The sequence below is a fragment of the Balaenoptera physalus genome (genome assembly GCF_965194825.1).
Source record: "Balaenoptera physalus genome assembly, chromosome: 19".
Taxonomy (NCBI): Eukaryota; Metazoa; Chordata; class Mammalia; order Artiodactyla; family Balaenopteridae; genus Balaenoptera; species Balaenoptera physalus.
This window is the reverse complement of record NC_138900.1, coordinates 34,196,567-34,263,441: the sequence shown is the minus strand read 5'-3', so window position 1 is coordinate 34,263,441 and position 66,875 is coordinate 34,196,567. Positions and strand designations below refer to the sequence as shown.

General features: G+C 40.4%; 1 protein-coding gene across 7 annotated transcripts; it reads right to left on the bottom strand.

Moving 5' to 3' along the window:
* Nucleotides 1-29,764: 29,764 nt before the first annotated feature.
* On the bottom strand, nt 29,765-65,062 carry HEATR3 (HEAT repeat containing 3). Of its 7 annotated transcripts, none has more exons than XM_082438338.1 (16): nt 64,738-65,061; nt 64,422-64,594; nt 62,442-62,529; nt 61,739-61,791; nt 60,416-60,523; nt 58,088-58,197; nt 55,679-55,819; nt 53,885-54,162; nt 49,214-49,304; nt 48,950-49,107; nt 47,838-47,920; nt 46,284-46,420; nt 41,563-41,651; nt 36,808-36,951; nt 33,684-33,766; nt 29,765-30,537 (listed from the first exon to the last, which is right to left on the bottom strand). In XM_082438338.1, exons 1-15 carry the CDS (start codon nt 64,870-64,872, stop codon nt 33,713-33,715), a joined length of 1,842 nt encoding a protein of 613 aa, XP_082294464.1. In that variant the 5' UTR covers nt 64,873-65,061; the 3' UTR covers nt 29,765-30,537; nt 33,684-33,712. The 7 variants fall into 7 exon arrangements, with proteins under 7 accessions (XP_082294464.1, XP_082294461.1, XP_082294466.1 ...); XM_082438335.1 differs by having other exon boundaries at nt 33,684-33,860; nt 64,738-65,060; XM_082438340.1 differs by lacking the exon at nt 36,808-36,951 and having other exon boundaries at nt 64,738-65,062.
* Nucleotides 65,063-66,875: the final 1,813 nt, after the last annotated feature.

The following is a 66,875-nucleotide window of genomic DNA, read 5'->3' as shown; positions in this document are numbered from 1 at the left end:
CTTCCCAATTCCTGTGGGGAAAAGACAGGGATTTTAAGTGTTTTAAATCATCAAGAGAAAAACGGAAAATAAGTTAGTACGTTTCATGTGTGCCCTCTAAGCTTGGTCCAAAGTCCAGAATGAGCCCCTAACGCCCGATTTTGGCCTATTTTGGGAGCTCAATTTCCTGGAAAGGTTTTTTTGGCAAAGGTGAAAAATTAACAAATTACGAAGCATTGCTCTACCTTTTTTCTTGCTCAGAGAATAACATGGGCATAAGTACGGAAAACACACCGAAAACCCTAAAGAATTTTGGTTCGTTCTATTTGTTTGTTGTTGCTTTACTATAAATCAGTATTAAAAGTTTTCTCAGAATGAAATTTGCTATGTCCTGAGAATTACATAGCCAGGAAAATGAGTAGTGATATTTTTATGCTATTCACACTGGCAAATTAAAAATAAAGCATTGTATAGAAAAAAGTTTCTTTTCATGACTTCAAATTTGTTTTAAACATTCAAGTGAGAAAAATGCAAAGCCAAAAAAAAGTAAACATTACCAAGATCCCACCGTGTAGAAATAACTACCATGAAGACTTTGATAAACACTCTTCGAAAAATCTCTCCATGCATATATATGTTTTAAGACAGTCTTTCTTATTTTTACTTATTTCCTTATTTACTTTAAATCTTATTCAGTCTTTTAAAATAGTTTTTCAGATGTCCAAGAATACATTAAATGATATTTAAACCAAAAAAAAAAAGTATTCAGAATTAGCAATAGTACATGCCGGAAATTAACATTTGTTATTTTTGAATGCTTGTTTCTTCAGGCAGACCTTCAGAACTACTAAAGTATTACCAAAATGATCATATGAGTTAATATACATAAAAGTAGTTCGTAAAATGTGGGCTGTAAGGCAAGACATTACTGTTCTTGTTCACCTGCAGGTAACGCTGACTGGTTAGCCGTGTCACATGTCCATGTTTCAAGGCATTCATTCAGTAAATCTTGGTTGAATGTTTAGCATCCTTGCAGAGCTGAGCTAATTGTTTTAGAGAAGATAAATAAGCAACCAGGGCCTTTGGCTGCCTTCCATGAATTTACTGTCTGGTTAGGGAGGCAAAAAAAGGTAAATATTTAAAGTCAAATTAAAATTCATTCAGTTAATTCAACAAACATGCCTTGAGCAATTATTATGTGCCAAAGTCTGGGGATATAGCAATGAACAATACTGACGATGTCCCTGCCAAGCATATAAGGTCAGACAGTGGCTAAGCGCTGTGAAGAGAAAGAAAGCAAGCTAAAAGGATAGTGACAGTGTGCTATTTTTAGATGGGCTAATCAGGGAAGGCTGCTCTGAGGAAGTGATATTTGATCAGGGACTTAAGTGAGGGAGTGGACCATGACCATCTAGGGAATGACACATCAGACAGAGGGAATAGCAAGTGCAAATTAGCAAGTGCAAAGGCCCTGAGGCAGGAATTTACTTTGTGTGCAGGATGATAAGGCAATGTAAATGAGTACTGAATGTGTATAGAATTATAAAGTATCTCTTCTGGAAGTTTCCTCAAAAACCATCCAGTCTAAAACAATAGGGAATTTTAAATACACAAAAATATATTCACTTTCCACAACAAATCTCAATGTTTTGTCTCAAAGTAATCTACTACTGCGACCAAAGAGAAAGACTACATTAATTTCAATAATAAATTTTGATTACTCAACCTTTTCATTTTGCTATTTAGAACATTACATTCTTTAAAACCACCTTCATTAAACTGATGAGCCAGAAAACACAGCTATCAAAAACCCAGACATTGGGGACTTCCCCAGTGGCGCAGTGGTTGGGACTCCATGCTCCCAATGCAGGGGCCCCGGGTTTGATCCCCAGCCAGGGAACTAGATCCCACATGCATGCCATAACTAAGAGTTCACATGCCACAACTAAGGAGCCCGTGTGCAACTAAGGAGCAGGCGAGCCACAACTAAGGAGGCCACCTGCTGCAACTAAGACCCTGTGCAACCAAATAAATTAATTAATTAAAAAAAAAAACCACCAGACATTATCCTGCATAATATAACGTCCTGTTCATTCTCAGCATTCTTGTTCTTAGGGGGGAAAATATTGAGTTGATGGTCTCAACCTGCAAGATTTACAGAAACACCAAGATTCTGCAGAGTAAAAATTGAGTAGATAAATGAGAAGCAAGTTGCCCAAGAATCAGGCAAATTTAGGTACAATTTTGTTGATTTATTAACTTGACTAGAAGGGGAATTGCACATACATACTACTACATGGTGTTATTAATAATTGTCATTATAATTAAATCTTAGACAGTGTGTGATTATATTACTCCACTCCAGAGTTCACAAAACCATGAATAATGGTCACATAGTTATAGTTATTAGTATCTTCTGTGTTTAGCAAGTGAAGTATTTGCCCAGGTATTATTAATAATCTTGGGCTTAGGTACCATTTACAACTTTCCCTTTTTTACACAGAATATACACCATTGTACCACGTTTGTTTCCTCCTTTGTGAGTACAAAGAGGATTCCAAGTAGGGAATTACATTTCAATGAGACTTCAGAATAACATGCAATGTGGAAGCCTGTATCTTGTTCTGTACAATGGAAATTTCTCCCATTCCTAACTTTTAGAAAAAATATTGCTCAAATTGTGTGCATTCTGGGATCTTTGGAATGAGAGTATCTGTGTGTGTATGCATGTGTGTCTGTGTCTACACACGTGTGTGTTTAAAGTCTTTATACTATAATTTCTATACCATAAAATTCACTCATTTTAAGTGTACAATTTAATAACTTTTACTAAATTTACAGAGTTGTGCAGTCATCACCACAATCCAGTTTTGGAGTCCTATGGGTTCAGGGCCTGAATAGGACAAAAGGCAGAGGAAGTAGGAATTCACCCCGTTTTTCACGCCTTGCTGATTCAGCTGAGACATCTCATCTCATCTCATCTTTTCCAGCCTGGACTGGGATTTATATCATTAGCGTCCCTGGTTCTCAGGCATTCAGACTTGGACTGAATTACACCACTGGTTTTCCTGGGTCTCCAGCTTGCAGACAGGAGATCATGAGACTTCTCAGCCTTCACAACTGCATAAGCCAATTCCTCATAATAAATCTCCATATAAATCTCTATATATGGATATATATTACATATATAACAAATCCAAATAATAGATAAAATATATATCCTCCCGGTTGTTTCCCTGGAGAATATATATCCTCCCGGTTGTTTCCCTGACTAATATAGGTCATTGGTGCTAGGAAGTGGAGGTGCTGCTCTAACAAATACCTAAAAATGTGGAAGCAGCTTTGGATCTGGGAAATGGGTAGAGACTGGGGAAGTTTGGAGGCACATCGTAGAAAAGCTTATACTGCCATGAACGGCCCTTTAAAGGTAATTTTTTTTTTTTTTTTTGGCCGCATGACTTGCAGGATCTTAGTTCCCTGACCAGGGATTGAACCCAGGCCCTTGGCAATGAGAGCGCAGTGTCCTAACCACTGGACTTCCAGGGAATTCCCCCTTTAAAGGTCATTCTGATGAGAGGTCAAAGAAAAGAGACCTGTAGAGAAAGTCTCAGTTTTCTTTGGGGATACCTAAGTAGTCATGAACAGTATGTTGGTAGAAGTATGAATGGTAAAGGCCGTTCTGGTGAGGTCTCAGATGGAAATGAGGAACATGTTGTTGGAAACTGGTGGGAAGGCGATCCTTGTTATAAAGTGGTAAAGAACTTGGCTGAATTGTGTTTGTGTTCCAGTGTTTTGTGGAAGGTAGAACTTGCAAGCAATGAAACTGGGTATTTAACTGAAGCGATTGCTAAAAAAAAGTGTCGAAGGTGTGGCTTGGCTCTTCCTGGCTGCTTATAGTAAAATTCAAGAAGAGAGAAATGACTTAAAGACAGACTGTTAAGCAAAAAGGAAGTAGAACTTAATGATTTGGAAAATTCTCAGCCTATCCATATTGCAGAAAATGAGAACACTAAGGATATGGCCAAGTGACCATTTGGGGCATCAGGAAATGAGTAAGGATATGGCTGACACCCCAGGAGGAAAACTGCCGATTTGAACTGAAGGAGAAGGAAATAGGAAGGAATGAAAGAAGGCTGTCAAACTTCGTGGATTTTACAGGATGAGACCGTAGAGCTATTTGGTGAGATCATGTGCTGTTCTTCAAGACGAGAGAAGAGTGACCCCAAAGGCGATTCAGAGATCATCAGGGCTGCCTCCTTGGTTCCAGAAAAGAAGACCATTGCCTTGCTTCTACCAGGCCAGACAGCCTCTGCCCAGAGCCGGAGGGGCAGGGCTGCCCAGAGCTGTGGGGATGGGGCTTCCTGGCAGAGTCCTGGGGGCCGACTCTTGCCTAGTAGGGCTCTGGAGGCAGCACCTCCACCCCACTGGAGGTGGGACCACTGCCCCAGTGGGTCAGAAAGGTGGGATTTCTGCCCCAGTGGGCCTGGAGGGGAGAGCATGGAACCAAAGAGGGTTATTCTGGAGCTTTAAGATCTCATGGAGTTTGGCTTGCTGGGTTCTGGACTTGCTTGGAACCCATCACCCCTGCCTTCTTCCCTGTTTCTCCCTTTTAGAATGGGAATGTCTGTCCTATGCTTGTCCCATCATTGTATTTTAGAAACGCATAATTGGTTTGGTTTCACAAGTTCACAGCTAGAAAGGAATCAACCTCAGGATGAATCATACCTCAAGTCCCACCCATACCTGATTTGGATAATATTTACATGAGACTTTGGACTTTAGACTTTAGAGTTGATGCTGGAATGAGTTTAAGACTTTTGAGCAAATGTATTTTGTGTGTGAGAAGGACATGAATGTGGGGGATCCAGGGGCAGAATATTATGGATTGAATGTTTATGTTCTCCCAAACCCTACTCCCTGATGTGATGGTATAGGAGTCTTGGGTTGGGGGGTGGGGGGGAGCTGGGTATAGGATTAGGAATAGATGAGGTCATGAGGGTGGAACCCTCACGAATGGGATTGGTGCCCTTAAAGAGTCATGAGAGAACTAGCTTCCTCTCTCTGTTCTCCACCATATGAAGATACATCGAGAAATTGGCAGTCTGCAACCTGGAAGAGGGTTCTCACCAGAATCTGACCATGCTGGAACCCAACCTTAGGCTTTCAGTCTCCAGAACTGCAGGAAATAAATTTCTGTTGCTTATAAGCCACCTTGTGGTTTTCTGTGGCATTCTGTTATAGCAGCCTGGACTAAGACACTTGTTCATGAAAGAAGTTTCCAAAGCCCCTGTGGAGAATCCAGTTTTACTATTGCTCTTGTTCTATTTTGATAGTCACCTTCTGCTTTATGCCCATCAGACAAGTGTGGTCTTCTCTGCAACAAAACCATTCCTACAAACTTCAGACAACCTCCAGACCTGCCCTATTTTACCTCCAGGACACATTGAAAGTCCATTCACTTCCGTCTCCTCCTACCGTATTCTGCTGAGCCCGGGCCACCAACACTCCATGCCTGGGCTGCCATAATACCATTCCAATTGTTGTCTCAGAGCATCCACACTTTAACTTCTCAATCCAACATGTCACAGCAACCAGAGTAAACTTTTAAAAATATGAAGTTGACTATATCCTTCGCCTTCAAGTGTATAATAAAATCAAACTCTAGATTTTTTCTGCCCAAACCCATTCCTCCCACTGTCTTCTGCATCTCAGTAAATGGTGACACCATTCTTCAAGTAGCTCAGGCCCAAATCCTTGCCATCACCCTTAACCTTTCTCTTTCCTTCCCACCGCCCATCAATTCCACCCTCAGTACTGCAGGCTCCACCTCAGACTAGATCCGCCTACTTTCCAGGAAACACACCAGTGCCACTTCGATCCAAACCATCATTGTTTCCTGCCGAGATGGTTAAAACAGCTTACAAACTGGTCTCCCTGCTTCCACCGACACCTCCCTTCAGTCTGTTCTCACCCCAGGAACCATGTGATCTTTTGCAAAGGTAAGCCAAACAACGTTTCTCCTCTGCCCCCAATTTTCCAATAGCTCTGCATCTTGCTCAGAGATCCTTACACCCACAAGGTCCTATCCCATCTGACCCCATCTCCTCTCTGACCTTGTGTCCTACCACCTGAGCGATGGCTTGCAGCAACACCAGTCTGCCGACTGTTACAGAACTCTCCAGCAAGCCCACAAGGTAGGGCCTGTGCACTTGCTGTCTTAGGCTGGAGCCCACTTCTCTTCGCTCTCTGTGCAGCTTCCTCACTTCCTTCAGGTCTCTGCTCCCATGTTGCTGCCCCCCTGCGAGGCCTGCCCTGACTGCACCCTTCACTTCTGTTCCATTTAGCCAGATTTATTGTTCTGCTTTAGCATTTATTTGCAACCTTTATCTGTCTATTCCTTTGTTGTCTGTCTTCCCCCACTATAATGTAAGCTCCATGACCGCAGGGGCTTGATTTGTGAGGTGACGGACTCTAAGACGCATGCCCCCACCCACGATCCCCACTTACTGGTGTTTAATTCCTTCCTCTTCCATGCGGGTGGGACCTGTGACTTATTTCTTTTATATATATATGTGTGTATATATATATATATATATATATTTATTTATTTATTTATTTATTTAGGCTGCGCCGGGTCTTAGTTGCAACAAGCAGGATCTTTGTTGTGGCATGTTTTTCAGTTGAGGCATGTGGGATCTTTAGTTGCAGCATGCTGACTCTTAGTTGCGGTATGCAGGCTTCTTAGTTGCGACACGCGGAGTGTTAGTTGCCGCATGTGAACTCGTTGTTGCAGCATGCGTGTGGGATCTAGTTCCCCAACCAGGGCTCGAACCCAGGCCCCCTGCATTGGGAGCACGGCTTCTTACCCACTGGACAACCAGGGAAGTCCCATGTGACTTATTTCTAACCAACAGAATGTGAAAAACTGATGGGCTGTCATTCCCATGATTATGTTACATAATATAAGACTTTGTCTAGCTAGTGGATCCACTCTCACTCTCCTGCTGGCCTTGAAGAAGCAAGCTGCCATTTGTGAACTGTTTGAGGGTGGCAACTGGGAACTTAGCACCTCTGATCAATAGCCAGTTGAAAACCTGAAGCTCTCAGTCCAGGCACCACAAGGAAATGATTCTACCAACAACTGGAGCGAGCTTGGAAGCAGATGAAGAATCCAACTGAGCCTTCAGATGAGAACACAGCCCTGCAGACATGTTGATTGCAGCCTGGCCAGAGCCTGAAGCAGAAAACTAAGTAGTGCCCAGACTCCTGACGCACTGAAACTGAGAGGTAATAAATGTCTGTTGTTCTTAGCTACTAAATTTGTGGTAATTTGTTATTCAGCAATAGAAAACCAACATAGTTTTTTTTCTTCATTGTTCTATCCTGAGTACTTAGAACAGGATCCAGCATATATTAGGTGCCCAATAAATGTCTGTTGAATTACTATATTATTATGAAAAAGCAAAACAGAGAAAACAAAGTGGACAACAGTGTTATAATATGCTACCACTTGTGTGTGTATGTGTGTACCTGCATAAATGTAGAATTTCTCTAGAGGGGTCTACAAGAAACTGACAAAAGTCTGGGGAGGAAAACAAAAGTATTAGAAATCCATGAAGGAGGGAGACTTTCATTTCATTTTATACCCTTTTGAACTGTTTGAAAAATAGTTTTATGCTATAAATGTATTCCTTAAACACATACACAACAGAGAAAATAGCCCCCGTGACTTCAGATTTGAATGTTTTCTAAAGTAAAATCACTTCTTCAGCACTTACTCCTTTAGGCAGTGCTCTGCCTGCCCCATCCAAGCAACACCCTAGTCTATTATTCTTCCACCCAATCCCCCTCCAGGATGTTTCGTGGCAAGCATCTTCAACAAAAGAATTGCTACGGGGACTTCCCTGGTGGTCCAGTGGCTAAGACTCCATGCTGCCAATGCAGGGGGCCGGGGTTCGATCCCTGGTCAGGGAACTAAGATCCCACATGCCACAACTAAGAGATCGCATGCTGCAATTAAAGATCCCGCATGCTGCAATCAAAGATCCCACATGCCGCAACCAAAGATCCTGCATGCTGCAATGAAGATCCCGCACGTGGCAATATGCCGCAACTAAGACCCGTCGCAGCCAAATAAATAAATAAATATTTTTTAAAAAGAATTGCTACAGACAGAACTAAATATATTTTGGACTTGCACATCATGCTTTGACTGCCTTACAAAGAAGCAGAAAGGCAAATTTTGTTTCCAGACATGTGTAAGCCAAGCCACCAGGGCCTTTTCTACAGTAAAATGTGAGACAAAATGTGCCAAGTTTTTCCCTTATTGTTATCATGTATCCAGTCTAAAAGGCATCTCATTCAAGAAAATTTTGAATAATTTAAGTTATAGAGTTACGCTGGAGTTTGGGGCTGGTCTGATAAGCTTTGAAAAATGTGGCCAAAATAATAGGGGGGGGGGCAATTTCCATATTGGTTTGGCAGAAGGGAAAAAAAGCCAACTGAAATTTGCAGGCTGAGGACAAATGGACTCATTGCATAGCAAGGAAAACTGAGTCAGAGAGTATAGCATAGAGCTCTGAGAGGCCACACACCCTGTGCCACAAATAGAAATTGCCAAGGTTACCACTTACCAAAACAAACAAACAAAAAACAAACACACACACCACACACACACACCCCCACCCCTTGTAGACATCATGCCAGTGGAATAGTTTCAAATTTGTAGCCCCGATCTGTTTTGAAACTAGCCTATATAACAAATTTAAGATATACTGAAAGCCATTTCTCTTAGTGGTCTAGAAAATATTTGACATAATTATTCACTCTCAGTAATTAGCAAGGTACTATGACCCCAGCAACACAAGGTTACTGACCTTGTTCAAAGTTCTAAAACTGAATCTGAAAACACACAATCATGAGTGGTCAATGATTAATCAACATCTGTGAATTAACGGCTAAAAAACAGTGAGTAATAAGATATCATCGCTATCCAGCTTCTCAAATCGTAATTCATTTCGTGTGAGGGTATATATGTGTAAAATATTTCAGTTTTTCATAGGTTGGCTTGATTGTTCCATCTGTTCAAGCCACGAAATTTGCCAATGTGGCTACAAGGTCATGACTTTGAATGCTATGAAGATCAAAAGCTGTGCTCAGCCTCTTGGCCAAAATAACATCCTTCCCAAGAAACATTTGGATACTTAACTAATTGGTATTTTTGCCATTCATTCATACATACATACATTTACTCGTTCCACCAACATTTAACACTGGGGTACAAAGAGGCATAAGTCAGGGGCATCACTCATAATCCAGTGGTCCATGGGTGTGTGGGTGTGTTTTCTAATCAATATATGTCATTGTAGCCCAACCTTTTTCATTTGGCTGGAATGCAAGCACCTGGAGGACAGGCATAGGGGATGTATAATTCAAATGGGGCACCGGGGAGCCCCTGGAGCAGACTGTCCTGGTGACACATCCTTGTGCTCCCAAGAAGAAAGAAGAATGATCAGGAAGAAGCTAGCTCAACATATCTCAAAGAACAAAAATTGCACGTCTCCCTCGTTCCTACTTCTATCAGTCTGTGGACACATGTAATAACAACTTCTGTTCTAAAACTGTTCAAATACATTTCACATGGCAATCAGGCAGTTGAGAAAATCTGACTCTAGTGGAAACTTATGTTCATCTATAATATTATATGACCTATAGCTCATTTTTCCAAATCACAGTGAATTAAATATCTTACTACCAAATATGAGAGACCCTCCCAATAATGTTCTCTTACCTTTATTTCTTTTATAGCCATTTCAACTCATGAATTATTAAAGAAGCAAGAGGAAATGGAAAGTGAATAAGAAAATTACTTGAAACGTCCCTGTGGAGTTGGACGAGCTTTCACGTAATACCACATAATGGGCTTCCAGGGATGGAGAGGGAGGATAAAGGATTCACTCTAAAAGTCACACACTCATTTGGAAAAAAAAATGTCAATTTCAAGCATACAGTAAGTTACATACATACATTTTTTGTGTCTCTCCGATTGACAAAGATTAAATAGTGTGATTATACCCAGTGCCGGTGAGGATACAGGAGAAACAAGCCTTGTTTACTGTGTGTGGAAGGGTAAAGGGGAGCAAAACTTCAGAGGATTATTTTGGTCCATCTATCAAATTAAAAATGCGTATGTCCTTTGTCCCAGTGTTTCAGTCTACTCGGGCTGCCATAACAGAATATCACAGACTGGGTGGCTGGCTGAAACAAAAGAAATTTATTTTCTCTCAGTTCTGGAGGCTGGAAGTCCAAGATCAAGGTGCTGATGGGGTTGGATTCTGGTGAGAACTGTCTTTTTAGCTCGTAGGTGACATTTTTTCCCTGTGTCTAGATGTGCACACAGAGGAAGAGAGCGATCTCTGGACTCTCTTCCTCTCCTTAAAAGAACACAAGTTCTGTTGGATCAGGGCCCCACACTGATGACTTCATTTAACCTTAATTACCTCCCTAAAGACCCTCTCTCCAAATACACATTGAGGGTTAGGATTTCAAGATGTGAATTTGGCAGGGGGCAGGAGTTAGGGGCACAGTATAGTCCATAACACCCAGCAAATCCAGTTTTGGAGATTTATCCTACATATGTGTTTGCATTGTGCACAAAGATCTTTAAATAACAACATTTAAAACTGTATTGTTGGACTTCCCTGGTGGCGCAGTGGTTAAGAATCCGCCTGCCATTGCAGGGGACATGGGTTCGAGCCCTGGTCTGGGAAGATCCCACATGCCATGGAGCAACTAAGCCCGTGCGCCACAACTACTGAGCCCGCGTGCCACAACTACTGAAGCCCACACGCCCAGAGCCCGTGATCTGCAACACGAGAAGCCACCGCAATCAGAAGCCCATGCACCGCAACGAAGAGTAGCCCCCGCTTGCCGAAAGTAGAGAAAGCCCAAGCACAGCAACGAAGACCCAATGCAGCCAAAAATAAATAAATTAAATAAATTTTTAAAAAAAACTGTACTGTCTGCTGTAGCCAAAAACTGTAAATAACCTAAGCATCCATCAGGAGAGGGCTAGTCAAACGAATTAAGGTACATTCAGTCAATAAAATACTGCTATGCAACTGTTAAAATGAATGAGCCAGCACTAAACACGATGACATGGAGAACTCACTAAACTATATCATTAAGTGGAAAAGGCACGGTGCAGAGCAGTGTATAGAATATGATGCAATTTCTGTAAAAAGAAAAAAAAATTAAGCACCAATATTTTCTGGAAGGATTTACAAGAAACTATTGGCAGTCATTACCACTAAAGAGTGGACTTGGCGCATGAGGAGGAAGAATTTGTTCCTTATACCCTTCCATACTGTTTGTGCTTTGCCCACCCTCACTGCTAGGTGAAGGCATGTTACTTTTTTTTTAAGGTAAAAAATTCATGTAGAAAAACATTCACCATTTTAACCATCTAAAAGCGTACAATTCAACGGCACTTAGTGCATTCACAACATTATGCAAACCATCACTTCTCTCTGGTTCCAAACATTTTCATCACCCCAAATGAGCAATCACTCTCCCTTCTCCACCCAGCCCCTAGCAACCACTAATCTGCTTTGCATCTCTGTGGATTTACCTTCTTTGTATATTTCTTATAAACAGAATCATAATAGTGTGGCCTTTCTGCCTGGCTTCTTTCACTTAGGATAGTGTTTTCAAGGTGCATCCATACCGTAGCATGTATCATTCCTTTTTATGGCTGAACAATATTTCATTGTATGAATATCCTACAGGTAGTTTTTCTGTTCATTCACAGTGGGCATTTGTATTATTTCCAACTTTTAGCTATTGTGAACAGTGCTGCTATGAACATTTGTTTACATGTTTTTATTTGAATACCTCTTTTCAGTTCTTTTGGGTACATACCTGGGAGTGGAATTGCTGGGTCATATGGTAATTCTATGTTTTAACTTTCTGAGGATGAATATTACTTTTCATTGTATTTAAATATTTAGTTACATGCCATAAATGAGAATGTATATGACAGGATCTTGAAAGATCTTTTAGTCTGGTCTCTCTTTGACAACGGATATTATTTATTGTAGTTAAAGAAGTAATTTGGGTTTAGCATTATATTTTGTCTTAGGGTCTATTAGATATCCTGTATAAAATGGAAAGTCTAATGCTCTTGCTGTTGAATTGAACTGAAACAGTGCATCTCAAAAGGATACAAGTACTCTTTTGTAATATTAATATCTTTAGACAAGATGCCATGCAATAAACAGTCATTATTCTAATTTTAGAAATATTTTTTGTTTATTTGTTTATTCAAAAAAATAACTATTGCCTACTTCACTCCCATTTGGAGGGCTATTATCAAAACATAAAGTGTTGTCAAAGATGTGGATAAATTGCAACCTCACGCTATTGGGGGGGATGTAAAATGGTGCAGCTGCTGGAGAAGACATCATGGTGGTTCCTCAAAAAATTAAAAACAGAACTACCACACCACACAGCAATTCCACTTCTGGGTATATACCCAAAAGAGCCTGCATGTAGCAACCAAAAGAGCCCACATGTAGCAACCAAAAGAGCCCACACGCAGCAACGAAGATTCTGTGTGCTGCAACTAAGACCCGGTGCAGCTGAACAAATAAATAAATATTTTTTAAAAAAAGAAAAAAAGAATTGAAATCAGAGACTTGAGCAGATATATATATACAGTCATGTTTATAGTAGCATTATTCACAATAGCCAAGAGGTGGAAGCAACCCAAGTGTCCATCAACAGATAAATGGATTTAAAAAAATGTGATGCGTGCTCAGACATGGATGAGCCTTCAATACATAATGTTAAGTGAAATGAGTCAGTCACAAAACAACAAATATCATATGGTTCCACTTATATGGAGGTACCTAGAGTAGTCAAAGTCATAGAGACAGAAAGTAGAATGATGGTTGTCAGGGGCTGTGGGGTGAGGGGAGTTAATGTTTAATGGTACAGAGTTTTGGTTGAGGAAAATGAAAAACTTCTGGAGATGGATGGTGGTGATGGTTGCACAACAGTGTGAGTGTCCTTAATGCCACTGAACTGTACACTTAACAAGGGTGAAAATGGTAAATTTACGTCATATTTAAGTATATTTAAAAAATATATATTTTGCCACAAAAAAAGAAGAGGAACATACACACACATATACACATAAATAAAAATAACTACTGAGCTCCTGCTAAGGACACTGAAGGTACATATAGCAGTGAACATAACGTATAAAACATAGCCCTTGATTTGATAGAACGTACTGTCTAGTAGGGGAGACAAACAATAAAAAATTTTAAAATTCAATACACACACACTCATACTCTTAGACACATACATATGTATCTTTATAAAAACATATAATTTGTCTTAAAAATATAGATGTGCATTTTGTAATGCAACTTTCTTTTCACTCAGCAATCTTAGAGATCTCTCGGTGTTAATACATGTAGATCTACTTTCCTCCTTTTTTAACTCCATACGGAATTTAGCCCACCTCTACAGATGGGCATTAGGTAGTTTGCAATCTTTTGCTATCATAAACACTGCTGTAAGGAAGATCTTCATAGGAGTCTACGCAGTTCTACATCTTAAAATGCATGTCTTTTAATAATGACTTTATTTTTATTTTTCTAAATTAATCCCCAGACCTATCCAAGTAATCATCAAGGTGATCCCCCTTCACAGATGCAGAAATGAGGCACAGTTTAGATAAGCAAGTTCTTATATTTTTTATACCTGTCATCTCTCCTGGATTAAAACATTGTTTTTCAAACTAGGTGTATTGCTCTGATTTTCCAGTATCTCATTTCATCTCACTCCTGTTAGACAAGAACTTATCAACTGGCTTTTCAAGTGCAATTTCATGTGTAGTTCAGCAAGTACTTCCATCCACACGCTCATAGGTTAGATCTCAAAAATCAGCTTTGAAGTTAGTTTGGATCTCAGAATCCACCAGCAATTTTGAGTTTTAGGATGAAAGATTTCCCTCTTGAAATTGTTTCCCATGTAATTGGCAATGACGTGACAAATATGGGGAGTGCCATCATATTTTCCCACTAGTATTTTTTAACACATTTTTTTCAAATAGCTATATTATTCTGATCCCCAGTAGATCGAAATATAATTTAATCGATCATCAAATCCATTTCTGTTAAATAGAGATGTAGGCTGGCGTAAGCAATTTTTGATATCTGCAGAAGGAAATTAGTTTGATAAATGGAAAGGAGAATTATCTTCTATCCTAAGGCAGGAAATCTAAGATAATCACGCTGCACATTGACTAGAACCACTCCATGGGTGTGGCTAACGCACAAAACTCTTGCACACCCAGAATGTAAATTTATGAACTTACGAATTTTACACACACATAGTTTTTCCCCCTAAAACACAACTGAAATACGTCTTGTGTTGCCTTGGGTTCTCCGAGAAGCAGGCACTGAGCCAAGGTTTCAAGTGCAAACAGTTTATGTGGGAGGTGATCCCAGAAGACCCCAGTGGAGAGAAGGAAAGCCAGATGGGGAAGGGAGGCAGCGATGAAGGGTTTGTTTTAATCTTAGTTACCAGTGTGAGTAACTCAGACTTAATCCTGCTGGAGCTTGCAGGAACCTCAGAGCCACCCCATCGAGGGGACAAGTGTGCTGGGTAGTTATTACACCTCCTCCTGCCAGTCGTTGATGGAATGAATGGGAAGGGGGAGGTTTCATCCATTCCTTGTCATGCTGGGGCAAAGAAAGACCTGGGGGCCAAAGAAAGTCCTCAGACAAGGAAACGTAGGGGCTGGCAGCAGGAAATTAGGCAGGTGTGCGCCAAGGGGGCAAGGATGACGGCAGATCTGTAGGATAGCATCTGACACATCTGTCTTCCTAAAACTTCTAAGCAAGATTAGTTGCCTCTTTTCCCCTGTTTCTTCCAGAATTTATTCGGCTGCCCATGTCATTACAAATCACAGAGATTCACAGGCCTCTCATTCTCTGCAGGGACGCTGCAAGCCCCGGGAAGGCAGGTACCGCGACTTCCTCGCCTTCCAGCACTAGCAGGAAAGGGCAAGGTGAGCGCTCGGTAACACACGGCTTCCAGATCCCTGTTCTTTCTGAAGCCCTCTTTAAAGCAATGCAAAAACGTAGAACACAGGAGGTTTCTCCAGTTTCTGGTTGCTATTCTTTCCAAATGTAAAGAGAAGAAATCTGGGCCGATTTATGGAATTAAAAATATAATGTTCTAAATAAAAGTATATATCAAATGGTGATAAGTACTAAAGAAGAAATATACAGCAGAGTAAGGGCGTATAGTGTGCATAGGGTGTGCTATTTTATTTATTTTTTTATAAATTTATTTATTTATTTATTTTTGGCTGTGTTGGGTTTTCGTTTCTGTGCATGGGCTTTCTCTAGTTGCAGCGAGCGGGGGCTACTCTTCATCGTGGTGCGCGGGCTTCTCATTGTCGTGGCTTCTCTTGTTGTGGAGCGCAGGCTCCAGACGCGCAGGCTCAGTAGTTGTGCCTCACGGGCTTAGTTGCTCTGCGGCATGTGGGATCTTCCCAGACCAGGTCTCGAACCCGTGTCCCCTGCATTGGCAGGCAGATTCTTAACCACTGCGCCACCAGGGACGCCCCTATTTTATTTTATTTTATTTATTTTTTTGGCTGTGCTGTGTGGCTTGCAGGATCTTAGTTCCCCAACTAGGGATTGAACCAGGGCCCCAGCAGTGAAAGCGCCGAGTCCTAACCACTGGACCGCTAGGGAATTCCCAAGGGTGTGTTATTTTAGATGAGGGGTGTGGGAAGGGACATCATAATATATGTTATATATAATATATATAATACATTATATACACATATAATTGTGTGTGTATATATATATATACTTCTTTTCCTTTAGTAATTCAAGTCCTAGGATCTTGCGCATAGATATTCACATAAGTACTAGAATATTCACTTCAGCATCGTCTGTAGCAGCAAAAGACTGGAAACAGTCTAGGTATCTATCTAGGTAAGAAACATTTGTATAGCTTTTAATACGTGTTAGGGACTGTTCTGTGTTTTACAAATATTAACTCACTTAACCCTCAACAACAAACCTATTAAGGGTCTAATGTCATTATTCCCTTTTTCAGATGAGAAAACTGAGGCATGCAAATTAAGTCATTCGTCCAACTTAACACAATGAGGAAGTGGTAGAATCGGGATTCAAACCCAGGCTATCTGGCTCCGGAGTCTAATCTCTTGACCTGGATGCAATGCTGCCTCCCTCTCTAAGGGGAGATTAATTAAATCATGCTTCCAGCCCTTTAATGGAATTCTATGGAGCTGCTAAAAAAAAGGTGGGGGCAGTTCTATAAAAGTTGATATGGAAATATCTTGAAGATATTAACTAACAACATGAAGATACTGAATAGTATGAAGAGTATACTAAGATTTTTATACAAAACAGAGGCAGAACACATGTATGAGCTTTATCATGCAAAGAGCATTTCTAGAAGGATGCATGTAAAACCGGAAGGGGTATGTTTTTTTGGGGAGAGGAACTGGGAAATAGAAAAACTTTTCAAGGACTTTTCTGGCATCGTTTAATTGCTTATCATACACATGTAATACCTCTTGAATATAATTTTTAAAAACTGAGGAAATTCCCTGGCGGTCTAGTGGTTAGGACTCGGCGCTCTCACTGCTGTGGCCCAGGTTCAATCCCTGGTCAGAGAACTAAGATCCTGCAAGCCACGCGGCACGGCCAAAAACTAAAAATAAAAAAATTTTTTAAATTAAAATAAATAAATAATTGAAAAGAAATGTAACTTCTTTCAACAGAGCAATGGGAAATGTCATCTTCTGAATTTTTCAGAACTTATTTTACTTTATACTTTAAGGTCAAAGTGAAAGACCAAAGGTGAAAACTTCCTTATCTTTCATATGGCTTAAAAATTTTTTGGTAGCTTATCAGTTTTACTTTTATCAAATTGTGAAACACATTAAATTCATGTGTAAATTTTAATGAAAATAATTGCACGATACAGAGTTATTTCCTTTGAGTGTGTAATGTTTTAAAAATGGCCATGGGACTTCCCTGGTGGTGCAGTGGTTAAGAATCCACCTGCCAATGCAGGGCACACGGGTTCGAGCCCTGGTCCGGGAGAATCCCACATGTCGCGGAGCAACTAAGCCCGTGCGCCACAACTACTGAGCCTGCGCTCTAGAGCCCGTGCTCTGAAACAAAAAGAAGCCACCGCAATGAGAAGCCCGCGCACTGCAACGAAGAGTAGCCCGTGCCCACCACAACTAGAGAAAGCCCGCACGCAGCAACGAAGACCCAACACAGCCAAAAGTTAAAAAAAAAAAAATGGCAATGATTTTAAACTTCTTTTCTGACTCTGTACACTAATCTTTGAAATAAAAAAGGAAAAGGAGGCGACTATTTCTAACACCTTTGTGAAATCATTTCAGCTCCATGTTCTGTACCTATTCCACTATCTGTAATTTAAAATCTCATGGCCCTAAAAACAAATCCATTATTCCTTTAATTCAATAGCATTCAGTCTAAAAAAAAAACTTCATTTCTTCCTATTTTACTTGAATAACTTTAATTATCTTTATGTTAAATAAACTCAGGAAATTGGTTCCTACAAATGAGAGTAGGAAAGTATTTTTCCTGGTTTCATTCATACTAAATGGAAGTAACTGAAGACTATAACTTCTTTATTCAAAAAGAATTTGTTCTTTTCATGGACAGGCATACATTGCTGAAAATGTTAAAAGTTTAGGGTAACTGTGTTCTCATAATTAGGATTCCTATATGAGATTAGGGAGGATAAAAATATATTTAAGCAAAACTGGAAATCACTTGCTTGTAATTTCTCACTCTGCCTAGAAAAAAATGACTCAAGTTAATTCTGTTCATTAAAATAAGGGGACCAAAATAGTTTCAATTAAAGATATAAATTTCTCTAATAAGGCAAAGTTTGAGAATCTTCCACTATATGAAGAAATAACATTTTTTTGGTTAGACAGTAAGACTAAGGTGAACTTTTAACTCAAAGACAGGATAAGATGAAAAGAGTGTGCACTAAGACTTTGAAACTCTCAATGTTTGTTACCAACAGAAGCAGTAAACAGGTTTTGAGGTTTGGGGAGGAAAAAAACAACTTATTTAAAAGGTAAATTAAGATTTCCTAGGTAGGGACTTCCCTGGTGGCGCAGTGGTTAAGAATCCGCCTGCCAATGCAGGGGACACGGGTTCAAGCCCTGGTCCAGGAAGATTCCCACATGCCGTGGAGCAACTAAGCCTGTGTGCCACAACTACTGAGCCTGCGTTCTGGAGCCCGCGAGCCACAACTACTGAGCCCTCGTGCCACAACTACTGAATCCCATGTGCCTAGAGCCCGTGCTCTGCAATGAGAAGCCACCACAATGAGAAGCACATGCGCCACAACAAAGAGTAGCCCCCGCTTGCCACAACTAGAGAAAGCTCGCACGCAGCAACGAAGACCCAACGCAGCCAAAAATAAATAAATTTAAAAAAAAATTTCCTAGGTAAATGCTTCCTCAACTCAAAACTACAGGTACATTCCTCCTAACTTGGGTCTTGCTTCCCATCTCAAATAGACAAATAGAACACTATTCAATTAGTTCCATAAGCTGGGAGCCAGGATCATTTATAGTAAATGAACACATGTGACTCCTCTCTTCAGCTACTGCCTTATCTCCTTTTTCCCTTCACAAACCTCTCTGAAGACTGGTCTCCGCACCAGCTTCATTTCCTCCCCTCTCACATTCCCCCAACTCCCTCCAGGCTGACGTCTGACCTGATCACTCCATGGAAAGAGCCCTTGCTCTGACACTGGTGACATCCGAGTCACTAAACTGGTGGCCGTTTTTCAGCTCTCCTCTTCCTGGACCTGAATCACATTCCACGATCTTGGCCCCTTCCTCCTGAAAGCACTCCCTAGTGCCCCTGTCTTTGCACTCTTCTGGTTTTTCTCCTACCTCTCAGGTTGCTCCTGTGTATCCAGGTAAGTCTCCACTGACCTCGCTGACTAGAGCAAGTCTCTCTTATGGCCTCATAACAGCCTGTACTCTCTGTTTGTAGCACTTTTCATGTTTGTAATTTTACGTTGACTATGTCTGTCTCCTGTGAGTCCATAAGCTCTATAAAGACATTTTCCTTACCTTGGTGTCTTCAGAAGTTGCATGCTTGGCACACAGGCAAGTGCTAACATTCTGATGAAGAATGAAGTGCTACAGAGGAAGGGTATACAGTACAAGATGCTATGAGTGGCTAGAACACTAACTCCTGACCTTGTCTGGAGGATTAGAGAAAGTTTCCCTGCGAAATTGCTATTTGAGCTGAGTTTTGAGGGATGAATAGGAGTTCACTAAATTAAGTGGGAAAAGAAGCCAGATGGTGCATACACATGTGACATGGAGGAGCATGGTGCATTCAAACTACTGAATAAAGGACAGAATGGCTGAAACTTAGCGAGGCAGATAGCAGAGCAGGAGGAACCAGGGGTCAAGCAGGGGGTTATGGTTAGGATGACCATTTAATTTAATGTCTAAACTGGAGAACTTTTTTTCCCCTAATTTAAAAACATTACTTTTCTAAGTTTTAATTTTGATATAATTTCAAACTTAATGAAAAGTACAAGAATAGTTCAGAGAAGTCCTGTGTACCCTTTACCCAATTCCCTAGTTCTTTACATTTTGTCCCATTTGCTTTCTTTCTTTCTACATTTATATATAGATGAATTTTTTTTCTGAATCATTTGAGAGTAAGTCAGAGACATCCTGCTCCTTTACTCCTAAATGTGTCAATGTGTATTTCCTAAGAATGAGGACATTCCCTTTCATAAACACAAATCAGGACATTTAACAGTGATAAAATACTACTATCTAGTCCACATTACGAATTCAACTTGGCCAGTTGTCTCAGTTATGCCCATTAGAGCTGCTTCTCTCCTGGTCCCCGACCCAATCCTGGATCTTACACTGTCTCATTAGTTTCCTTTAATCCTAATCCAGAGCACTTCTGATAGTCAAATAGAGTGGTGTTAATAATTATGCTGGACCCTCAGGCAAACCTGGACATGTAATCATGCTACTTGCAGGGGATGGCAAGGATTTTAAACTTTATCTTATGGGTGATGGGAAACATTGAAGTATTAGAGCAAAAAGCAAGGAAGCAACATAAGTTATTTTCATGTTTCAAAAAGACTACTCTCACTCTAATGTGGAGAAAAGATAACAATGGGGGCAGTATGTGTTTAATAAAACACTACATGTTGAACGAATAAAGAAATCTGTTAATAGACAATTACATCTAGCTCATCATTAGAGAAATGCAAATCACAATAAGGTACCACCTCACACTAGTCAGAATGGCCATCATTAAAAAGTCTACATGGGGCACCTTCCTGGTGGTCCAGTGGTTAAGAATTCGCCTTCCACTGCAGGGGACACGGGTTCGATCCCTGGTCGGGGAACTAAGATCCCACATGTCGCAAGGCACAGCCAAAAAAATAAAATAAAATAAAAAATTTAAAAATGTCTACAAATAACAAATGCTGGAGAGGACGTGGAGAAAAGGGAACCCTCCTATGCTGTTGGTTGGAATGTAAACTGGTGTAACCACTACGGAAAACAGTATGAAGGTTCCTTAAAAAACTAAAAATAGAGTTACCATATGATTCAGCAATCCCACTCCTGGGCATACATCCAGACAAAACTATAATTCAAAAAGATGCATGCACCCCTATGTTCATAACAGCACTATTTACAACAGTCAAGACATGGAAACAACCTAAATGTCCATCGACAGATGAATGGATAAAGAAGATGTGGTATACATATACAACAGAATACTACTCAGCATAAAAAAGAATGTAATAATGCTATTTGCAGCAACATGGATGGACCTAGAGATTATCATACTAAGTGAAGTAAGTCAGAAAGAGAAAGACAAATACCATATGATAGCACTTATATGTAGAATCTAAAATATGACACAAATGAACTTATCTATGAAACAGAAATAGACGCACAGACATAGAGAACAGACTTATGGTTGTGGGGGGGAGGGGGGAGGGGGGAAGGAAGGATTGGGAGTTTGGGATTAGCAGATGCAAACTATTATGTATAAGATGGATAAACAACAAGGTCCTATTGTATAGCACAGGGAACTATATTCAATATCCTGTGATAAACCATAATGGAAAAGAATATGAAAAAGAATATGTGTATATGTATAACTGAATCACTTTGCTGTACAGTGGAAATGAACACAACATTGTAGATCAACTATACTTCAATAAAATTTTTAAAAATTAATTCAATAGACAATTGCATCTAGAAGTGCACAGAATACTTTTTGACTTAAAGTTAGAAGAGTAACCAACTCAGTATAAAATCACAAATCTCAACCTGATGTCCATGTGTGAACTGAAAAATCCATAAACAATCTGAACTCTGATGCAGAATAAAGGTATGTATGTTTAAAAATATGTCCACCAATTCTTTGCTATTCCTTTCTTCAAGATGTGGAACTTAATTCTCCTGTTCCTGAGCGTGGGTTGGACTTATTGGCTCACTTACAACAAATAGAACATGGCTGGAGTGATGGTGTGTTACTTCTGAAAATAGGTTATATTTATTTAATTTTTAAATTGTACTGAAGTATAGTTGATTGACAATGTGTTAATTTCTGCTGTACAGCAAAGCAATTCAGTTATACATATACATATTCTTTTTCATATTCTTGAAAATAGGTTATCATCAGCTCGGTGCTTTGTGACCACCTAGAGGGGTGGGATAGGGAGGGTGGGAGGGAGGGAGATGCAAGAGGGAAGAGATTTGGGGATATATGTATATGTATAGCTGATTCACTTTGTTATAAAGCAGAAACTAACACACCACTGTAAAGCAATTATACTCCAATAAAGATGTTTAAAAAAAAAAAAAAGAAAAGAAAATAGGTTATAAAAGGCATCTCAGCTTTCTCCTCTCTCTCTTGGAATACTGACTCTGGGGAAACCCAGTTGCTGAGTCATGAGGACTGAGGCTTCCTGCCAATAGCCAAATGAATGGGCCACCTTGGAGGAAACCCTCCAGCCCAGTCAAGCCTTCAGCTGACTGCAGCCCTGGACAACATCGTTACTGCAACCTTGCGAGACCCTGAGGCAGAACCACCCAGCTAAGCTGCTCCTGAATTCCTGATCCACAGAAATTGTGAGATAATAACGTTTGTTATTTTAAGCTATTAAATTTGGGGTAATTTGTTACACAGGAGATAACTAATGCAGTGCATTTATTTGAAGGGTCTAGGATTTTCATTAGATTCTCAGCATAATTAATGACCCAGAAAAGGTTAGGAATTACTACTGTAAAATACGTACTAGATTTCTAAAAATCTTTGGTCCCCATCTTATAGTTTCTATGGGTTTATTTTTAATAAAAGTTTGGGATTAGGTCCAACAAATGAGGAGATTCAATTTTCCAAACCACTGGAAGGTTCAAAAGAATGTTTAAAAGTGCTGTCTCAAGAACAGGCCTAGAGATGCAAACCATTATATATTGAATGGATAAAAACAAGGTCCTACTGTATAGCACAGGAAACTATATTCAGTATCCTGTGATAAACCATAATGGAAAAGAATATGAAAAAGAATGTATATATATGTATAACTGAATCACTTTGCTGTACAGCAGCAATTAACACAACATTGTAAATCAACTATACTTCAATTAAAAAAAAAAAAAGAACAGGCCTAGAAAAGCAAATTCACCCCAACCTATCAAGCTAAGATCTAACAGACTCTCCAGTGGAAATGAAGTGATTTTTCACGTTCAAGAAGAAAGGTTTACCCTAAGACCTAATCACGATTCTGACATGACAATACATCCCTGAATTACTGGTGAAGAAAAAAGCCAAGCTGCAGAACATTATGTGCCTACTGTAGAAAAAATATATTCATGTATGTCTAGATGGATGTGCCAAGAAAGTTCTAGAAGGATACCTATCAACCAGGGTTTTTAGGTTGCAAGTAGCAGAAACTGAGCATGGCTATCAAAAAATAAAGTTTATTATAAAGTTCTAGGGTAGCTCACAAAACTGATGAGAGGGAAGGAGAATCAGTTTCTGTAAATGGGCAGGAAATGCAGACACAGGGCACGAGGGACCTGGTGCAGCCATAGGAACGGCCTAGTAAGAAACTGCTGCCCAAAAGAGGACACCATTGTGACCACAGGCCTCTTGCTCCTGCCACAAATATCTCACAAACACTTGACTTGGTGTTGCCTCCATAGCAGTCCAAGTCCTGGGGCAGAATCATCCAAAGGACCAAGAATTACTTTGGCAGCAGACAATCTATCAGTTTCACAGTCCACTTATAATAGAAATAAATACTTAGAAATAAATCTAAGCATACCATGAGGTACCACCTCACACTGGTCAGAATGGCCATCATTAAAAAATCTACAAATAACAAATGCTGGCGAGGGGGTGGAGAAAAGGGAACCCTCCTTTTCTCACTGTTGATGGGAATGTAAATTGGTGCAGCCACCATGGAAAACAGTATGGAGGTTCCTCCAAAAACTAAAAATAGAGTTGCCGTATGATCCAGCAATCCCACTCCTGGGTATATATATCCAGACAAAACTAGAATTCAAAAACTATAATTCAAAAAGATACATACACCCCTATGTTCATAGCAGCACAATAGCCAAGACATGAAACAACCTAAGTGCCCATTGAAAGATGAATGGATAAAGAAAATGTGGTACATATATACAATGGAATATTACTCAGCCATAAAAAGGACTGAAATAATGCCATTTGCAGCAACATGGATGGACCTAGAGATTATCATACTAAGTGAAGTATGTCAGAAAGAGAAAGAGAAATACCATATGATATCACTTATATGTGGAATTCTAAAATATGACACAAATGGACTTATCTATGAAACAGAAACAGACTCACAGACATAGAGAACAGACTTGTGGTTGCCAAGGGGGAGGAGTGGTAGGGGAGGGAAGGACTGGGAGTTTGGGATTAGAATATGCAAACTGTTATATATAGAATGAGTAAACAACAAGGTTCTACTGTACAGCACAGGGAACTGTATTCAATATCCTGTGATAAACCCTAATGGAAAAGAATATGAAAAAGAATGTATCTATGTATAACCGAATTACTTTGTTGTATAGCAGAAATTAACACAACATTGTAAATCAACTACACGTCAATAAAATAAAGTTTTAAAAAAGAAATAAATCTAAGCAGTAACAAGACAGAGACGATGACAGATTTTATTTTGAAGGGGACAGAATATATGGACTAACCATATACTATAAATCCATATTTTATAAAAATAAAATGGCAAGGAAAGGAAGGAAGTGTTCTGCTCCTAAAAGTGGATGTTTTAAACTAATATAATACAAGTTTACCGTTGCTGAAAACAAAGTGTTTTTGGATATGGAGAAGAGAGTGCTAAAATTGCTCATGTCCTATATATCAGTTAAATTAGGCATACCTTACAATTCACAGATAACGGCGTTTTTTACAAATTTGCTTGCTCTGTGTTTGTGTCACATTTTGGTAATTCTCACAATATTTCAAAATTTTTATTATTGTTATATTTGTTACAGTGATCTGTGATCAAAGATCTTTGATGTTTACTATTGTAATTGTTTTGGGGCACCACAAACTGCACCTAGATAAGATGAGGAACTTAATAAATTTTGTGTGTGTTCTGACTGCTCTACCAACGGGCTGTTCCGTTACTCTCCCTCTACTGGGCTTCCCTATTCCCTGAGACAAAAAGATACTGAAATTAGGCCAATTAATAGGCCTAACTGGTCTGTAAGTGTTCAAGCGAAAGGAAGAGTCGCATGTCTCTCACTTTGAATCAAAAGCTAGAAACGATTAAGCTCAGTGAGGAAGGCATGTGAAAGCCTAGATCAGCCAAAAGCTCGGTCTCTTGCACCAAACGGTTAGCCAAGTTGTGAATGCAAAGGAAAAGTGCTTGAAGGAAATTAAAAGTTCTACTCCAGTGAACACAGGAATGATAAGAAAGTGAAACAGCCTTTTAGCCGAAATGGTTTTAGTGGTCTGGATAGAAGATCAAACCACCCACAACATTCCCTTAAACCATAAACCTAATCCAGAGCAAGGCCCTGACTCTCTTTAATTCTATGAAGGCTGAGAGAGGTGAGAAGCTGCAGAAGAAAGTTTGAAGGTAGCATAGGTTGGTTCATGAGGTTTAAGGAAAGAAACTATCTCCATAACATAAAAGTGCAAGGTGAAGCAGCATGTGCTGATGTAGAATCTGCAGCAAGTTATCCAGAAGATCTAGCTAAGACAGTTAATGAGGTGGCTACACTAAACAGCAGATTTTCATTGTAGATGAAACAGCCTTATTATACTGGAAGGAGATGCCGTCTAGGACTTATAGCTAGAGAGGTTATGTCAATGCCTGGCTTCAAAGCTTCAAAGGAAAGGCTGACTCTCTTGTCAGGGGCTAATGCAGCTGGTGACTTTTTAAGTTGAACCCAATACTCCTTTACCATTCCAAAAATCCTAGAACCCTTAAGAATTATGCTAAATATACTCTACCTGTGCTCTATAAATGAAACAGTAAAGTCTGGATGACAGCACATCTGTTTACAACGTGGTTTACTGAATAGTTCAAACTCACTGTTGAGACCTACTGCTCAGAAAAAAAAAAGATGCCTTTCAAAATATTAATGCTCATTGACAATGTACCTGGTCACCCAAGAGCTCTGATGGAGATGTACAATGAGATTAAGGTTGTCTTCATGCCTGCTAACTCAGCATCCATTCTGCAGCCCATGGATAAAGGAGTAATTTCCACTTTCAAGTCTTATTTAAGAAATACATTTTGTAAGGCTATAGCTGCCATAGTCAGCAATTCCTCTGATGGACCTGGGCAAAATAAACTGAAAACCTTGTGGAAAGGACTCACCATTCTAGATGCCATTAAAAATATTCATGATTCATGGGAAGAGGTAAAAATATCAATATTAACAGGAGTTTGGAAGAAGTTGACTCCAACTCTAATGGATGACTTTGAGGAGTTCAGGATTTCAGTGAACGAAGTTAGTGCCGATGTGGTGGAAACAGCATGAGAACTAGAATCAGAAGTGGAGTCCAAAGATGTGACTGAATTGCTGCAATCTCATTATAAAACTTTAATGGATGAGGAGTTACTTCTTATGGATGAGCAAAAACTTAGTTGATAAGGAAGCAGTAGGGTTTGAGAGGATTGACTCTAATTTTGAAAGAAGTGGATAAAATGCTATCAAAAGCTTTGCATGCTACAAAGAACTTGTTTGCGAAAGGAGGCGTCAAGAGATGCTTCATTGGTGACTTAAAAAATTGCCACAGCGCCCCCAGCCTTCAGCAACCACCACCCGGGTCAGTCAGCAGCATCAACATCCAGGCAAGAGCCTCCACCAGCAGGCTCACTGAAGGCTCAGATGATGGGTAGCATTTTTGAACAATAAAGTATTTTAAAATTAAGGTATGTAGTGGCGCAGTGGTTAAGAATCCGCCTGCCAATGCAGGGGACATGGGTTCAATCCCTGGTCCAGGAAGAGCCCACATGCCGCGGAGCAACTAAGCCCATGTGCCACAACTACTGAGCCTGTGCTCTAGAGCCCACGAGCCACAACTACCGAAGCCCACGTGCTCTAGGGCCCGCGTGCTGCAACTACTGAAGCCCGTGCGCCTAGAGCCTGTGCTCCGCAACAAGAGAAGCCACCGCAGTGAGAAGCCCACGCACCCCAACGGAGAGTAGCCCCTGCTCGCCACAACTAGAGAAAGCCCGCGCGCAGCAACGAAGACCCAACGCAGCCAAAAAGGAAAAAGAAAAAGTATGTACATTATTATTTTTATTTTTTATTTTTTTAAAAAGTTTTAAATTATTTATTTATTTATTTTTGGCTGCGTTGGGTCTTCGTTTCTGTGTGTGGGCTTTCTCTAGCTGCGGCAAGCGGGGGCCACTCTTCCTCGCAGTGTGCGGGCCTCTCACTATCGCGGCCTCTCTTGTTGCGGAGCACAGGCTCCAGACGCGCAGGCTCAGTAGTTGTGGCTCACGGGCCTAGTTGCTCCACGGCATGTGGGATCTTCACAGACCAGGGCTCGAACCTGTGTCCCCTGCATTGGCAGGCAGATTCTCAACCACTGCGCCACCAAGGAAGCCTCCCATTATTTTTTAAACATAATGCTATTGCACACTTATGCACTGGGAAATCAAAAAATTGGTGATTCACTTTATTACAATATTTGCTTTGACGCGGTTGTCTGGACCCATATTGGCAATATCTCTGAGGTCTGCCTGTACAATCAAGTATTGGTCCATGCAATTTCAAAAAGGCAGGAAGCAAGCCTACAACAGAACTGGCTGAACAGGACCGCTGAAGAGATAAGAACTTTCCCTATATTGATTACTCAAAGGTATTTCTTTGAAAGACTAGATAGATAAAGGCAAAAGATAAAACTACAGATAAAGAAATGTAATTAAATGACTAATATTTCAAAATCAATTCTATTTTAAAATGAGTTTCCATCTTAAAGGCAAAAAGAAAAAGAGAGAAGTAAAGCAGTGATTTTTATTTCCTTGGATAAACATGCCATGGCTGGTTGGACACTTAAAAACATTTTCTAGAACAAAGGCTCTCACATGAGCTTATACTTCAACTCTTAAAACAGCGTATATTCTTAATGGACTATTCTGGATAATTTGCAAATAACTATTTTAAAGCAGACTTTTTTTTCCTACATAAAAAACTAGTTTCTATTTTACTGTGCCATGAATAATATTCATATGCTTGCTGAGCTATCAGGTAAACAGCCGTAGAGTATATTTAATCTTTTCCTATCTTTATTGTTGTTCTGAGTAGCAAAATTAAATGGTAGCAGTGCAGACTCTTAATGCCTCAGAGCCTAAAAAATTGGGGGGATGGCACATTTCCAATGTAATAACTCACATTCTACTGTTCCATAGAGTGATTCTGCATTCAACAACTGCAACAAGCTTGCTTAATAAGACAGAAAATCACTAACATTTATTTGTTCGACAAATATTTATCGAGAGCCTACTATGTACTAGGCCCTTTGCTAGATATTTTGCATAATGTTTATAGGTTGGAAAGTGTGGGAAAGATGACAAAATTGGAAATTTTATCCTCCTTGAAAATGAATATATGCCATAAACATTTGAAGCAGGGAGAACTCTAAAACTTTTCTTCATTGGAAGAATTTGTCTCTCAAAACCACAATGAGCTATCACTTCACACCTCCTACAATGGCTATTTTCAAAAAGACAAGAGATATGCGTTGGTGAGGATGTGGAGAAAAGGGAACACTTGTGCAATATTGGTGCGAAAGTAAATTGGTGTAGCCACTATGAACACAGTAAGGAGATTCCTCAGAAAATTCAAAACAGAACCACCATATGATACAGCAATTCCACCTCTGGGTATAGATCTGAAGGAAATGAAATCACTGTCTCAAAAAGATATCTGCGGGACGGTGGCGCAGTGGTTAAGAATCCGCCTGCCAATGCAGGGGACACGGGTTCGAGCCCTGGTCCGGGAAGATCCCACATGCCACGGAGCAACTAAGCCCGTGTGCCACAACTACTGAGCCTGCGCTCTAGAGCCCCCGTGCCACAACTACTGAAGCCCACGCACCTACAGCCCGTGCTCTGCAACAAGAGAAGCCACCACAATGAGAAGCCTGCGCACCGCAACCAAGAGTAGCCCCCGCTCGCCGCAACTGGAGAAAGCCCCCAGGCATCAACGAAGACCCAACGCAGCCAAAAATAAATAAATAAATAAATAAATTTATTAAAAAAAAAAAAAGATATCTGCACCATTTGTTCATTGCAGCATCATTCACAGTAGCCAAGACATGGAAACAACCTGAACGCCTATCAGTGGATGTATGGATAAAGAAAATGTAGTGTATATACACAATGGGATAGTATTCAGCCATAAAAAAGAACGAAATCCTGCCATTTGTAACAACGTGGGTAGACCTTGAGGACATTATGCTAAGTGAAATATATCAGAGAAAAACAAATATTGTGTGCTCTCACTTATATGTGGAATCTAAAAAAAAAAAAAAAAAAAAAACACCGCAAAACCAAACAACTGAACTCATAGAGAGAATAGATTGTTAGTCGCCCGAGGTGGGCGGTGGGGGGCAAGCAAAATGGGTGAAGGTGGTCAAAAGGTACAGACTTCCAATTATAAGTGACTGGGCATGTCATGTACAGCACGGGGACTACAGTTAACAATACCGTATTGCACATTTGAAAGTTGCTGAGAGAGTCGATGCTAAAGCTTCTTATCACAAGGAAGAAAAATGTAACTATGTGAGGTGATGAACGTTAACTAAAGTTAAGTCCTATGCTGGGTATTGGGCCTTTTAACAGGTCAACTGAGATCTACAGTGGGTAAATTCTCAAATCTCCAACAACTCCTCTGATCAGGCAAATGGACAGACAACAGACCTGGTCCAGGGGCCCCACTCCGACAATGATGTGCACTGAAACTCCCTCCCTTTGCTCCACCTGCCACCGTACTACTTCAAGGACATTGATAGTAATACTGGAGATTCTTGCTATAAAGTCTTGTTTTTAATAGCACACATATATTCAAAGCAAGATCCATTAGCAAGCAAACACGCAGTAATAGGATTATCTGATATTTTAAAAAAGATTTTCCAAGACACAAAGCTTTCAATTAAAAAGTTATTTATTAAAAAACATATTCTTCCAATCCTGATTCCACATCAAATTAAATAAGGAGTGATGTTCCAAGGCAGTATCCGATCAGATCCTTTTGTACAGAGGACGACGATGACCTCATGAGCTCATTAGCTAGTAGTACAGTCTGCTCAATAGTGGTGTATGACTCCAACTCACTCCCCTCTTCACAAAAGGTAAGCATAATTGATATACTTCATACCAAGAAAAATTTATAAAGCTTGTCTTCATATTTCAGTTAAAGATTCAGCTAATATAAAATGATAATGGCTTAAAAGAGCAATCCAAGCAATGCTTTGGATTTTCCTCTTTTGCAAAATTCAAGGAAAACATGATTGTTTGGAAGTGTCTTCACTGCTCATGAAGAAGCACCTGAGATTTCCTTGTGTTTCCACTCTTCGTGTTTCCAGTGATTAAAACATGCTGGAAACATTTCTGAGAGCACCAGAAATGCCACACAGATCCCAGAGCTTTAGAGAGTTTCTGACAGGTTCTGGAGTTTTTATGAACTTCAAATTAGTGTACACGCATTAAAAAATGACTTTCAGGAACACACACACTGAAAGCAAACCCTCTAGTATTCCTCAGCTTTGAACGCTTTGAGGCGAGGACTGGTCTCTTTCAAGTAGTCAGTCTTTTCTCAACAGTTTCTTGATAAGCGACAAACCTTCTCAAGTTCATCTTCACGTTGTCGAGAACACACAGCTGATCTGGACTGTATTTAGCTCTCCCTTCTTTCCGTATCTGCCAAAAAAATATCATATGTGATTTGGTATATATCACTAATTCCTTTAAATAAGAAAGCATTTAATTTGCGGTGTATTTATTTTTAGAACAAACAGCAGTCAGATTTTGGTGAAACATTTTCACTTCCAAGGTGATGGAACACAGTACGTTAGCCATAATAAACATAAATTAAGATTGTGCACCTTTTAAATGATAGTTTCAAGAACAACTGATTTGTAGACTTTAAAAGAATGAGTTGTATGGTATGTGAACTATACCTCACCTCTAATCCAGAGCCATGGTTCTCAAATTTTAGCATCTGGAAGGCTTGTTAAAAACAGACTCGTGGGCCTATCCACACGGTTTCTGATTTTCAGTAGGTCTGGAGCTGGGCCTGAGAATTTGCATTTGTAACAACTTACCAGGTGATGCTGGCGCTGCAGATACAGGGTACTTTTGAGGATAGCTGCTCTAAAGAAGTTTTTTTGGTAAAATGCATTGTACTGTGTTTAGATGCAATTTGGGGCTAAATATATACCAAACAGCCTTTAATGCAACTGTGGTTTCATTCACAAAGGAGCTTCATATAAAAAACTACATGCTGTCATTCTGGCTAACAGAGAAATTTCATCAGGGCTTTATAGCTTTGAGAAAAGAAAAACAATTAAATATCACCATCACTGCAATGCATATTAAGTAGGAAAATCAATCAGAACAATGGACATTCCAGAGGTTAGGGGTTACTTTCCTAGTTCACAGTTTACATCACTGCTCTCTAAGCATTTGCTTCTACAGAGTTTGATGACTCAACTGCATCTGCTTTCCTTGCAGCTGCAGGGAAAGGGGATATTTTCTCCTTACCATGCAGACTGCTTTTTCAGAAGTTTAAAGGGCCTGTGATCTTTAAGAACAATGTGGACACCCTCCATGTACTGGTATGGAAATGTCTCTAGGAGACAGTGTTAAGTAAAAGCACATAAAGTGCAGGAATGTGAATATATTATACTACCTTTTGGATAATAAAGGGGGAAAATACTAAGGTGCATTTGTCTTTGCTTAGAGAAACACCATTCAATTTGGTTACCCATGAGACAGGGAACAGGTGGGAATAAAACTTCTCACTGCTTAAAAAATAAACACTACGGGCTTCCCTGGTGGCGCAGTGGTTAAGAATCTGCCTGCCAATGCAGGGGACACGCGTTCGAGCCCTGCTCTGGGAAGATTCCACATGCCGCGGAGCAACTAAGCCCGTGCGCCACAACTACTAAGCCTGCGCTCTAGAGCCCGTGAGCCACGACTACTGAGCTCGCGTGCCACACCTACTGAAGCCCGCACGCCTAGAGCCTGTGCTCCGCAACAAGAGAAGCCACCACAATGAGAAGCCTGCGCACTGCAACGAAGAGTAGCCCCAGCTCGCCACAACTAGAGAAAGCCCGCGCACAGCAACAAAGACCCAATACAGCCAAAAATAAATAAATTTTAAAAATATATAAATAAATAAACAGTAGGCCGTGGGGATCGGGGTGGGTAAAATGGGTGAAGGTGGTCAAAAGGTACACACTTCAGTTCCAGCTGACCCCTGAACAATGCAGTGGTTAGGGCGTCAACTCCCCACCCCTCAGTCAAAAATCTGGGTATAAGTTTACTGTTGGCCACGGATTCAACCAACTGCGGATCACGTAGTACTGTAGTATTTACCACTGAAGAAAATCTGTGTATTTAAGTGGATCTGCCCCGTGTTATTCAAGGATCAACTGTATAAGAGAAATAAGTCCTGGGGATGTAATGTATAGCAAGGTGATGACAGTTAACAACACTGTACTATGTATCTGAAAGTTACTAAAAAAGTAGGTCTTAGAAGTTTTCATTACAAGAAAAAAAATTTGTAACTATGTGTGGTGATGAGTGTTAACTAAACTTATTGTGGTAATCATTTTGCAATATATACATATATCAAATCATTATGTTGTATACCTAAAACTAACACGATATGTCAATTATATCTCAAAACAAAACAAAACCCAGGCAAACAAACAAAACTACAGGCTTAAACAAAGCATAATTAAGAGTAAACTGATCAACTTTTCCCCCTCAAGACTAAAGTCACCTACTGGTGAAGCTTAACTCAATAAGTGTCAGCCACTATCACTACATTTTTAAATGTGGGATGCCAAAACATGAAAATGTTAAAAACAAACCAATTATTAATGTTCCTAAACTAATACTGATGTAACTATGACACAGAATGTGCATGGCATGTGCTGCTATTTTTTTCTTCTGCAAAAGAAAACTATTTTTTATGCCTTAAAAAAAATTCAAAAAGTTTTAAATTTCTAAACATACAATCACATCCACCTAAAAACTTATCACAGAGTTCTGGCCACAGGAACTGAATTCTGCCTTAGAAGCTTGTTAGAGAAAAGAAACACATATTGGAAAGCAACAAAAGTAAGCTACTTTTCCATTAAAGCCTCTATTCTCTTGACAAAGCTTTAAAAGCAAAAGTTTAATTTAAAATGTAAAACCAGAAAATACAAATATTTTTATTTCTCAAAATGAAATAGAGATGTAGATAAGAGGAGAATTGATAAACTTAAATTTGTGGACATGGGATCAAACGCTGTTTTTAAAATTTCTGGTTGCCTTCCCCCAACCACTAAAACAGTTTTTGAACATTATTTTTTTGATTCAAAGTTAGCTTTGATGCTTCTGATGAATCAATCAATCAATCAACCAATAAAAGGGCAAATGAAGGTAGCTACGTTCTCCATTACAGGCCAGCTTGGAGTTTGTTTGCCTTTTTTTCAGAGCACCAAAGGGAAATATTCGTAACAATGAAATCAGCCTATAATGCATTACATGATATAAAATAAATTTAACATGTCTATGAAAGTGCTTTGCAGGCCAGACTGTAGTGCTTACACATAAGCATTGTTAACATTTCTAAACCGCTGCAGAAAGAGGAACGTGTTGACACCATTTTGGCTCACGTCACAGTGATTCAACAGAAAGGGAGACTGAGCCCTGACTCAGCCAACAAGCGTTTACACAGAACTGGGGACGAAGTGCTATCTGAATCACTGAGATTGCACGGAGGGAACCACACACACCCTCCTCCCACAGAATGCTGAGACTTCAGCATTTCTAAATAAAATGCTACATACCTTCATTTTGAAGACTGGCTGGAATTCTTTCAGAGCAGATAACAATTTAATTTGAACTGAGGCCCTTTCAGCTTCTTTACCATCTGCAAAAACATCAAAGAGGGCATCCAAAGCCTCTCCTGCTACTACAAGGGAGGGATCTTTGGTGGCAACCTCAAGCAGAAAGCACCCGATGGTCTGGAGACAACAAAACACAGTTACCCAATATCCTAAGTCAGCTTTCGAAATAAGTACTAACTCTAAATATGACAACAATTCATGCATAAAATTTTACATAAAAATGCTAGGGAGGGACTTTCCTGGCGGTCCAGTGGTTAAGACTCTGTACTTCCACTGCAGGGGGCATGGGTTCGATCCCTGGTTGAGGAACTAAGATCCCACAAGCCGTGAGGTGTGGCCAAAAAATAAATAAATAAATGCTAGGGAAAAATTAAAACTTTAAAAAGATCAAAGGCAACATATATTTATAAAAATACCAAGTATAACATAAGCAAGATAAATTTAAAATCTTAGAGTTTATATTCCTAAATAAAATGAATTAAGATCCATAAATGATATATGAAAGACAGATATTGGAAGTTATTAAAATTTCCCTTCTATCACCATCAAAAAGGCTTTTCCCATGGTGTCAAAATGCATATAAATATTATCTGTAACAAAAACTCCGCTTTTTAAAATACATGAAAAACACTCTAAGACAATTAAAAAAATAAAGAGCACATAATCTCATTTTGCTTCACTGTGATGATTTTTAACATCTACCCATTTTTTTCACAATTAGCTAGCTAATGAACAGTTCCCTGGTGGCACAGTGGTTAAGAATCTGCCTGCCAATGCAGAGGACACGGGTTCGAGCCCTGGTCCGGGAAGATCCCACATGCCACAGAGCAACTAAGCCCGTGCGCCACAGCTACTGAGCTACTGAGCCTGCGCTCTAGAGCCCACAAGCCACAACTACTGAAGCCCGCGCACCTAGAGCCCCGTGCTCCGCAACGAGAAGCCACCGCAGTGAGAAGCCTGCGCACTGCAACAAAGAGTAGCCCCCGCTCACTGCAACCAGAGAAAAGCCCGCGCACAGCAACGAAGACCCAACGCAGCCAAAAATAAAATAAATAAAATAAAATAAGTTTAAGAAATGCTGAGTCCAAACTCCAGCTCTACCATAAATAACGGGGTGACTCTGGGACAGTCCATTACCCACTCTGGGCCTCAATTTTCTCATCTGAATATAAGTGGTCTAGATAACCTCTAGGATGGCATTTAAATTTAACACCTTATCATATAACATGAAATATACAGCATCACCTATGAAGTAGTTTTACTGAAAAGATTAATCTGAATCTAACCCAGCTTTCAGATCTAACTTCCATTTTGCAGGAGATTCAGAGGATAAAGGAACAAACTTAACACCACAAGGAAGCAATCAGAGAAATCCAGAAGGCTGAATATTATGAGCCAACCAACCCAGGAGCTGAGGGAAAAACAGGTGTTGGGACGTGGTGCTAGGAGGCGCACAGCTCTAGATGAAGAGAGGCTTAGAAGACCCCAAAACAAGCACAACATGTAGACTTAACCTTAGATCCTGGTTTAAACAAACTATCCACAAATAGATATTTTTGGAACAACTGGAAAGTTCTGAATATGGACCAGGTATTAGACATATTAAGAAATAACTGTTAATTGTGTACAGCATAATGGTGGTTATATAAGAGAGTGCCCCTCTTTTTAAGACATGCGTACTGAACCCACAGGGGTAAAATAACCAGGATGTCTTTACTTTAACACACTCAGCAGAGGAACTACTTGAAGTATATATGATAGAAAACCAGTAATTCTTAAATACGCTTGATGGCTATACAAAAATTTACTGTACTTTCTACTTTTCTTCATGCTTGAAAATGTGACTAAATAAAAATATTTAGAAATTTTATGTTATGCCTGAGAAAAACTCGCTGTTCCCCTAAAGTGGACCTTGGACCTTACGGTCTGAAGGGGTGGGAAGTGACCATACCTACACATGCTCATCGGTACATGTGTACACGTACAGAGCCACAGCCATGCTCTCTCACTCAGTGTCTATATATCAAAATCCCTGGAATGACACAGAAGAGATGGGTAACAGCGGCTGCCTCTCTACAGTGGAACTGGGGGACCGGGTGTTTAGGAGTGGAGATGTGTCTTTGCACTATAGATTCTTTTCTACTTTCCTAAATGTTTTGCTATGTGCATGTATCACCGTTTCAAAATAAGCTTCTAAAAAAATACCAGTCACACTGTTAAGCTCTTAGCAAGTTAAGAAATACTTTATAATAATCAGTTTATAATCCATTGTCAGCAATCTACACTTCAGCAATTACGATTAGCACAACAAAGGATAATTTTACTATTACTGTTCTTTTAGTTACTAGGCTGTATCTCTGGCAGTGCGGTTCCTAAGCAACTTGTTGAGATAAAGTGCTGGAAGCAAACATGCTGAGTGAGTTCCTAGTGTGCTGGCACTACCAGAGTTGCTGCTTAAAATTTATGAGAGGTCTTAGGACGAACTGGGTGGCTTTGTGCAGAATGCACTGCAGCCTGGTGTGCTGAGGAAACTGTCTGGACTGTTCCTTCGTCAGTAGGAGAATACAACGGGTACACATTTAATGCAACAGCAAAGGCAGAGGCATCTCTAACAACTTTGAACCTTGGCCTTCCACTGAAGGCAAATTTATTTTTGATAAAGTATCTCTGGAGTAAAAGTTAAATGGCAAAATGAGACAACGCTTCAAGTACCTATCTGATTCATGGAGTTAGATTAAGCCAAAGGGTATATTTTAATAATATACCTTAGTAAGCAACTTTTCTTTTTCTTGCAATATTTTTTTTTTTTTTTAGTTTTATTGTTTGGCTGTGCCGCACGGTAGGCGGGATTTTAGTTCCCTGACCAGGGAGCAAACCCATACCCCCTGCATTGGAAGCTTGGAGTCTTAACCACTGGACCGCCAGAGAAGTCCCCAGTAAGCAACTTCTTGATATGATTTCTTCTCATGAAGTCCATAGAAGTTTTAAAAATCCCACACCAATAGTCACTCTTCTCCCATTTCTGATGATTTAATGATTTAGGTTGGAAGCATATTGTTTTTACCTTAAGAGTGTCAAGTGTGCCATCTTCTTTGGCTAGGACGCTGCCAGTGATTCCTAAAATACTAACCACATTTACCCTCACCCCAACATTACTACTATGGATGCCTGCTCTGCATAGTGTCAACAGCTGGTCGGGAGTCATGCACTGTTGAAAGAGAAGGAGAGAGTATTTAGCATGTTAAACTCAGCCAATTCCAGCAGCATGTGCAACGGGATTGGCAGGAGTCTCTTCTACAAGAGGCACGATGCTACAAGTGACACAAACTCTCGGTGGAGAAGTTATTACGTATTCTAACCACTCATTAATAACGTTGGTGACTCTGAACTAGGACGGGGCCTGCTCATGTCACCGTCACCGCTTACTCTATCACACGGCTGTAAGCCTGTAAAAGAACCTTCAGTTCCTATTTGTCTCATTTGAAGACCTTCATTCAGAGGTACACAGACCAAAGAGATTCTAATTTCTTTTCAACGTTGATCATAAAAAATGTTTTAAAAACGTAAATAGGATCATGCAGCTTTAATAAAAAATGGGCTGAAATCTATACAAGGTAAGAACTGACTCTGAGATTTGTTATGATAAATTATTAAAGATTGTAAAACCCATTAAATTATATAGTGCTTCCACCAAGTAGTGATAATTTTCATTTTAAGCTGATTTGAATACATACGTGGACACAGGTATCACAAGAGAGTGCGAATGTCACTTTCCCTTTCATAGAAACTGAGGGTCAGAAGTTATGTTCTTTTTTTTTTTTTTTTAGAAGTTATGTTCTTGAAAAAAATTCTCAAATGTACAAAGAGAAAAAATTTAAAGAGTATATATTAGAGGCCAACATCATGTACTATATTTAACAGTAAAACACCAGAGACTTCCCATTAAACTCTGGAACAGGGCCAAGTCTGGGTTAGCAGTGCTCTAGAGGTGCGGCCATGCAATGACTAAGGACGGAAGGAAGACAGGCCACCAGAGGAAAGCAGGCCCAAGAACTGCGAAGCCAGGTTCCTGGGAAGAGCATCCTTGTGGATTCTGAAATCACCTAGAATCACGACGGGACCAGTGAAGAGTAACAGAGCCCAACAGCAGGCATCTTCAAGGAACGAGGGGCGCCCTTGGGGATGGTGGGCGACTGTAACCAAGAGAGGTGGGTGGTGTGGTCTAGTGACATGGTACTCAAAACTGGAGGATTTTAGAAAGGAAGGAGTGAGGACGGTTTAGAACCGTGGTTCTCAAACTTCAGAGTGCATGACAGTCACCTAGAGAACTTGTTAAAACACAGACATCTCTGGGCCCCTGCCCAGTTTCTGCTTCAGTAGACTGGGGGCAGAGCCCTAGGATTTGCCCTTATATACAAAGAGGGAAAAGACCACGGACCCGATAGCAAAACTGGCAAAAGATGGGAAAAGTTACAGAAAAAGAAATGCAAAGGCCCTTAAAACACATGAAAAGATGTCCAACTTCCTCACAGTAAGAGAAATGCAAATTAAAATTGAGATATAATTTCTCACCCATCAGACCACTTAAAATCCAACATTTTGACAACATATTCTTCTGGTGAGGCTCTGGCAAAACAGGCACTCTCAAATGCTGCTGGTGGAGATTCGAAACAACTCAGACTCTAAGGAGGGGACTACAGCAATACCCAGAGCAAAGCTACAAATCCATCTGTTCTCTGAGCCGGCAAGCCCAATTCTAGGAATCGATTCCAAAGACACAATGGCAAAAACATAACAGAACTTCTGTAAAAAGGCTATTCGTTGCAGTTCTATTTGTAATAGCAAAAGATTGGAAACAACTAAAATATCCATCGATGCAGACATGTTGAATATGGAATATGTACACAATGGAGTGATATGAAGCTGTAAAAAACAAATGAGAAACATGTCTATGATGATTAATAAGGGAGAAGAGCAAACTACAGAAGCACTACTTTCAAGAAAAGGAGTGAAATACAAACACATACGTATTTTGCTTATGTTTTCCAAAAAAGAACAATAGAATGATAAATTAAAAAAATCAAAAAGGATGATTACCAATGGCACAAAGGAAAGAACAGGGGCAAAGGGATAGAAGCTAGACCTCTCTAAATATATACATATATATATTCTTTTGGGGGATAAAATATACATAAAACTTACCATTTCAACCATTTTTAAAAGTACAGTTCAGTGGCAGTAAGTACAGTACATTCACACTGTTGTGCAACCAACCATCACCACCATCCATCCCCAGAACTTCTTCATCGTTCCATACTGCAACCCTGTACCCATTAAACAATGTCTCCCCACACACCCCACCTTTACCTCAACCCCTGGTAACCACTGTTCTACTTTCTGTCCCACAAATTTAACTACTCTAGGTCCCTCATAAGAGAATTCATACAATGCTTGTCCTTTTGTGTCTTTCATTTAGCATAATGCCTTCAAGGTTCATCCATGCAGTAGCATGTATCAGAATTTCATTCCTCTTTAAAGCTGAGTACTATTCCATCGTATGTATATACCATCTTTTTCTCTGAATAGATCTTGTTTCAGTTTTAACTCTGAAACTGTGTAAATATTTTATATAATTAAAAAATAAAAATTAAAGCAAACAAAAAATGCTTTAAAAAAAGCTGAAACAACTGAAGCTAACTTCGTAACAAGCCACAAAGAGAACTTTTCAAGCAACTTTAAAACACAGTAATTTGTAGAGTCCTAGAGGGATTTTTTTCCCCTAAGGACATGAAGAATCACAAAGAAATCTTAAACTGCATTCAGTAATGTTATTGTTAGTAATAATACCATTATTTTGAAATTATTAACTATATTCTGTAGGGTAAAGTAAATAATAATGGTTTAAAAAACTGGTCATTTTTAGAGACTGCTAGGACACCAACTCATTATTCTAGAAAAAAGGGTGGGGTGGGGGGAGGGAGAATCATACCCTATCTTTTTTGGTATGAAATTTATTTCAAAGTTACCAACTAATTGATGAAATAGGAAGTTTTTATTTATAGAAGAATCACAGCTAATAAATGCTTTAAAAGGAATGACAAAATTAGGATATCTCCATTTTGCAAACCCTAATGGAATAGTGGATCTATACAACAAAAATCACTGGTTGCTACAAGTGAATCCATTGATTAATCTTAACATCACTATTTTACAACAATATGTGATTTGTGATATAAAAGTAGAATATACATACAGCACTATGAATTATTTTTGCCTAAAAAATCGGATCCTGAATCTAATTAAGGCTCTAGACCTAGCTCCCAATTTGTAGGAAATATGGGAGACAGAGGGACCTGTTAAACAATAACATTGTTTAAGCAGCCAAATCTGAGAATGGGGAAAATTCTTTAGGACAGATGACAGCATCTTCTTCTTCTTCTTTTTTTTTAATATTATGGCGTTTTCAGTGTTTTCTGTTTTTTTTTTTAATTTATTTACTTTATTTATTTTTTATTTTTGGCTGCATTGGGTCTTTATTTTTGGCTGTGCGCGGGCTTTTCTCTGGTTGCAGCGAGCAGGGGCTACTCTTCGTTGCCGTGAGCGGGTTTCTCATTGCGGTGGCTTCTCTTGTTGCAGAGCACAGGCTCTGGGCGTGTGGGCTCAGTAGTTGTGGCTCATGGGCTCAGTAGTTGTGGCTCGCGGGCTCTAGAGTGCAGGCTCAGTAGTTGTGGTGCGCGGGCTTAGTTGCTCCGCGGCATGTGGGATCTTCCTGGACCAGGGCTCGAACCCGTGTCCCCTGCATTGGCAGGCAGATTCTCAACCACTGCGCCACCAGGGAAGCCCAATAGCTTCTTCAATGAATAAATAGTATGGGGAAAGGGGGGCAGGCAGGGGAAATGTTATAAATTCAGAGATTTAAGAATCTGTCAGTATACTAAAAACTACTGAATTGTATACTTTAAATGGGTGAACTGTATGGCATGTGAATTAAATCTCACTAAACCCATTAAAATATATATTTAAGAGACCAAAATATCAACTAAGAACAATACATGGATCCTACTTAGATGCCGATTTGAACAAACCAATTGAAAAAAAAGAGAGACATTTTAAAAGCAATCAGGGAAAACTGAACTCAGACTGCATATCAAATGATAATTTTAAAACATCTGTTGATTTGGGGGTTTGGGATAATGGTATTGCGGTTAAGTTTTTTAAAAGTTCATTTTCTGTCACAGACACATAATGAAGCACACAATAAAACATTCATGGGTGAAATAATATGATTTGCTTTAACTATTCCAAGAAGCTAAAACAAAAATGTAGGGAAAGTGAAAGAAACAAGAATGACAAGATGTTGGCAACTTGTTGACACTTGGTGATAATGCTTTCAGGTAACAATACTATTATCTCTGCTTTTAGAAATGTTTGAAAATTTCCTTCATGAAAAGTAAAAAATAAAAGTGATAAGGCACCTATCACAGAGGTGCAGATAGATCACTGTGGAGGATCTGGAGTACATGCTTGAAAATTTCTGTAATAAAATGTTTAAAAAAAGACAAATGATTTCCAGAGAAAATACTTACAACACAAATGCCAAACACATTATATCAACTAAAAAACTATGTATGTTTTGATGGGAGTGGTGGGGAGAAGAAAAATATTTTACTTTTATACTTTCGTACTTTTGTTTTCACTTTACAAGGATCATGCATTACTCTTTCAATAGAAATAAACACTTAAAAATAGTTAAGCAATAAATTTTGCCTCCGTAATATAGAATCTTTGCTAGTTTCACATAAAAATTTTAAAACCTTACCTGAGGAATGTTCTTGGAGGCCACTGTTTGCAAAAGGGCCCTCAAGGCACTACTTATGGCTTCTAAAAAGTCAACATGCTTAGCAAAATCTAAAACACAAAAGTGAAATATAAATTTGTTTTTGTCTTTCTCTAAGAAGAGTTATTTTATAGAAAAAGAGACAAAACAAAGCATGTTAAATGTTAATATATGCTACAATAATAAAAACATTTGATATTGAAGCCCAAACTTCCAGTTCACAGCTCCCTGTGAACTGTATATTTGAGTTTGAAAGATGACCACAACTGAAATAATCAGGACAGTCCTGACAGTCCTTGACTTGCAGATGCTGGATTTTCATTTAACTCACACTTTAGCACATGATAAGCCTGAGCTAACCTTTGTAGACTGAACTCAGCTTTTCATAGATTGCTATCACGGTGCTGGGCAGACATAGGGTAGAGTCATCTCCCAAATCAGAGTGCCTCCTCGCCAACCCAAGCCCACTGCCCAGCCAAGAAGTGTTGCTTGTGCAGGGCCAGGCCACTATGCCTCTGGTTTTCAGTGGCTCCTCTGATTTTTACTGACCCAACTTCCCCTTCCCACTCTTGCTCATTTTTACTCTTTTCTTATTGTCCCTTCCTCCCACAAAGGATAAACAGAACAACAGCAATAAACAATTATGCTAACACAGCCATATAGAAGGGTGAGGACCGCCTAGGTGAGCTGGCTCCCTAACCCCTTTGGTGGGAAGGGAAAGCGACTGATGTGGTGTGATAGGTTATATTTTCCAAAAATAGCCACAACAGGGCTTCCTTGGTGGCACAGTAGTTAAGAATCCGCCTGCCAATGCAGGGGACACGGGTTCAAGCCCTGGTCCAGGAAGATCCCACATGCCACGGAGCAACTACGCTCATGTGCCACAACTACTGAGCCTGCGCTCTAGAGCCTGCGAGCCACAACTACTGAAGCCCGCGTGCCCTGAGCCCATGCTCCGCAACAAGAGAAGCCACTGCAATGAGAAGCCTGCGCACCGCAACGAAGAGTAGCCCCCACTCGCCGCAACTACAGAAAGCCCGCGTGCAGCAGCGAAGACCCAACACAGCCAAAAATAAAAAAACAAATAAATAAATAAATTTATTTTTTTTAAAAAAACCCAATAAATTGATTTAAAATTAAAAAAAATAGCCACAACAGTATTTCCAGTTCTGCATGATCTTGCAGAACCTTGCCACTTCCCATAAAGACTGTGGAGTCTATTTCCCCTCCCCTTGAACCTGGGTGGGACTCTGTGGCTTCTTCAACCAGGACAACATGTGAAAGTGACAGGCTAAGTGGTAAAAGGCATGACTTCCGCCTGACTCACATGCCTTTGCTCTCTCCTCTCTCTCAACTCTTGCCCTTGGAACCCAGCCACCATATTACGGAAGCCCAGGTCACACGAAGAGGTCAGAGGTGGGTGTTCTGGCTGACAGTCCCAAACCAACTACCAGACATGTGAGTGAATAGGCCTCAGATGGTTCTGGCTCCCAGTCTTCCAGCAGAGGGCCTAGGCTAGGGTTTCTCAACTTCAGCACTATGGACATTTTGGACCAGATAATTCTTTGTGGTGCATGTGGAGTCCCCTGTGCACTAGGATATTTAACAACATCTCTGGCCTCTACCCTCTAGATACCAGCAGCAACCCCCAAATGATAACAACAAAAAATGTCTCCAGACACTGACAAAAGTCCTCGGGGGCAAAAACTGCTGCCAGTTGAGAAACACTGGCCTGGACATCATGGGGTAGAGAAAACCATCTCCACTGGACCCTTTCTAAATCCCTGACCCATAGAAACCATGAGAAATAGCACATGATTACTGCTATTTTAAGCCACCAAGTTTGGGGGTGATTTGTTTATAGCAGTAGACACTTTGTCTTTCTCCTCTATGGTGTCCTTGGCCAAATAAAGATTCTGATGCCCCTTTTTGGGCTGCATGAGAGCAAGGCAGCTTCTGCAAAGACTGGAATCAAGGCTTGTTTTATCTTTCAGCTCTCTCATTTTCAGATATATGTTATGCACAGAGGTAGGGAATTCCTGTAAGTATCACAGAACAGATACTAGGATACTTTAGGATCAGACAGACCAGGGACAGAATCCAGCCTTTGACATTATGTGACCTCTCATTTTGGTCTCAGCCCAAGTGTTAGCTCCTCAAAGGGGCCTTTCCATACTAACTAGTGCGACACCTCATACCATTCTGCTTTTATGTTTTTCCTTCCTAGCTAAAATGACCTTAAACCTTTATTTATATGAAAATGCAAGCTCCATGAGCATGGCGGCCTTGCCTATCTTGTTTATGCCTGTATACCTTGGACCTAGAACAGTGCAAGGCATAAAGTAAGTCAATAAATAAATAGTTGTTAAAAGAAGGAACCCCCCTGAAAAAAGTTCCTAAACCTCTAAATCTCAGCGTCCTCATCAGGCAGGTGGAGTAATAAATGCCTAGCTCATAAAACCTAGTACCTAAGAGGCCCTCAAAAATTGGTATAAAATTGTTACTATTAAACTTCCAAAAGTCACCATACTGGCTCTGAAAAGTAACTTATATTTGATTAAAGCTGTAAGTGTAGTCCTGGAAATCTGTCAGCTGCACATAAAACTATTAAACCATGTTATGAAGAACTAACTTGATACAAACTAGAACACATCTCAGAACCAATTTTTTTTCTATCCTCTATTCTTAGGAAAATAACAATTACCTTAGATTCAAAACCCTAATCTAAACTACACTACTGTTTTACATTATGTGAAATTCATATTTTCCCTAAATTTGGATGATTTTATTTAATTCACATTTCTGGTCATTTATCCAAATTAGGGAAGGAAGTTCAAACAACTCTGCCTTTCTGAGAAATTCTCAGTAAAAGGTCAAGACACGTGGTATTGTCAAAAGAAATTAAGTAAATGTCAAAAGAAGTTAAACAAAAGAGGTGATTCAAAATGTCTTTCCCCGTAACAACTTTGTACAGTATCTAAGAATTTGTAGCACACCTAAATGTAGGTAAACAGTCAACCCACAAGTAATCAAGCAGCAAATTATATTTAGGTGAATTCTGCAGACTGATTCTCAATGTTCTGGTATGGAATAAAAAACATATCCCAGAATGGGTGCTACTACCATTCTAACTGTAATGAAAAAGAGCTTTCTACTTCCCAAAATCTAGGGTAGAAGGGAATCCTAAATGATTTTAGAACCCATGTAATGGAACAAATGACAAACTGACCCAATCTGCAAATAATACATTGCTAAAAATTTCTTCTGTTTTGAAGATCAATATTTTAAATGAAGGAGACAAAGATGTTGGTGTTTTGAACACAAGGACCAGATTCTACTAAAAACCTGCTCATTTTATCTCTGATGTCAGCCACAAATCTATGTAGGTATGTATCACAAATTTTATAAGTATTCAGAACTGTATTTCAGCATCAAAACTAAAACAAGTTAAATACAATACAGCTGTACGATCCTCATACATTTAACTTTCAAACATGGTAACACAAAAAAGAGAAATTTAGCCCCATTCTCCCCACCAAATTCTTCAATAACAGTTCACATTATCCATGTAGAGCTCATAGGGTTACACTATTTTATAAATCCCAAATATTTGTAAAGACTATACTAGAATAGTATAAATATAAGCAATTATCCTGTATCAAAAATTTCATTCTGATAAAAAGGTTATGTCTACAATAGCTAGGAAATCGGAATTTATTAAAAATCTAAGTGTTTAATTATACTTTCTCACAATTCAGAAACTTTCCATTATTTCTCTAAGGCTCAGCTTGTTATGGTTTTCCTGTGATCTTTCCTACTGTATAGCACAGGGAACTCTTCTCAATACTCTGTAATGACCTACATGGGAAAACAATCTAAAAAAGAGTGGATATATGTATAACTGATTCACTTTTCTGTACAGCAGAAACTAACAGAACACTGTAAATCAACTATACTCCAGTAAAAATTAAAAAAAAAAAAGAAAAAAAGAACACCTAACTAACTAATGTACAGTATCTCTCTAGGTTTCTGCACACAAATGAAATTAATCCATATCAGATACCTCTAACTTAGAGATTCAGCTTATACCATGCAAAGGTATTTGAAGAAAGATATGTGTTAGAAAAAAAGCAAGGTATAGAATTGTGTGTATGGTAGTCTATCATTTGCCTTAAAATACACATACATACTTTTGTATCGAGACTCTCTCTGGAAGACTACACAAGAAACTGGTCACAGTGACCAATTCTGGGAGAGGAACTGGGTAGTGGGAGAAAAAGGAGGGAGGCTTTCCACTTTATGTGCTCTCAAACCTTGTGAACTCTGTCATACACATCTGTAGCACCCAATCAAATGTAAATCAAATGGTTTTATATTTAAGAAGAAAACTAAAGAACAGAGAATTACCCAAATATCTTAATGAACCCTAATATTTATGATATTTGTGATGCAGCCTTAATTGTACTGACATAACTGGATGCAAGCAATTTTAATGAAAAAGAAAAATATACCCCAGAGGCCTGCTTGCATACTTTGTTTTGACTCTATACCACCGGCAACTATAAATATATGACTGCTAGTGTCTGGGAAAGGTTTCTGCAGGTTGGATGAGAGACAGTGTATAATTACAAACTCCAAGTTCCTGGCCCTTCAAAATTCTGCTCCATCCCAGTCGTTTTTCACAATAAGGCCTAAATATTTACCTGGCTGAGAAAAAAGCAGTTGTGACAGATGCTGTGCAAGTGTCTGAAGGGCTGCAGGTCCTCCCAGATGGTCCACATCCAGGAGGGAGACAAGGCTCTGGAGACACACGAGGGCTCTGCATTGTATAGTGCTCATTCTGCAAAGGAAGAGAGAGAATGCTGTCTGTTCCTCTCACAGTAACCCAGCAGAATTCAGCACTGACTTTGAAACTAAGTGTCACATTCTGACAGGGACCATCTGTAAGCAGAAGGAGGTCTAGGGCAGTGAGCAAGGATTCTTAAAGTGAACTGTTAATCCTACCAGATCAAACTGCCTGAGCACTCAAGGCCTCTGAGGCACAGCTCATTTATGAGTCACATGGAATCTGCTTGAGAAAAATTTCTATGCATGGCAGCATCTTTAAAATTATTTTTAATTGTGAAATACGACATACGTAAAGCGCTCAACGAATATACAGAGTTTAACAGTTTACAAAGCAAACACCTGTGCATCTAGGTAGGAAATAAACAATGCTAGGACTATTTACAGGACATGGAAGCAACCTAAATGTCCAACGACAGATGAATGGATAAAGAAGATGTGGCATATTTATACAATGGAATATTACTCAGACATAAAAAAGAATGAAATAATGCCACTTGCAGTAACATGGATGAACCTAGAGATTATCATACTAAGTGAACTAAGCCAGAAAAAGACAAATATCATATGATATCGCTTATAGGTGGAAACTAAAAAAAAAAAAAAAAGATACAAATGAACTTATTTACAAAACAGAAATAGACCCACAGACATAGAAAACAAACTAATGGTTGCCAAAGGGGAAAGGGGGGGAGGGATAAATCAGGAGTTTGGGATTAACGTACACATACTACTATATATAAAATAGATAAGCAACAAGGACCTACTGTATAGCACAGAGAACTATAGGGTAATAACCTATAAGGGAAAAGAATCTGAAAAAGAATACATATATATCTGAATCACTTTGCTGTACACCTGAAACTAACACAACACTGTAAATCAACTATACTTCAATAAAAAAAAAGAAACTCTGCTAGCGCCCTCACAGCCCACCTATCCCTTCCCTATCACGCCCCACCTCCTTGACCCCAAAGGTCACCACTCTCCAGACTTTCATAGCAGACATTTCCTTGCTTTTCTTTACAGGTTTACCACCTATGTATGCATCCCTAAATGAAACAGTTTAGTGTCAGTGTTTTAGTTCAGATTTTTTATTGCTGTATGTGTTAATCTAATGTGTTAAGAAGTAGCTCAGCTGTATGTATTCTACTGTATGATTATGTCAGCATTTATTTATCCATTCTGCCACTGATGGACATTGAGGTTGTTTCCAAGTTGGGGCAACTGTGAACCACATTGCTATGTGCACTCTCCTGTCTTAGTGCACATATGCGCACACTTCTCCAGGGAACATACACAGGACACAGCGGGAGAGCTCTTGAGGGGGGGTCGGCATCTTCCATTTAATGGTCCATCATTTCATACAATAACATAATGACAAATGGTTTTGAAAATAGAAAAGTTCTTACTTTCTAATCAAAGGTTTCCAACTGGGGTTCCTAGAACACACGTCAACTGCAATGCTGTTTGGAAAGGCAGTTTTCTCAAAAATCTAAATTTAAAAAAGAAGGCAAAGGTTAAAGAGTAGGGTTTTTACACGATTCCTTTATAAAATCCCAACATGTGACTTCTAAGTGAGATGGTCAGGCTTGATAAAGATGTACTCAGGAATTCTCAACAGCCCACCTCCAGTGCTGTTCATTGTTTTGTTTCCCAGATCTTACCAATTACCCACACCTGGCAGTATTAGTGTACTTCTTCTGCACACAGAAGGAACAGCTTTCTTTTTTTTTTAATTTTTAAAAATTTTTAAAATAATTTAGTTATTTATTTATTATTTTTGGCTGTATTGGGTCGTTTTTTTTTTTTTAAGTAGTACTATTGTAAATGTCTTTTTTAAAAAATTTATTTATTTATTTATTTATTTATTTATTTATGGCTGTGTTGGGTCTTCGTTTCTGTGCGAGCGCTTTCTCTAATTGCAGCAAGTGGCGGCCACTCTTCATCACGGTGCGTGGGCCTCTCACTATCGCGGCCTCTCTTGTTGCGGAGCACAGGATCCAGACGCGCAGGCTCAGTTATTGTGGCTAATGGGCCCAGTTGCTCCGCGGCATGTGGGATCTTCCCAGACCAGGGCTCGAACCCGTGTCCCCTGCATTGGCAGGCATTTTCTCAACCACTGCGCCACCAGGGAAGCCCCTGTATTGGGTGTTTGTTGCTGTGCGCGGGCTTTCTCTAGTTGCGGCGAGCGGGGGCTACTCTTCATTGCGGTGCGCGGGCTTCTCACTGCGGTGGCTTCTCTTGTTGCAGAGCACGGGCTCTAGGCATGTGGGCTTCAGTAGTTGTGGCGCGTGGGCTTCAGTAGTTGTGGCACGCAGGCTCTAGAGCGCAGCCTCAGTAGTTGCGGCGCACGGGCTTAGTTGCTCCGCAGCATGTGGGATCTTCCCAGACCAGGGCTCGAACCCGTGTCCCCTGCATTGGCAGGCAGATTCTTAACTGCGGCGCCACCAGGGAAGCCCCGGAACAGCTTTCTTACGCCTTCCCTGTGCTCTAGAATGAGCCTAGACTGAAAACAGATTACCTTCTTTGGGATGAGGTAGTTGGTGAGAGCGGTATGAACCTCATGGGAGAGGCAGAGGGGAGACAGCAGCTGCCCACCGCATTCACTCAGGGAATTCTCCATAAACGCGTCGCTTTCATCACTGCTGGAAAGCTCTTCCCATTCATCGTCGGTGGGATCTGGGAAGAGTGCAGATCACACAGAACTGGACTATTTAAGATAATCCTCATGGAAGCTGCCCTCCCAGTCCAGGGGAGGAGATCTAAATGGGAACTAGTCACAAACCTTCACTGCAGCACATGTTGACAATGATTTCCAGAGCAGTCTGCTGAGCTGTCAGCAACGCTATGGTCTCTCTCAGCTCCTTGTCGGTGGGCTTAAAAAAAAAAAAAGCAAACGACCAACTCTCAAATGTGTGGAAAAATATTTTCATGTGACTCTCCTTAGTTAAAGCCTACTAAATGATATTTGCACTTGGAATAGAGGACGTGGGTGGGGGTGGGTAAATAGAAGAAAAGTCATAAAGTGCTGGAAGGACAAACAGGCATTATGATTCCTCTTGGCACTGTGCAGCGTGCCACTGTTCACCGGGTTTCCATCTATCTGCACGGTTACTTTCTAAGTGTTGCTTAGTTAGCTGGAGAGAACAGAAAAATATTCAGGAATTCTGAACTAAATTCACCCTGAAACTTAATCTAATGTGTTAAGAAGTAGCTCAGCATACTAAGATTAAAACAAGAGTTCATTTTGGACACCAGGCCCTTACACACAACAAACCTGCTTTTAGACGCTTACACATTTTCTTGGAAAAGACTTCATTAACCAGAATTACTAACAGGCCCTTATATGACCAACAGAGCTTGGCTAAGGAGCAGATAGGCTTGCTGCTTTCTGGCTTTCTTTGAAGACTGCAATAAAACATTTCTTAAAGACTGAAGAAAGAGGGGGACTTTTTCTTCTGGAAATAAATAACATGAACCTAACTTATCAATTAACATTCTCAAAATGGGTTGTATACATTTATATGACCTTAATTCTCAAGTCACCTATGAAAAGTGAAACAGCTTCACTCCAAAACAGTGCATAAGCTAAAAGTAATGTATATTTTGTTGCCTGAATGTTTCCCAGTTTCAAAAGTTTTCTAATTGTCTTTTCAAAGGCTGTAAAATATTCCATTAAATGAATGTATTATAATTTATTAAGCATTCCGCTAGCATGGACTATTTCAGATTACTTGGTTATCTTATTTCCTCAGATTTACTGGATCAAAGGTTAAAAACACATCTATAGATCTTGTGACATATTCCTGTTCTCCTTTTCCAGAATGTTGTACTCATTTTTAATCCTCCAGCAACTTCTTGTGCAACGATTTAACTGTAATTTTGAACCACATTCTTAAAAAAAAAAAGCAGATAGCTAATTAATAGATGTAGCTTAGGAATCCCTATGTTTATATTCATTTTATTGCTGGCAAGAATGTATCTAGGGACTTTCCTGGTTGTCCAGTGGTTAAGAATCCACCTTCCAATGCAGGGGATGCGGGTTCGATCCCTGGTCAGGGAACTAAGATCCCACATGCCGTGGGGCAACTAAGCCCACACGCTGCAACTACTGAGCCCACGGGCCACAACCACAGAGCTCACGTGCTCTGGAGCCTGTGCGCCGCAATGAAAGATCCCACGTGCCACAACTAAGAGCCGACGCAGCCAAAAATAAAATTAATTAATTAATTAAAAAAATAAAAGAATGTATCTAAAATTTATTCCTACTCACTTCGTGCGTGTATGATATTCAACTAAACATTTCTTGGAGGCGACTCAAAGCTACATAAGACATGCCTCTGCTGGGCTCTCATCCACTTAACACCTACGAAGATCTGGCTTAGAAGAACTCTGAAACTAAGTTCCATTTCTTTACCTGACTTTCCTGCTCAGAACATTTCCCTGCTTCTTATTGTTATCAATTGACATAAAGAACCAATCTAGAGGAAATGTTATGACAGCTGAGATTTGCTTCAAAATATTCAGTAGTTGAGAGGGGAGAGTGGGTAGGGAAATAGATGAAAGAAAACAGACTGTGATTTGACAATTGCTAACTGTGGAAGGTGGGTAGGGAGTGTTCTACTTCTGCATGTTACAGCCACAACTTGGGTCGGCTCTCTCTTTACAGATGTGTGCTTATACCTTCTTAAGTTAAATGATGCAATTAAGGGTTTTGATTCTAAAGGATCCCTGCACAAGCCACTGGGCAGCGTGGAAGACCAGAGCTGCCTGGCTGTAAATCTGTATTCCTGGCACACAGCAGCACGATGCTTAGCACCCTACTGGCACTTAAACACTGCCTGCGTGATCAGCATGTTAATCATCCAGTCTACTCAGCTATGGTGATAGGCTTTAAAACGCAAGCTTTTGTGAAGAGAAAACACTGCATTTTCTAAGCACCAAAATTCTATTTCTAAGTAGTACTTGGGAAAGTGAATCTCTAAATAACAGTTCAATATCGATACTTTTAAACAGTGGCACTTCATCTTGGTGGATGTGGATCTCAATCCCCACTCACTCATTCCCTGTAGGGCCCCTGAGAGCAAGGCTGGAGATGGGGAAACCCTGCAGGAGTGCTGTTCTCCCAGCCAGAGATGTCTGATCTTTCAGAGTCCCCTGACAGCCCAACTGGAATTTCCACTTCTGCTCTGATGGGAATTCGGGGTGGGGAAACATAGTATATGTGCATCCGGCAGGATAAAGTGACCTGGTCAGCACGATGCAACACCTGCAGAAGAGCCTCCAAACCCTGACCTGTTAGAGCTGATGTTCCACAAGTGGATCCCAGATCTGTAACTCACCTCCATGTGGTACCTGAGGGGATGCTGCTGGGGTTCTAGAAACACCCTTTGGAATGACAAGGCTCATAGCTATGCCTTTGTCTATCTTGCTTTACTGATTTTAAATTCTACCCACTCTGACTCAGATGCACAAGTGAGACAAGGAGTAAATTTGGGGTTCAAATACACGCCTCTTGCACAAAAAGGGGGTGATATGATTTTTAAGCCGCTTTACGATTTGCAAGCAACTCAAGGGCAGGATGGCCTTTTCATTTCATATTCACCCCAGCACTTAACACAATGCTTTGCACCTAACAGCTATTCATGGGGACTGTGGCACATATATACAATGGAATATTAATCAGCCATAAAAAGAAACGAAATTGAGTTATTTGTAGTGAGAAAGTAGTTCTTAACTACAACATTTGACTGCTTTGAAACACCACCAATTCAGCTTTACAAGACTTCATAGGACGTGGGACAGTGGTATACTGATGAGTTTATGCCCACTAAGAATTCTTTAAAAATAAATCTATCAAAACTCTAAGACATTGACTTAAGATACTTCTCAGTTTCAGTTCATTGTACACGAATCAGGACGGGCCACGCGTAAGATGGTAGAAAGGGTGACAGGACATTACTAGGGTTCTTCCAGTTCAGGCTTCATTGTCTTTCTTCTGAATGACTTCAGCAGCCTCCTGTCTGGTCTTCCTGCCTCCAGGCCCCTCAAACAACACTAACCCGCTTTCACCATGCTGTTTCTTATGCCATCCTTTAAGACAGCTCAGGTGTTCTGTCCACAAAGCCTTTTCTGAGAGCGTCTTCCTTTCTGCTTCCATCAGGGCTGAGTCAGGTGTGCTTACTCTATAGATACGACTCCCTCAGAAGTCTGTGCACAGCCCTATCACTGTTCTTAGCACAGGCATTATAATAAATTATACTTACATGTCTATCCTCTCAAGATGGAAAAGGTCCCTGAAGACAGGAAATATGCCTTAATCATCTTTCTATCAGCAGCATCTGGCACAGGGCCTGGCACACAGAGTAAGCACAGAAAATGTGCACCTAGATGAATAAAGCCCAACTCACCATCCTCCTTGTCTTCCTGACGACCTGCTCTCCTCCTTGGGAAAAATGTTTTCCCAAAGTATGGCTCCATCGCTGCTGACTGGCTCAGTTGAAATGTTCCTTGCACCCAAGACTGCTCCTCCTCACCCCAACATCATGCCCACTAGCACAAATAAGCCACAATCAAAAACTATAAACCAGGGACTTCCCTGGTGGCACAGTGGTTAAGAATCCGCCTGCCAATGCGGGGGACACAGGTTCGAGCCCTGGTCCGGGAAGATCCCACATGCCATGGAGCAATGAAGCCCGTGTGCCACATCTACTGAGCCTGCGCTCTAGAGCCCACGAGCCACAACTACTGAGCCCGCGTGCCACAACTACTGAAGCCCGCATGCCTAGAGCTTGTGCTCCACAAGAGAAGCCACTGCAATGAGACGCCCGCGCACCGCAACAAAGAGTAGCCCCTGCTCGCCGCAACTAGAGAAAGCCTGCATGCAGCAACGAAGACCCAACACAACCAAAAATAAATAAATAAATAAATAAATTTATAAAAAAACAAAACAAACAAACAAACAAAAACTATAAACCAGTCTGCAAAAACTACAAACCATCATTAATTTTCATAATCACCCAACCTCCTCTGCTCGCCAGTAGGGAGTAAATGAAAGTTTGGCTTGCTACTTTGGTAAGGCTAAACACTAAAATAAAAGAGACAAGAATGCAAGGGACAATTCAAGCAAAGTAAAAATTCCTTTAGTTTGAAGACAGTCTGGGAGAGAATGTGTAACTGAAGTGGGAGATGACCACATGTTTCTGAAGTGCTGCAAAAGTACTGGTCTACCCCATCTTTCAAACCTTCTCTATATAAAAGTTTTGTCTTAGGACATTTTTTTTTCTCCTTTGGGAGATTTCTGAGTTATGAGTTAATGGGAAAACATGACTTTTTTTTTTAACTGAAATTCACTTTATAATTAACTTTGCTGTAACATTTTCCTACAAAGCTTAGGATACCTATTGAAAGATAATAGCTGTATTAATCCATGTCTGAAAGCATCAATCCGACTTACTGGAAGTAAATCTGAAATGAAAGTTTTCCTTCTGACTTTCCTTCTATGAGGAATTTCTTCCATTTCATCATCCTCAATCAAATCATCACCATTAACATTCTGTAATGTATCCTCAGTCTGTGCAGCAGTTTTTATCCTTTGAGTTTCGGTCTCCTTCATTTGAATAACCGTTTCACCAGCATCCATTTCCAGAACTTCAGATAAGATCTTTAGTATGGCATTTATGATTTCTGCCTGACTCTTGGATGGAATAATGTCCTTTAGATTCCAAATTGTGCCTGTGGAAAAAAAATGAGCATAAGGACAAAGAAATCGACTGTGAAATCTTTTATTAAATACAGTTTCCATGAGAGTGGTTCTTTAAGTTCAGGTGTAATTTCAAAAAATCCCGATCCCACTGCCTTTGCTCAGTTTTTATTAAATGTCAAAAAGCTTTGCACAGAGGCAGCTCCCTTTATTACAGCAGTCCTTCACAATCGTCTCCTTTTCTTGGCACACAATGCCTTGCTCTGATACACCAGAGAGCAACAGATCAAGAGAACACCGATCAAGTTTCTTTTACCACGACAAACTGAGTTGCCTGGCTTTCTTTCATCTTAACCTGAGCTGCTCTCCTAAGCAGCTTCTTATATTCCAAGAGTGGAATGGAATGCACTAAAATTTGAAGGTCTCACGGACAACCGGAGAGCAGGTTCTCGGTTTTTTGCTTATGAAACTAGAACAGCTACCACTAAGTAGTTAGACTAATTAAAAAAAAAAAAAAATGTGACGGTTACAATAAAAATCATTCCTGGGTATATATATTCAAAAAGAATTGAAAGCAAGGACTCAGACGGACATCTGTGGAACCATATTGATGGCAGCATTATTCAATAACAAAAAGGTGGAAGCAAGCCAAGTGTCCATCCACAGATGAATGGATAAACAAAACGTCATATATACATACAGTGGAATATTATTCAGCCTTAAAAAGGAAGGAAATTCTGACACATGCTATAACATGGATGAACCCTGAGGACATTACACTAAGCGAAATAAGCCAGTCACAAAAAGAAAAATACGGTAATGATTCCACCTATTTGAGGCACTAGAGTACTCAAATCCATAGAGACAGAAAGGAGAATAGCAGTTGCTGGGGGCTGAGGGGAGAGGGAAATGGAGTTGTTTAATGTGTACAGAGTTTCCGTTTTGCAAGATGAAAAGTGTTCTGGAGATTGGTTATACAACAATGCAAATGTACACTGCTTAACTGTACACTTAAAAATGGTTAAGATGTTAAATTTTATGTTATGTGTATTTTATCAGTTTAGGGGAAAAAAACCACCTCTCAAGATAAATTACCCCTGGAAGACCAAAGGGCAAGAGGAAAATATATAATAAGTTACCTACTACTTGGCATGTCATCAGATTATTTCTTCTTTCTGTATTTAGAAACTCTGGGGAGATGCATTGCGGGTGAAGATCTTATAGGAAAGTGAATGGTCATGTCTTAGATGCCTGCACTACAGTCAACTTATGAACTCACTGGTTCATAAATAAGAGGGGGTCCTGACAACAGCATTTCTTTATCAGATAACAGTAGTTTGTTAAACTAAAAACAAATTTAATCTTAGAAGGCTTTAAAACTATGCAGAACTGCTTGAATTAAGGGTCTCCACTAAAATATTAAAATTTTCAGAACAGACTAAGCACAGAAAGCCCTGATGTGGTGAAATGGGGGAATAACTTTGTCCCCCATCTCTACCTACTACAAGTTACTAAAAAAGCACACTATCACATATGGCTAAACTTTACCTGCCACCAATGTCTTTAATAGAATATATTCCATGGAACTGACAGGAGAAAGCATTGCTGATTCCAGCACATGCAATGCTGGGGCACTGAAAGATTTCAGTAGCTCTGGGTTATCTTCGGTCACCGTCTGCAAACAATATGCTATAAAGACAAACATCAAATATTTAGAAAAAAATGAATTCTGCTAGGATAATTTAAACCAAAATAACTCATCAAAAAACATCTGCATCTTTACAAGTTCTTTGGACACAGGTAGCTTTTGTAGGAGATACACACTTTCCCTCAAACACGGTACATGCAAATGAGGCTTCCCAAACTATCAGAGGTATAAAAGACCTTTTTTCCTTTTTTCTTCATTTCTAATCCTTTATAAAACTATACTTTTATAAAATATAATTTAAAAGACTCTTAACCGCCGTGACAATGTGGAATTACTATAAACATTTATAAAGGTTTAGCCCCTATTTCTGTACTCATCACAGACCAGTAGCAAACAGCCTGCGGACCAAACACCAGTGCACTGACAACACTCTCAGGGTAGTTCTGCTGTCAAAGACAAGCCCTAGGTTTGGGAACATTCTGGCTTCTTTGAAATTCAGCACGACCTTAAAAATTACGGGTTATTTCTGGTGAAACATATTTAAAGAAAAAAGTATTTTATATAAAAATATGAGCAAATTAAGAGATGGGTAAAATATTAATAGACATATGATTTATTTAGCACTTAACTGCTCTCTGGCATTAGAACAAGACAATGGATTACAACTTGTAAATTAGAAACAATTAACTGAAAGTATAAAAACAGTTGGGATTGCATGAAAGGTCTGACTGAAGCGCAAATGAGGAAGGAAGCACAAATGAGGAAGCAAGCCCAAATCTGTTTTGTTTGAGATACTGTAGACCATACAAATCCATTTCTTTCCAGGTCTAAAACTTCCAAAGCAGATCGTTCCCATCCAAATTAGTAGTCAAAATACATGCTATTGCTGTGCTCTATTTTGGTTTCCAAAATACATTTATATATAAATCCATATATATGCATATATGTACATATACATATATCCCAATGTAGTATTTTTTTCATTAAGAGATTAATTAAATTCACTTTAGCAAAAAAACAAGATAAGTTGTGATTGCTAAGACAACACAAGCTCAAAGAAAGCTATATTAATACATAGTATGGAATCTCAGAATTTTACTTTACTATATGTAAGCCGTGCTTGATTTTCAAAAGTAATTTGACATTTGATTAAAAAATCATGAACCTAGCTAAATGCCAAGGAACACACTGCTATACAATGCAAAATAACTTTATTCTGATCCATTTTTTTCAAGTTCTTTAAAAGAGTTCTTTAGGAAAAAAACTAAATAAATAACCAAATCTACAAAACTTAAGGCCCCAAAACAGAAGTGAAGTTTCTCTTTTAAAAGCTATGAACTTTCCTGAAATTCTTTTATTATAATTAAAGACTGTCCTCTGAGACTATAAGTCACCTACCAATTTCCTAGTTCGACTGTTTTTAAAATTCTCATTTACTCACAAATCTCCCCTTTGCCAAAGATTCCATTTTGAGAAAGTGATTTAAAAATTTTTCCCAGTGGTATTTATTCCACTATTATTTTTTCCTTTTCTGTTCTGTTTCCACTAGAGCCAAGAGAAACACTGGTAAGGGGAATACACTCCAGTAAGGGGAATAAACTTGTCCTTGCCAGGAGAAATACACGGTTAAATAAAAGAACAGCCAGATGCCTCTATTATGATGGGTAGAAAAAAATGCTTTTCACCCATTATTTCTCCACTTGCCCCCAGAGTTCTGCTGAGCCGCCCACCCTCTGGTTTCTGTCTCCTCCCCCTGCTGAGTAAGGGCCCCCGGTGGTTCTCTAACCCCATGTACAGACGGCGAGGGAGCCAAGGCAGCTGAAGCTACCAGACTTTGCTTTCCCTGTCTGGAAGGCAAGCAGGCCTGTGTGCAATTCCAATCACCTATTTTCCTCTCTCAAAAAAAGCACAGGTTACCAAAAGTATTCTTCTGGAAGTATGAGACAGTGGTACAAGCCATTTAAATAAGTCTACATTCCAATTAACTTTGGCTCAAAGGCCTGGTAGTTGTGGGTTACTGTTTCTCAGTAAATGGGAGATGAAAGCTTCAAGAATTAATAAAGCCTTCTAAGAATGGTAGTATACTAGAAACCACATATGCTCACATAATTACTTTCCTCCCTCTCAGAGTCAAGAGCAGGAAAACTACATAAGTAGAGCATTAATCACAGACTTTAAAAGATTCAGAATAGAACTCGGCTAGGCATTTACATACAATGAGGAAAAAAAATCACTCCTGTAGAAATAAACATGCTATGTCTGAATAAAAAATTTTGAATAAGGCCACACATAACTTTTTCTTCACTTACCTACTGAAATAGCCAGGTCAACATTGGTGGAGAACCTACTTAAATACTTTAATACAATCTCCAAACACCCTTCTTTGTTGAATATAGATACTGCTCTACTACTGCATTCACTAAATTGAAGGGGGGAAAAAAAAGTTTTACTATTCACATTTTAACATTATCAACCACAGAAATTCATGAAAAAATAATTAGGCTTTGTAAAAGAACCAAAGAGCTGTAGTCAACCAACCACCATTTTTATAGATGAAGAAACCAATGCCCATTCATAGTCACTGTGAACACAACTGGCTATCTGTATTTTTATTTCCATCACAGTTGGATCTTTTAGCCAATCTCTTTACCCGCATGCCAATTTCCTTACAGGAGGTTAAAGATGGAAGAGAGCTTAGAAATCATTTACTTCAATGCCTCATTTTGCGAATAAGGAAACTCAGACCCCAAGAGGTGAAGTGATCTGTCCAAAGATCACACACTTTGTTACTGGTGAGTCTTTGGGTCCAGCTTACTTGTCTTTCCACTATATCACAGTAATGATAAATTAAAGTAAGGATAAAAGGCCTCTATACTTATCACACAAAAAGTACAAATTTAAAAGAAAGTAAAATTAAAATTTTATTCATTCCATCTAGACTGTTATAATTTTAACAGAATTTGCAGTCTGCAACAGAGAAATTGTTATAATAAATATTTTTGAAATTACACTTTTTAATAAAAGAATCAGAATTAATGTTATCAATGTTATTAATTAACATATATGCTAAATACAGGGTAAACAGAGCTAATTATAATAATTTTATCCCTGGTTCCAGAGAAGAATATTCCTCCAGACATACCATATATACACATGACAGACTAACAGCTAACAGAGCTGACTAAATGATTAAATTCAATCTTGCTGTCTAAAGATAAACTATTTTCTGTTTGTGTATCCATCTATCCATCCATCCATCCATCCATCTAGTTACTGCAACACTGCTACGAACCTCCCCTCAAGAAGCCCATAGTAAAGTCAGGTATAGTCAGGAAAATAAAGCATAAATGTGTTAAGATAATAGGCACTCAGGAAAGAGAGATCACTGTGGAGACCACTTTTTCAGGCACTTTTCAAAGAAAACTTTTTTTAAATTTCTGAGTTCAACAATTTATATATTAAAGTTATCTGAAAAACAGCACCCACTAGCTTGCTTGAATGCCATTTCCTCAGATCTGATCTCTCCAATTTTCCTGGTGGAATGCATCCACTAGTTTAAAATGAAATCATGGGGGGGATGGATAAATTGGAGGATTGGGACTGACATATACACACTACTATATATAAAATAGATAACTAATAAGGACCTAGTGTAGAGCACAAGGAACTCTATTCAATAACTCTGTAATAGCCTATATGGGAAAAGAATCTAAAAAAGAGTGGATATACGTATATGTATAACAGATTCACTTTGCTGTACACCTGAAACTAACACAACATTGTAAATCAACTATACCCCAATAAACATTAAAAAATAAAAATAAAAACTAAAAAAAAAAAAAAGAAAGAAATCATAGGCAAGTTTGGATTGCTGTGTAGGCAGCTTTCCAGGATCCAACTTAACCTTGTATTCTATGAAGTACCTGTGCTTTAGGTCAGAAATAATCATCGCTGCTGACTGAAAATAAGGAAATGACAGATTCTTGCTAGAATCTGGCTAGAAATGTAAGACAATAAAATGGCGTAGAAAAAAATGCAGGTTGTGTTTCCAGCCATCTCCATTCCTAAAAGCAAGTCCACCTACCCCCACCCCTACTCCCACCCTCCCCCGCCCCGGGCCACTGTTACAATGATGGAATGGAGCATGGCCTTCTTCCTACTGGGACCAAAGGAGCTCTTCTCAGGCATCTACTTCCCTGTCAAATGGCACCTGCCACGGCAGAGGAGTAAAGCACCCACTGAGGTCTGTGGTCCCTGTCTCATTCCAGATGCCAGGTCAAAGCATCTACTGCACTGGAGCCTGGCTGGCTTTAAGACAACTGCTGCTTAAGGTACACGGGTAGTGGGGGAGGAAGGAGGTGCAGTGGGTACTAACGTCCATGATTCCTCTTATTTTTGTCAGCAGCAATGACTGGAGAGAAGAGCTGTAAAGCAAAAAAGGACATAGTGATGCTATGAGGAAAACGGCTTGGGAAGGACAGTTGATCTTAGGTCACTTGATGAGACCTCCGACTGAGCACTAACATCACAGATTTGCACACCTACCAAAGAGAACAGAGATTCCTCTGCAGTTTAACAGAGGGAGCAGCAGCCTGAGTAGCACTGAAGCAGGAGGCTGCGTTTGGAAAGCATCTTACCATATATTCCACAGCACGTTTACCGCCTCATTGGCTATGTTTTCAATAGAATTTCTGTTCTGATCTTTTTTTTCCTGTGGAGACATCTCATTTGAATCCAGTCCAGTACTACACTGAAACCAAACACCATGATTAGCAACTTTGTTCAAAAGAATAATTAAACAGAAAGACAGTGAAGAATCACAAAAAGTAAACATCAAAAATGATAGTGGTTGCCAATATGGGAAAAGAATCTAAAGAAAAAAAAAAGAGTGGCTATATGTATATGTACAACTGATTCACTTTGCTGTACACCTGAAATTAACACAACATTGTAAATCAACTATACTCCAATAAAAATTAAAAAAAAAAATGATAGTGGTTAACAAGCCCATCAAATTCTCATAAACAGTACAGTTCCTGTAACCCTGCACCCTTCTGGCAAGAAACACAGACAAGAAAGGTTCACAAGTCACTGCACAAACTGGATAAAAAGCATTTCACATTTTAAGTGAAAATGTAAAATCAATACAAAATATTTTATCTAATGTGGTAAAGATAGTATATAAGGCAAAGAAAAGTAACACATAATAAGAGCTAACATCTATACCGTACCTTCTATGTGCAAGGCACTATTCTAAGCACTTCATGTCTGTTAAGTCATTTAATTCTCACCACAAACCTATGAGGCAGATGAACTCTTATCCCTAATCTCCTGCTACAAACAGGAAACAGAGGTACAGAGAGCTTGCTGAAGGTGTAGCTTAGTATCTAGTGAAGTGGGATTCAGATCCCGGCATCCTGGCTCCGAAGTGGGTGCTCTGAACCACTCTGCAGTTCTGCGCCTCTCCTACAATCCACGGCACCCTCTAAAGCAGGCTTCTTAATCTCAGCACTACTGACATTTGGATGGGATGATTCTTTGCTGTGGTGCATGTGGCTGTCATGCGCAATGTAGGATGTTCAGCAGCTTCCTTGGCCTCTCCCACTAGATGCCAGTAGCAACCCCTTCTCCAAAGCCGTGACAATCAAAAATGACTCCAGACATTGCTAAATGTCCCCTGCAGGGCACATCATCCCTAGTAGAATCACTGTTCTAAAGGGAACAAGACTGACACCTCTCATCAAAACTGGATATTCTTTATACGGCCTCAGGTGAAAATTACCCATCAATACGGAATAGTGGACCAGAGGCAGGGCGGAGGAAGGGCTCCTTAATCCCTGAACTACATCATGCAATAAAGGTGGCATGATATTAAATCTGAGAACATAATCTAGTCTTCTCAGCAAATTCCTAATATCTGTGCTTCAGCTTCCTCATATGTAAAACAGGAATAACAATACCTGCCAAACAGGACTGCTCCGAGGATTAAGTGAAATAATACACAAGACAGCACCTAGCACATAAATAAGCAACCAATAAATACCAATTATTTTCATCGTATGAAATTTAAAGTCTAAAGGAGTCAGTCGATAGTTTTAGGAAGGTCTTTTCTAACAAGCAGATAAATAAAGGTAGTGGGGACAAACTAGAGACTAGTATCCATGATGAGATCAGTGTTTCCAGGAAAGAAATACAATTCCTATAGGATGTTTTGAGGGAAGACAAAATAACTAACACCAAAGTACTTAAAAGGCAAAACAGGGACTTCCTTGGTGGCACAGTGGTTAAGAATCCGCTTGCCAATGCAGGGGACAGGGGTTCGATCCCTGGTCCGGGAAGATCCCACATGCCGTGGAGCAACTAAGCCCGTGCACCACAACTACTGAGCCTGCACTCTAGAGCCCACGAGCCACAACTACTGAGCCCTCGCACCTAGAGCCCATGCTCCGCAACAAGAGAAGCCACAGCAGTGAGAAGCCCAGGCACCGCTACGAAGAGTAGCCCCGGCTCACCGCAACTAGAGAAAGCCTGCGCGCAGCAACAAAGACCCAATGCAGCCAAAAATAAATAAATAAACTTATTAAAAAAAGAAAAAAAAAGGCAAAACAAAACCCGAAACCGTCTGAGTGTGTATACTAACACCGACCTGGGAAAGCGGCATACCTCTTTCAGCAGTGCGACCAGCGGAGTCATGACATCCTTGGTCACCATGTCATCACAAACTTCGAAACCGCCACAAGCACTGAGATTTCTACACAAGAAGTTTAAAACAGGTTTTACTTTCAGACCACATGTCACAAAACATATTAAGCGCTCAAGTTTATTTCTATTTCTACCCATACTTAAGGTTTCCCGGAAGAAATCGCTTATGATTCCTGTAAGATGCTGCACAGCCAATCCACAGATCTCCACCTATGCTAATCCTTGCTCTACATGAAGTAAACAGATGTCTCTGTCTTGTAACAGCTTAGTTTTCAGGACTGAGACGATACACAGGGAGAGGGAAGACTTCTCCTATTTAATGTGAATCAGTCATGGCCTGATCTTTTTTTTTTTGGCCACACAGCCTGGCTTGTGAGATTTTAGTTCCCCGACCAGGGATTGAACCCACACCCTCCGCAGAGAGAGCACGGAGTCCTAACCACTGGACCGCCAGGGAAGTCGCCTGCCTGATCTTATATGAAGGGAACTTTTCTTGGAATCAAGACTTCCAGGGTAGGAAGGGTGAGGCTATTGAGAAAGACATTCCCTTGAAGCAATCCTGACTAAATTTAATTTTGATTGGAAAGACACTGTTTGCCCTCTGAGTGCACAGCACTGTGTTAGGCACTCAGGATATGAAGAGAAACCGGAAGCCGCCTCACCATCTTCCAGGAGCTCTCAGTGTGTGTATGCTTCGGGGGAATGGTAGGGCTTTCCACACACTGTTTCCTCCATCAAGTGGTTAATCCCCACTCATCCCCCAGATCTCACCTCAAACATCACGCCCTTAGGGTTTTCTTCCCTGAACCCCCAGGTATACCTTCTCATAGCATCTTCTGTAAATATCATTGGCTATAATTACACACTTGTGTGATTAGTTGCATAATGCCTGCCTCCCTCAATACTGTAAAATCCATTAAGGACAGAAATTATGTGTCTTGTCCACTGCCACATGCCCACAACCTAGCCCACTGCCTGTTGCACAGCAGGCACTCAATATATACTTGCCAAATCAATGAATGAAACAGAATAAATAAAGACAGAGCTATGAAAACTACGAATATTAACTTTACTCTTGCCCCCCCTACAGTCCATTCTCTGAACAGCTACCAGAGTGGCCTTTTGAAAGGTAAATTAGACCAGTCACTCCTGCTTAGAATAGGTCCTTTAGCTCTACACCACCAGATCCTTATCCATCTCTCCAGCCTCAACTCTTACAACGCCCGCCCTCCACTCTATTCGGCCACATAACCTTCCCATTCTTTAACCATGCCAAGCCCTCTGCTGTTGCTGTTCCCTCTGTCAGGAATGCTCTTTCCCTTGTTTGTCCACGCCTGGCTCTAGCCTCCAGAGCCAGGAGGCTAGAGTTCACAAATGTCATCTAAAGATCACCCAATTTAAAGTAACTTCCCACCCCCAACTCATCATCCTCTTGGTCTCTCCATAGCACCACTTACGATCTAATGTTATGTTTCCCCTGTTTACTGGTTTCCTGTCTGTCTCCGCAACACGGGTTCTGTGAAGGGAGGGATCTTGGCTGTCTTGCTCAATGTCCTGCCTGCTCAAAATCTACCGCACCTGAACACCTGGCATATATACTAGAAGAGTTCACTGAACCTCAGGACTCTATGGAGGCTCCCTGGAAAGGGTACAACGTGAGCTAGGCCTTGACGAGAGGACGTTTGACAGGTGGCTACTGCAGGTGAAGCAGCAATGCGTGTAGTCCGGGGCTCATGGGGTCCTCCGGAGTCTGAAGCCTGAGCTCAAATCCCCCCTCTGCAAACAGGAGAGCCTCTGCAGTTCCTGGCCCTCCCGAGCTGCCGCAGACAAGTGCACTGAGGATGAAACCCATTAGCTACGGTGCGTGGCACACAGGAGGCGCCAGCTGGACGCCGTGGGCCCGGATCCGAGGCACCACCCCGGACCCCATTCCCTGCTCACCTCAGTGCGCCAGCCGCCGTCTCCCTCACCGCCAGGCTGGGGTCGAGCAACAGCGGCCCGAGGCGTCGCACGGCGTCCCGGCGAGCCAGGCCCGGCAGCGCCGGCCGCTGCTGCACCAGCCGGGCCAGCCCCGCGCAAGCGCACTCGCGGACCTCGGCGCTCGGGTGCTGGAGCTGCGGGAAAGAACAAGTGTCAAAGAGAGAGCAGAGCGCACGCGCAGGGGCGCGGCGGCAGGGGCGCGTGGCGTTGCTGGGGGGCTCCGCGCGAGGCCTTCCCCCCGCCCCTCCCCACGCGGCCCGGCGAGCCCTCGCCTCACTTTTTCTAGCAGCTCCGCCGCTGGCCCGTCGTCCTCCTCTGGCTCAGTCCCGTTCGCCGCCGCCGCCTCGGCCTGACAGTCGCCCGTAGGGGAGAACTGAGGTCTCTTGAAGCGTTTCGTCCGGCTCTTGCCCATGGTGAACTGCGCTGGCGGGAAGACCGAGAGAGGAGGGCAACAGCAAGACGGTGGCGTCTGCTCAGCTGGCAGCAAGGTCTTGCAGTCTAGGGGTCTACCCACTACTGTTCAGCTGGGCCTGATGACGGCCCGAGCCCACATGGGGAAGCAATGCGCGTGCGCGTGTCGTGTCGGCGGCGGAGGGGGGGGGTGGTGGCCAGCGCGGGGAGAGCGCAGGCGTAGAGGGGAGGTTGGGCGGGCCCAGACCTTGCGGAGGGGCGTGTCTTATGGGTTTTCTCAGGAAGGGGAAGGCTGGATTTGAAGGTTAGAACCGACTCCGCCTCCCGCCAGCTAGTGACGTTTATCAAGTTACTGAACTTGCCAAACCTTTATTTCCATAATAATCAAATGCGATTAAGGATACCTAACTTGCCAGGTCAGGTTATTGTGAGGCTTAAAAAAATATTGTGTAAAGTGCCTAACTCCAAGCCTGATGTATGTAGTAGGTGCTCAAAAAATATTAACCACGATTTTATTTTGTGCCTAGCACAGCTCCTGTCATAGACAAAGTCCCTATTTGATGGACTCCCTAAGAAGTTACTAAACCTTCCTGCCTCAGTTTCCTCATCGTGAAATGGGGATACCAATAATATATACGTAATGGAGTTGTTATAAGGATAAATGTGTTAATGTGTTTAATATGCTAAGAACAGAGGCTGGCACATAATAAGCACTATATAAATGTATGGTTGAAACTTTCATTTAACAAATAACAAAAGGATTCTTTCACAAATATTTATTGAGTACCAGGTACAGTGCTGGGCATTGGGATAAAACAATAACCAAGACAGATATGGACCCTGTCATTTGTCTTTGTCCTTATGGAGTTTACAGTTTACTGAGAGATGTGTTAAATATATAATTATGTGAGTAACTATTTAATTACAGTTGTGGTAAGTACTCAGAAAGAAGGAAAAGTACAGGAGAATCTTATGTAGTCCTTATAATTACATGTATTTATGGAGCACCCAATAGATATATAGCTTTCAGGTCAACAATGTATGGGAGAAAAGTTCCATCCCATGGCAACCCTACCCTCAAAGAGTTGACTGTCTAGTAAAGGAAATGACTAATTACTATAGCATATTTTGGAAAATAATCACAGAGGTGTAGCTGAAGTTGTACAGAAGCTGAGGCCTATCAAAGACCAACTTTAGGTACAAGGAAAACTTGGAGCCCCCAGATATATGTTGGTGGGTTTTACTTCCTAGATCTCTCTTTTCTGGCTACTGATCTCCTAACCTCCCTAGTCCAAGCTACTGTCTTCTCTTGTCTTGACCACATGGCCTTCTGGTCTCTCTTTTTCCACCCTCATCATCCGTTGAGAAGCTGGAGTGATTTTTTTCAGAATGAATATCCCTCCAACTTTCTAATACGCACTCCTTTGCTTGAACCCTTTCAATGGCTTCCATTTCTCTTAGGATGGGGATCAAAATCTTAGCCGGCTGCAGTGTCTCATCCCGGCCTGCAGCTTCATCTCACATCACCTCCTGCATTCTGCCCTTAAGCCGCCCTCCAAAGGGCCTCTTCTGCCTTAGGACTTTGGACAAGCCCCAGACCCCACCCCTCTCACTGCGAATGCAAGAGTCACTTCTTCAAAGGTGCCTCCTCTGATTTTGAAGTCTGAGATGGGTTTCCCTTGAGATGGCACATATCCTGTTCCTTTGCTTCAAAGCACAGTTCAAAATTACAGTTATAACTTAAATTTGTGTATAGTTCTACACAATTCTTATACCCATACTCTGCCCAACTGCACACTAAACCTTGTGAGGATAAGACTGCCTGTTTTCACATATCATTGTCTTCCCAACACTGGCCAAGACCTGGCACAAAATAAGCATGCCATTTCTTAAATGAATAGAGACCACATAATCAAGAAAGAGTAGGGCATGCAATCTAGACAGAATAGGGGGAGACAAAACAGATTCTTGCTCACTGTGGGGATGAGCAAGAAAAAATAGTTC

Coding starts and splice junctions, on each gene's coding strand:
- HEATR3 (XM_082438335.1), bottom strand. CDS start 64,872: ATGGGCAAGAGCCGGACGAAACGCTTCAAGAGACCTCAGTTCTCCCCT. Junction 60,524..61,738: donor GGAGCAGTCCTGTTTGGCAG/GTATTGTTATTC, acceptor GTTTCAGTGTAG/TACTGGACTGGATTCAAATG. Junction 30,538..33,683: donor AGCCAGTCTTCAAAATGAAG/GTATGTAGCATT, acceptor TTTTTTTGGCAG/ATACGGAAAGAAGGGAGAGC.